At 39.0% G+C, this 72089-nt stretch overlaps 1 pseudogene; it reads right to left on the bottom strand.

The window, feature by feature from the left end:
• Positions 1 to 3985: 3985 nt before the first annotated feature.
• LOC149235413 (17.6 kDa class I heat shock protein 2-like) lies at positions 3986 to 32866 on the bottom strand (annotated as a pseudogene).
• Positions 32867 to 72089: the final 39223 nt, after the last annotated feature.

Raw genomic sequence — 72089 nt, forward strand, 5'->3', positions numbered from 1 at the left:
GAGTTGTTGAAGGGACGTAGTACTTTGCATTTTTATTTTATTAATTTTTTTTAAATTTCATGTCATTAATGTAAATAAGAATTGGATGTTGTATTGTTGTGACATTTACTCTCGGTAGTTTGAGTCTATGTTGGAATTCGCCGTTTTAATAATAGACTAATTTATTTGCAAGAATTATTGACTATCAAATGTATTAAAGACATGACAGTGAAGAAAGTTGCATTTGAGATTAAAGGATGATGGAAAACAAAGTGAATGTTTGTGTGATAGACTCACTAGTATGTTGTATTATGCATCACACATGTTAACTGTAAGAAAATCAATGTTGTTTTGTAGTGGTCTTTGTAATGTATGTACCTCGTAGCTCCATGAGTTGGAGTGTATAATGTAAACCTCATGAGGCATGTGTACCCCCCATAAAGTTCGTGTTAATATTAAAACCACTTTGTAAATGTAGGGTTGTGGTAAACCAAATTCCATTGTGTAAGTATAGGTTTGTGGTAAGCCAGAAACCACTAGTGATAGTGTATGTAAGTGCATAGTGTAGGTTCATAGTAATAAGCCAGAAACACGTGTGAGAGTGAACTGGACAGGGATTCCTGTAGGCATGGTTTAGGGTCAATCGAAAAAACCCTAGGCATGGTTTAGGATAAGCCAATAAAACCTAGTGCATGGTTATAGGCAATCCAACAAAACTGATGATGATGATGATGATGATGGAGGGGGATTTACAGGTATAGGTATAGGTATGCAGATAATGGTTAACTACACCATTTACATGAAGGATGTCCTAGTAGACTATCGGTTGCAGTGGTTGGTACTCATTTATTCTGGTAGATAGTTGTTCCTTTATATGGACATTAGCATACTCTTTTTTATCATATTTGTAAACACGAGGATCACAGTTTGACTTTGTTGATTGAGATCAAGATAGGTAGTCATTAAAGGGGGGGCTTGGAAAATATAATTCCTACTTGCCTTTAGTGTCCACATCAATCCTAGAATGAGTCTGTTCCTAGTATTTAGGAGTTTTTTGAGCCCTAGTTGGTTGAGAGATTCTCTCCAACTAGCTAGCTTCATAGATTGGTGTGTGGTTGAGATGTTCACTCAACCAAGATATTGTATCTCCAAGATAGACTAGCTATCTCGAGACATAGCCTCATGTATTTTTATTGTATTATTATTTTCATGTGAATATAATTTTGAGTGCATTTAGAAAATATTTGTTTATATTTTCTACCTTACTAACATACTTTGATGTATGTTGATACAAATAAAGTCACCAAATTTTTAACCTTATGCCAATAATTTACACCTCACAGTGAACACTAAATTTAACAAGTTTTGGTCATAAATGTTCTAACATTTACAAGATTATGTTAGCATGAATGCTAAGATTTTAGGGTTTGAATTTTGTCTAAGAAAATGGTTAAAGAAGAGTTGTTGTGGTTGCTTCCGGACACTCTTTGAATTATTGTCTTATGAAACAAAGCTACTCAATAGAAAGAGGTCAGTTTCTTCTTGTCCATTGGAATTGTTAGGGTTTTTTTGATCGTTTTGTATGTTCAACCAAGGGAGAAAATAATCATATTGAAGATAATCTTGATCTTTTTATATGTAAAGAAAATCACTACTAATAAATTTGTCTAAAGAATTATTCTCCTCAAATATATGCCCATCTCGATGTTGTTGCCTTATTATTTCTACTTCTTTCATAGATGAATGGGCATGCTCTCCAAGTATATATGAACTGAGCATTGTTGAGTCAAAAAGGCTTAGACAATGTTTAGTATGAGGAAAGTCACCATCCTTAAGGTGCGAGCATAAAGTTTCATTATGCTCAACCTGCCAAACCCAAGATCAAACATATCAATAAAGTGTAAAGACGCATGGAGAAAAAACATTTAACAAAGGTTTCCCCAAAAAAACTCACAAATATTTCTTGAAGTGAAGATAATAGGTTTAAAACCTTGGGATGACTTATAGACTCATTGAGCATGGAGAAGTTACAGGTAGGACTATCGTCATTCACTGGTTGTGACAACCTCTTCCAAACTCCATCATCCACATTTAAGTTGTTTATAACTTCCGAATATGTTTCTCTTGAATTGGTTTGATCCTCCTCTTCTCTTGGTGATGATATCAATGCCTTCTCTTCATAATACTCTGCAACTAATAGAAGAAAAATTTTATTCCATAGTTTACATTTCCCGCTTGAGAAATCATGCCTTCTCTTTAGACATTCTTCAACTAATAAAACAAATATTTTAATACATAAGTTACTCTTCCCACTTGAGAAATCATAATGAGGAAGTGCACTCTATTGTAATCCAATCCTTCGCATGAGCCCTCTTTTCTTGAAAACCTGACATAAAGCATAACCTTCCGATGCATTTTAAAAATAAGATCTTCCAACCATATTAATTATACATTGAGAGATACAGATAATACATCTATCATAAACTAGCAATCTCTCCCAAAATGTTCAATGGTACACCGGTAGGATTGTTAAATTGGAAAAAAATTGTAGATCAAACTAACTATATGCACTATGGATGCTTTTGAATACATAAAGGTGATATGTACCAGCATATGGTAGCGCTAAAGCTCTCCTTTAGGACTTAGCACTATCACCTAGCTAGCCTTTAATCGATTTTTCATCTTTCTCACCCAAAGGAAGCTATAGTTATGTTATTGCTTTGGGGACATAGGAATGAGTGAAGAGCACAAGGTAGAAGGGCCAACTACATATTGTCAAAACAATCCAAAAAAATAAATTTCTCTCTTAACAGTCTGATTGTGTGAAAACAACATCCAACCTGTATTTATAAATACAATAAAAACAAACTAATATATAAAAGGAAACAATCCACTGTGCATCTTAGTTTCTCATAATTAAATACATTTAAAATAATAACTTAATACCCAATCAATCAATAATCACCAAAAACATACATCTCAAATCAATACAATATGCAAAGAAAACAATACACTATACAACTTAATTTCCCTTAATTAAGTAGATTTAAAATAATACCTTAAAATCCAATCAATAAATAATCACCAAAAAATACATCTCAAATTAATAATTAAAGTTATTTCAAAACAAATGACCATGCAACTTAATCTCACATAATCTTGAACACATATTGGAAAAATTGATTAAATTTAAAATACTTTCGGGTGCAAAATTTTGATTGAAAATTAACTTGTCTCATAGGAAATCGATTACATTTAAAATGCTTATAAGAAATTGTTAATATTTAAAATACTACTATAATACAATCCTAGTTGTTAATTTCTATTAACAAAAAATTTAAAGAAAACTCAACACTCTAGTACGAAAATCAAAAGTCGGGAGAGCATCATGGAATATATCATCTAGTTTCGTATTTTTCCATTTATTTTTTTGCAAGAAATAAAACATTGTATGTGTGTATTTTGGTGGTTAAGGATAATTATTTTTGTCCAACATTCTACCAAAATTAGAATATGTATGTTTTGGTGATATTGTATGTCGTTATTTGGTATTAAGTATTCTAACCAAAAGTTGAACAATCTCACTAAAATTGCAACAACCAAAAGAGATACATATTATCTTTGAGAAATTATACTTCAAATTGGGCTACTATCATAACTATACCTTCCTTTCTATGGGAAATAGATAGGATTAGGTTATTTAATTTCTTTCCAACCAAATAAGTAATATTGATTAATATGCCAAAACAATTTAACAAATTTATACCTTAATCATTATGGTCATCATTTACGAGGCAAACATTAAGTGAGTCACTCGAACTCCTACATTCAATATGTATTTACAGCCATTAATCAATCAAGTTCCTCGACTGCATACATACATAGTAGCTACTTACAATGATTAATGTCCAAACCCTTGGGACATTTTCGTGCTGCATGCCACAATACTCATAACAAAATAACCTAGGATTCAATTAGTGACTACTTTGATAAAATAGTAGAACTTTCATTCCTTAATCTCCACAATCCTAAGCTCAGGTTGTTCTTAGGCCTTTTTTGAGATGGTGATGGTAAAAACCATGTTCTCCATCTCCTCCTTGAGCTTCTTAACAACAACATTAGAAGGAAGTCATGGCCTCCTCAAGTATCCCACCCATGACCATTCACCTATGCGACACCTATCTCAACCAGGTGGAATCACTCACTTATCTACAAAACCCACCCATCCCCTATGGTAATCTCCACAATGTCCTTTGTTTGCCATTCACACAACAAAAATGAAATCATTTAAAATCATATTCTCAAAACCACAAAAGATAATGAAGAGAAATTGAATATTTAAGGGAGCAAGGGTTTGTAATGAATAGTTACCAGGAAGGTCAGCCTAAATAACGTGCACGTTACAGTTCTCCCGCTAGCCAGCATTTATGTTGGCAATAACTTGAGCATCCTTAGAGAAGCGGAAGAGGGACTGTAGCCCCATAGTGGAAAGGAATCCAAAGAATCATCCATAAATCTCCCAAACACGAATGGGTCGAATAGTCTATTGTGTCTGAAGAAGAAATCCAATAGGCTCAAACCCTCTAGCTCATGCTCATTCCTCCATTTCTATAGATTTGGTCCCTCTTCCCCTTAGTTCAAGGCTATTAAAATCATCATAGCCAACAATAAAGTGAAGTGCAAACCAAATCCTACTAGAAATAGAGTTTGGAAGGAGTAGATTTGATACTAATATTTGATAAAAACATAAAATAATCCCTGAACAGTTCGCTCAAAGAAGATATGAGATATAAATGAGTCATGGGGAATCATACCTGATAAAAACTAAGAGTAATTCCAATAGTTTCTAGATAGTTTTGTTAGATCCCACAACGGTCGTCGATGATTCAGTCACCATCTATCGTCGTTTCCAATAATTATGGAAACCAACTTTTGTTAATTAAATTCTTGTTGGGAGCTCTTAGAGTGGTCCATTACTCCCTCCGCAGTTCTCTACCATGTTCTATGGAACACTTGACTCATAGCCAACAAAAAGCTTGATGGAAGCTTGTCTATAAAAACTTCTGTTTGGTCCCAAAGCTCACTGACTCAATCCTCTTCAGCCTTACACCATCAAATGAGAGTGAGAAAAGCTTAGAAGTGCCACATGGATGAGAGATTTTGGGTGTTTTTTGTTTGCAAAGTTGTGTTTGGGTTTCAGTGGCCTGAATTACAGTGAAAGAAGAGAGGCCGAGTGGCATTAAGAAGTGGGTCAAATTGCCTCTTGTTTACAGAGATTGAGTGGGTTCTCTTGAGCCATTCTTCCAGCTGACTCCAGATTCTCCAAATAGATCAAAGAGGCTAATCCTTGAAAGGTTCGTGGGTTGTAGCGACTTCTTATTAAAAGCACCAAGTTTCATCACGAAAATCAAATCGAATTTCTGAATTTCATTGCCCACATCAAGGCCGCATACACAACATTCTTGCGAGGATGAATTAATCTCCAAAATTTATTCACTCAGCGGAATTTTTCAATGTTTAACCAGAACTTGTGCACAGAAGGGTTGTTTAATCTCAAGCATAATTGTTGACATCTAAAACAGGGTTAACGGAGTGTGAGTAGCATCAATGGCTGAAGTTATGATTTCTTGGGTATTAAAGTTTTTTTTTTTTTCGATTTTTAAGTGTTTATTCCGCATTATAAAATCATTACTAAGCTAATATTTGGTATCGGAGCGAAGTTTTATCTCTACCTTGCCGTTTATAGACATGCTTTGTTTGGCTCAATGCCATATTTAGAGGATTTTTTGAATTAAGGCATTTATTTGGAAAAATGTCTAATTTTCGCTCAATTTTTATGCTTATAATATTTATTTGGTTTAATTATATGCAGTTTGTATAATTGTTGTGAAAATTTATTAATTATGCTCATATTTCATTTCCATGAATTGATTATTTCTGCTCTAAATACATGCTATTTTTGATGAGCATACGAGACCCATCGTTAGATGTTATGCATGAATATTAAATAGTTTTATTTATGCAATTTATAATTATTCACATATCAAGTTATGCATAAAATAAATAATGTTTGAGTGATCCATATAATTTTTAATTGATTAGAGAATAGCCACATCATCTCTAATTAAATAAAATTATATATTATGATTAATTAGGATCACATAAAGAATATTTCGACATTAATTGTAATTAATTATACTAAATATAATAAATTTTATCCCACAAGAATTTTTATTATATTTATGTAATTAATTAGGATACAATATTCATAACTTACCCACAGGAATTATGAATTTATAGTTTTATCATAAAGTTCAAATCTAAGATAGAATTTATATCGAATTATAATCATAATATACCCTTTAGGATTATGAATTAAGTTAATAATTTGATAAATTCTATCATAAAGAATAATTGAATCTGCTTGAATTGAAAATTTAGTCCACAAACAATTTTCATGTCATTAGATTCAATTTAAAGCATGATTTACAATGGTAAAGCATGAAATTTCATTTTTAGGCCTCAATTTTAACATAAGCATGTGATCTTTAATTTTATGCACTTGTACAACCTGCAAATTTCACTGATATTCGTTGAGATATCAGTAAACTTAAGGGAGATAACTATAAGGTCTAGAAGGAGAAAGTTCTCTTTCATTTGGGGTGGATGGACATAGATTATGCTATTAGGAAAGATGAACCGTCGGCACTCACTAATACCAGCACTGCAACGGACGTCATGCTTTGTGAATGATGGGAGTGATCTAATTGCCTAAGCATGATGTTCATTAAGACTAAAATTTCAGCTTGTATTCATGGTTTCGTTGATCAACATGAAAAGGTTCGAGACTTGCTGAAAGCTATTGATGATCAATTCGTCACTTCAGACAAGGCACTAGCAAACACTCTAATCATGAAGTTCTCATCCCTAAGGCTCACTAGTGTGAAAGGTGTACGCGAGCACATCATGCAAATGAGGGACACTGTGGCTCAATTGAAGAAACTCGAGGTTGAAATATCAGAGTCTTTCCTGGTGCACTACATCCTGAACACCCTTCTGCACCAATACAGACCCTTCAAAATCTCATACAACACACATAAGGATAAATGGTCAATTAATGAACTCATGACCATGTGTGTTCAAGAGGAAGGGAGACTGGTGATGGAACTAGGAGAAAGTGCAATGCTGGCAACACGTGGAAAGGGCAAATCTCAAGCCAATCAGAAAGGGAAAGGTAAAGTACCTCCCCAAGCCGATATCAAGAAGGATTCCAAGTGTTTCTTCTGTAAAAAGAAGGGACACATGAAGAAGGAATGTGCCAAATTTCAGGAATGGATTGTGGACAAAGGTAATCCAATTTTGTTTGTTTGTTATGAATCTAATATGGTTAATGTCAATATTAACACCTGGTGGATCTATTCTGGATCAAAAATTCACATTTCAAATTCCTTGCAGGGTTTGCAAAACCTAAGGAAGCCAGTGGGAAGTGAGCAAAGCATCTTATCAGGAAAAAAGATGAGCTCGCATGTGGAAGCTATAGGAACATGCTATTTAACTTTAAGTAGTGGCTTTGTTTTAGAATTAGAAAATACCTTTTATGTTCCAAGTTTTTCTAGAAAGTTGATTTCAGTTTCAAGACTTGTAGATTTTGGATATTCCTTCAACTTTTCATAAATATCTTTCAGTTTATTTTATAAATCTGATTGTGTTGGGAATGATATTTTGTCTAATGGTATTTACTACATTAATTTACAAAACAATGTCACTTATTATTCAATGCATGTTCACACTGGCACTAAAAGATGTGTTATTAATGAAAATTCCTCTAAATTATGGCATCGGAGATTAGGTCATATCTCCATAGAAAGAATTAAAATATTAGTAAATGAAGGGATACTTAATACTCTAGATTTTACTGATTTTGAGACTTGTGTGGAATGCATAAAGGGAAAGCAGACCAACAAGTCAAAGAAAGGTGCCAATAGGAGTTTGGACATATTAGAGATCATACATACTGATATATGTAGTCTAGACATGGACTCACATGGTTAGAGATACTTCATCTCTTTTATAGATGATTACTCACGATATATGTATCTCTACATTCTTCATAAAAAAAATGAAGCATTAGATGCCTTTAAGATCTTTAAGGCTGAAGTAGAGAAACAATGTGACAAGAAAATTAAGATTGTGAGATCAGATAGAAGTGGAGAATATTATGGTAGATACACAAAAGATGGACAAGCACCTCGACCATTTGCAAAATTTCTTCAAGAGCATGGGATTGTTTCCCAATACACCATGCCTGGTTCACCCAACCAGAGTGGTGTAGCAGAAAGAAGAAACCAAACATTATTGGACAGGGTGCGGAGTATGCTTAGCAGCTCCAATCTTCCTAAATCCTTGTGGACCGAAGCACTTAAGAAGGTAGTGTTTATATTAAACAGGGTTCCAACCAAAGCTGTTCCTAAAATGCCATTTGAATTATGGAAAGGTTGGAAACCGAGTTTGCGACATATGCACATTTTAGGATGCCCATCTAAAGTGAGAATATATAATCCACAAGAGAAGAAGCTGGACCCAAGGAACATAGTGGGTATTTCATTGGATATGTTGAAAGGTCTAAAGGTTACACATTTTATTGTCCATCTGACAGCACTAGGATTGTCAAATCAAGAAATGCAAAGTTTTTTGAAAATGACTTGATCAGTGGGAGTGATCGAACCAAGAACATAGTTTCTGAGAAGGATCATTTAGAATCTCAACGTTCCACCTCAAGTGATAGATTGGTTATTGTTCACAACACCCCTCAAGTACAAACTGGTGTTGAACAACCAATTTTTGAAGTTCCAAAATCTGCTGACAACATTCTAGTAGATCAGGTAGTTCAAGAGTTGCCAACAACTTTTGAACAATGAGTTGAACCACATACTTCTCAGGAAGATGACATTACAACATTAAGAAGATCTATTAGACCAAAGAGATCAACAATTCCTGATGATTATGTTGTGTATCTGCAAGAACCTGACTACAACATTGGAGCTGAAAATGATCCCGAGTCATTTTCACAAGCCATGAGTTGCAAAGAATCAGAATTATGGTACGATTCCATGAAGGAAGAGATGAATTCTATAAAGAGTAACGAAGTTTGGGATCTTGTTGAGTTGCCTAATGGTGCAAAAGCCATTGGATTTAAATGGGTCTTTAAGACAAAGAAAGGCTCATTGGGAAACATTGAGAGATACAAGGCAAGACTCATTGTTAAGTGATTCACTCAGAAAGAAGGAATCAACAACACAGAGACTTTCTCTCCTGTATCTAAGAAAGATTCCTTGTTCATTATTATGGCATTAGTAGCCCATTTTGACTTGGAGTTGCAAAAAATGGATGTGAAAATTACATTTCTCAATGGAGATCTAGAGGACGAGGTTTACATGAGACAACCTGAAGGATTCCCCTCTAGTGATGGTGAGTAATTGGTTTGCAAGCTCAAGAAATCATTATACAGTTTAAAACAAGCATCCCGCCAATGGTATTTGAAATTCCATAATGTAATTTCTTCATTTGGTTTTGTAGAAAACATTATGGATCAATGTATATACCTGAAAGTCAGTGGGAGGAAAATCTGTTTTCTTGTTTTATATGTGGATGACATTTTGCTAGCAAGCAATGATAAGGGTCTACTGCATGTGAAACAATTCCTCTCTAAAAATTTCGATATGAAGGATATGGGTGAAGCATCTTATGTCATTGGCATTTAGATCCATAGAGAAAAATTCTGAGGCATCTTGGGTCTGTCTCAAGAAACCTATATTAATAAAAATTTAGAGAGATTTCGGATGAAGGATTGTTCGACAAGTGTAGCTCCCATTGTGAAGGGTGATAGGTTCAATTTGAACCAATGCTCAAAGAATGATTTTGAAAGGGAACAAATGAAGAACATTCCATATGATTCTGCTATTGAAAGCCTAATGTATGCTCAGGTCTACACAAGACCTGACATTGCATTTGTTGTGGGAATGTTGGGACGATATCAGAGTGATCGAGGTTTAGACCACTGGAGAGCTACAAAGAAAGTAATGATGTATCTTCAAGGAACCAAAACCTACATGCTTATGTATAGACGGATGGACAATCTGGAATTAATTGGCTACTTAGGTTCTGACTTTGTTGGATGTGTTGATTCACGCAAATTAACATCAGGATACATTTTTATTATGGCCGATGGAGTTGTATCATGGAGGAGTGCCAAGTAGACCTTGATTGCCACTTCCACTATGGAAGTAGAGTTTGTTTCCTATTTTGAGGCTACTTTACATGGTATATGGCTTAAGAGTTTCATTTCTGGGCTTAGAATTATGGATTCTATCTCTAAGCCATTGAGAATGTATTACGACAATTCAGCTGTTGTTTTTATGGCTAAAAACAACAAAAGTGGGAGTCGAAATAAACACATCGACATTAAGTAATTAGCTATAAGGGAATGTGTTAAAGAAAAGAGAGTGGTCATTGAGCACGTCAGCACTGAGTTGATGATCGTTGATCCTTTGACTAAGGGCATGCCACCGGTTAAATTCAAGGATCATGTAATGAATATGGGACTTGGTTCCATTATTTAGTTTCTCATTATATGGACAATGTTATTTTAATGAAATTCTTAATTATTGAGATGTTTTCCTCATATTTATGTGCACCTTAATTTGTTTTGAGGGAATTCATCTGTGTAGGACCAAGAATAAACATAGGATTTATTCATTAAGAAATTTTTGCCACATAAATTTTAATAGAAATAAATACATAGTAATACATGGAAGATAATACTTGTCATTAGAGGACGTATAGCCATGATTCATGTATTTATTACTTAATACCGATTATCAATGGGTTTGAAGATGAGACATTAATATTGGAAGTATGGACCAAGTGGGAGAATGTTAGCTCCCACAATAGCTGTCGATGATTCGATCACCATCTGCCTCCGTTTCCAATAATTATGGAAACCAACTGTTGTTGATTAAATTCTTGTTGGGAGCTCCTGGAGTGGTCCATTACTCCCTCTGCAGTTCTCTACCATGTTCTGTGGAACACTTGACACATAGCCAACAAAAGCTTGATGGAAGCTTGGCTATAGATACTTATGTTTGGTCCCCAAGCTCAGTGACTCAATCCCCTTCAGCCTTACACCATCAAATGAGAGTGAGCAGAGCTTGGAAGTGCCACACAGATGAGAGATTTTGGGTGTTTTTTGTTTGCAAAGCTGTGTTTGGGTTTCAGTGGTCTGAATTACAGTGAAAGAAGAGAGGCCGAGTGGCATTAAGAAGTGGGTCAAATTGCCTCTTGTTTACAGAGATCAAGTGGGCTCTCTTGAGCCATTCTTCCAGCTGACTCCAGATTCTCCAAACAAGTTGAAGAGGCCAATCCTTGAAAGGTTCGTGGGTTGTAGCGACTGCTCATTCAAAGGACCAAGCTTCATCACAAAAATTAGATCTAATTTCTGAATTTCATTGCCCACATCAAGGCCGCATACACAACACTCGAGCGAGGACAAATTAATAAAGTCATTTACTCAACCGAATTTGTCAATGATTAACCAAAACTTGTGCACAGAAGGGTTGTTCAATCTCAAGCATAATTGTTGACATCTGAAGTAGGGTTAACAAAGTGTGAGTAGTATCAATGGCCAGAGGTATGATTTCTTGGGTATTAAAGTTTTTTTTCGATTTTTAAGTGTTTATTCCGCATTATAAAATCATTATTAAGCTAACAAGTTTGAGATTAAGGCAGGCGACAAGGATGTGGAAGAGATTGCTGAAGAGAGTGGGGTGCTAATGGCCAATCCAAAGGTACGGTTTCTCTAAAGTTGTTCTGCAGGTAGGCGTCAAGACTTGCAGCACATCCTTCCTTGTTGCACGGTCAAGGGCATTGTAATGGAATTAAAAATGGAGATGTAGCACTTCGACTGATTGACCATGTGTCAAATTTTTGTTTGTAGGAGGACAACAAAAATAGAAGTCTGTGATTGGATAGATATGCCCATCCAACACCCTCATAGCAACACCTATCAACATAATTAACAATATTACTATGAGATATTTATAGTTTGATTATTAATTTATTTATACTTTTCAAATAGAATTTTAAAATTATATTTTATACATAATTAATTTATTTGAATTCTTAAACTATTAATAATTGAGAGATATAATAAATTTCAAAGTTATTATAAAACAATAATCATTATGATTGTAAAAAATAGATTCAGTAAATAAAATAACAACATTTTTATTAGTTATTAAACAAAATTTGATTAACAATATATTTTCATAATCAAAATAATTAATTTATAAAATTATGTAAATTTTAAAAATAATAATATTGAAAAATGTAATTCAGATTTAAAAAAAAAACAATAAAATCTTTTTTTGTCAAGTTTTATTAAGTCCTTTTCATATCAGTCTTTAAACATTATTATACGGATAGTTATATCTCTTTTGGAACAAGATTTTCCAAATTTTAATTTAATTATCAATAATTATTAGGTGGATGATATAGATTTAACCCTTATGAAAAGATTTCAAATATTTTTAACAATATTCAACAATCAAAGGTTGAAATTTATCTTCAAAGTAGTTATATTTTATTTTTTAATTTAATTGATTAATTAAAAATGCATTACAAAAAATTATCATACAAATTAATCTTTTTAAGCATCTTTTTAGACACTTAGTATTGATAACAAATGATATTATAACAAAACCTATCTATATATTAATAATCTCCTATGTAAATTTCTATGGTTAAAAGTTTTATTACATTTTTATTTTGATATATATATATATATATAGATAGATATATATATATATATATATATATATATATATATATATATATTTTTATGTTAGATTTTTAATTAATAATAATATTATGAAATAAATATTTTCATTTTTTCTAATGTATTTATGTTTGTCTACATTTATCAATTTTTAATTTATATGGTTATATAATAATAACCATTTCTGATCTAGGGTAATTAATAAATTAATTAGTGTTAAAAAGTACTGAGTTTATCATTTAATTGGTATACAAACATATTAAAATCTAATTACAATATTGGGCCACATGTTTCGCAATATTTTATAGAATAATACTAATGAGTTGCAATGCATGGAAAAACATTGTAGAATTATTGATTGGTCTTAAATAAAAATGTCTTTCTAAAAATGATTATATCATTTTACTTAAAATGGCATGCCCATAGGAGTTATACTAAAAAAATTCTAATTAGTATGACTAGTGATATCATTATTTCCATGAAAATAACATAGACACACGAAAGGTGTATATTCTAATTGGCATATGGCATTATATGTTGGGACAAATGTTTCAGAACCACTTAGTTGCCCTGCCTAATATTGTGATGTGATCATCGTAGATGATTTGCAATTGATAGGAGGTGAAAGCCTCACTTCTCAGCTCGATCTTCCAAAACTCTCCTCAAGCAATCACACAAAATAAGATAAAGTACTCTAGCATTTACTTGTATCAAGCAATCACACAAAATAAGATAAAATACTCTAGTATTTACCTGTATTATTATCAGGCTTATAGTTTCTTAAAGAGATTTACAAATATATATTTAGAATTTGTCTTCTTTATTGTCAATTTCTAAATAAGAAAAAGCTAAATACATATTTCAGATATTTATTTTCTTGATATAAGTTTTTTTAGGATTAGATGTTTCTTTCCTCATTAGATGTTAATATTATGAGCCATGTAGCCTCACTACCAAATTCCTCTCTGTTTATACGGAAAGTGTCCCCTGTTTTCCACCTCTTGGTTTAAGTGTGAAGCCATGGATGAAATGATTTTTGGATGCTGCTAGAATTGATGTGATCTAATGTTCACTATTTGTTATCAGGAAATCTAGTGTCTATGTAGAGCTGCTAGTCCCATTAAGACGGGTAGCTATCTTAGAAACAAACAAATTAAAGTTAATTTCATTTTCCTTTATGAGAAGTAGATAGGAGAGGATCAAAGAATACCAACCTCGATCTTTTGCTCGGTTCTTTGCTTGTTCCTTCTCCTCACCAATAGGTCTTTGCCACTTCTCCCTTGACCACTTCACTTCAAATAGTACCTGTAAAGTCAAAGCATCATAATACCTTCAAAGTGTAGAGATCTACAATCATAAGCAATATAGGACCAGATATATATTGACCACACAAATGCATATATTATCAGACATACAAGAACGTGGAAGAAAACTTGAATATCTTTATTGATATAAAGATTAGAAGACAGGATTACAACCCATCGATCTGACCCAGCGTCATCCTCCCAGCATGAAAACCCTTCTTCACCTCGTGAAAAGCTTAGATCACCAAACACTATGATATTCCACTAAGAAACCAATAGCACTTCCTTACAAGATACAAAATTCCAGCCTCTGGATCTCTGGGATGAGGGATCCATATATAGATGATTGTATGGAGGTGAGTCAGCTTCTGGGATTTTGAATAGTGTCTTCTCTCAGATAGTACTTGATTCCACTTGGAGATTGATGATCTCTTACTCATCCCTGGGCGAATTCAGATAGGCAAGTGTCACATGAGAAGTTTCTGGAAGATTCCATGATCATCCACCTCACAAACTGTCTCTGCCATTTGTCCATTCTCACCCATCGCACCATACAGAAGGGTTTTCCAGTATGCATCGCACCTTTTACACTGGGCAGGTGAGATGCATCGCACCCTTAGCACTGAGCAACCTGTATGGTCCAGTTTTGACCAATTCTGAGCAGTTTTCTATGGAGAACTTCTGGGAGATGATGTAATCAGCTGACCTTGTCCCTTTAGGGCATGAAACAACACTTTTAGGGACTCGGGAGCCCTTAGTTCATGGACATATATGATTGGGATTGCATTGCCCAAAAATGTCTATAACAGTTGGCCCCTAAAGCATGAGGTTGTTAATCTTTTGATGTCGGGTGAAATGCTTTATCATGAGGATCCGAGGTCTTTCGAACTGGAAGGCAACCTATAATAAGATACAATACAATACATTATCTTGATAATATTTTCATGATCTAGCTGAGGCGGGCATTCCCATGCTCAGCTTTATAAATTCATTTTCATGTACATGGGACAGACAACCGTCTGTATGGCAGACTGATGATTCTGATAGAGCCATCATCCTTTGATTCGGATGATCATCGTGCAGCAATGATGTACATTTGATGTCTTTATTTTCCCGAATATATCATAGCCCGGATGGATGAAACTAGATCCGGGATCTTCAAACTCGTCCAATCTTCACCCGAAGTACAAGTCGATCCATGTGAAAAATGTTCTGGGGTCGAACATGGAAAGACATCGCCTGATTACCAGCCAATGATGTAAGCTGTTAACGGGCGCGAGAGGAATCACCGTTAAAGATGATGACCCTCAAGGTATGACAATACAATTCCTGTGGTGTGAAAATGGGACTTGGCATCGAACACCATGCAAAATCTCTCGGTCGAAGGCCATTGATGTAAACCTGTCGCCGAAAGTGAGAAACTTGCCATTGAGGCATGCAAGCTTCAAAGTACTGAAAGGGTTGTTCCTAGGTCGACTTCTTGGATAATGAGTTGATGTCGACAAGAAGTGACCCGTCGTAGGAGGGCCTTAATGAATCCCACATCTATAACATGGAATGGAGCAAATGACTTTTGGAGGTGAAAACGATTTGATGACACAGGGTTCAGGGTGGCGGTCATGAAAGAATGAAGCGTAAAGGTATTGCAGTGGATGAGACACAAGATGGGTTGGTGAATTCTCTGATCGACTTCTCTTGAACATATCGGTGACACTGAAATGGATTGGTAGCGTTAACCCCAAAGATGGATGGTACGGTGGACCAATGGTAATATGACCGGTGAACAGAATAACCCAACCCGACTCAATCATGGTGATGGAGTGAAAGTGTCATGTTCAAGAGCAACTCGCTACCAATAAAGTTTCTTCAAGTTTTCTTCCCAATTTTTCCCCAGTCATTGTTGACCAGTACCTCTTTATTTTTATCAAGCTTGAGGAGGATAACATATGCTTGTTCTATAATTTTCCCTTCGGGCAAACCCGTCGCTATGTTTTAACAAGCCTAGTGACAATGAAACTCGTTCTTATCTGTATGGACAAGTTTGTCGCTATTGGTTTTAACGAGTTTAACGAAAAAGACAACTCGGTCCTTTTTCAATTTTAGAGAGTCTAAAAATGGACGGAAAGGAAACTCCAGTGATCCTTTTTTGTCATGTAATCCCTTAAATCCGAAAAAGTATAAAATAATACAAAAGGGATGAATTTTCGATAGTTTTAACAGGCTAAACAAGACAAGCACTCGATCTTTTTGTGTAATAATCCCTCAGGTCCAAAAAGATTAAAATATAGAGGAGGGATAGAACTCCCAGTAGCTTTAACGAGCTGGAGAGGCCAACTGCTCGGCAATCTTTTCATATTTTACGAGTCAGACGAAAAGAGATTAAAGGAGACTCGTTTTTTGAGGAACGAGTGATAATTTCAGGTAGCAGCTGATTCCAAGTAAGGTTTGGAATTTTCCAATCACGGTAGTGTCACGAGGATGGCTAATAGAATCACTCTTAGCAGCTATTCCTCAAAAGGGGTAAATAATCAAATGGAGGTGAATGATCGGCTAAACAAAGTGCAGGTGATGATGAGAACACGACCAAGGCTCAAGAGCTGATGATAATGCATTCACAATGGTTATTTACCGGAAATTGGTTCATTTTTTAATGAGATTAAATTCTGGGGGGAACGTTTGCTCTTTTCTTAGGTTTAATTTTTAACGAGCCTGAACTTCACATAAAAATTGCTCGTGATAATGGTCATTGATTATTTGATTTCACTGCTAACACATTGTTCTTTCGACGGTCGTACTGCCTATTCAATTACTTCATCAAACCGATTAGAAATGAATAATACATGCTTGAAAAATGAGTTAAAAGACTAATACCTTACTCGAATTACGTGAAGAGTAATTTAAAAGTGGTTTTTACCCCTCATTTTACCATTTCATTTGAACTTTGGTTTTTTGGAGCTTTGGAGGTGCCTTCCCCCCTTGATTTTCACTAGCTAATTCCAGGAGATTCCGTGGATGACTCTCGGCGCCGTCTAGACCAGGTAAGAGCTAAACCTGAGCTCTTTAGTTGCATTCCTTCCTTTTTGAATTCTGAGCATGTTTCCCTATTTTTCTGAGCCTCTGGGATTTGAAAAATTCACCCTGGCTCCATCGCACCCTTCCTATATCGAAAGGTGCAATGCATACTGGCCTGGCTATTGTCCAGTCAGTATGCATCTCACCCAGTACACTGCTGGGGTGTGATGGGCGCAAGAAAGGAAACTTTTTCACTATTTTCTCATGGAATTTTTTTGCCTGTTTTTTTCCAAATCAGGACCCTCACTCTTCTCTTGCTTTTTTTGCAGAGATTCATCGAAGCAAAATGGTTGTTACATGGTGAGAACGTGAGCATGAAGAAGAGGACATGGTTTCTTTACATGATCTATGTACGGTAACTGCATTGCGGAACTGTGGCTTGCTCAAGTTTTTCCGCATCTCTAGCATGAGGCAACAAATCAACTTGTTGCAATATTTCCTTGTTGCATGGGATCCTACCAAGCAGGTGTTTCAGATCAGAGGCAAATCCATCCCCTTGACTGTCATGGACATCTATTTTTTGACCGGTTTATCAAGGCGTGGTGCCCCTCTCTCATTATCAGGTTCTGCCCGTGGGGGTGAATCCGTGAGAGATTACATTCGCCAGTACTGTAGAGAGGAATCTCAACCGAGTAGGGACGGCAAGATCAACATTTGAGATGTCACTAATAGGTCCTTGAGGACCATTCTATTCACTTTTTCTAGACTGGCTGGTAGTGCGGCTCTTCACGTGGCTAACAGGTCCTATATGCAGTACGCCTTGGAATGCCTCGAACCAAAGGTGTTCAACAGGTGTGACGCAGTACTCCCTATGGTGAAAGAACAACTGACCAAGGTAAAAAGTAGAAGATCCAAGAATTTCAGCTATGGTTCTATTTTGACTGCTTTCACCTTGGAAAAGATCCCATTGATGTAGCCACAATACATTTCACTTGGTTTACCTCCACTGACTGAGCCACGAATGCAGAGATGGGTTGATCTTATGGCCCGACATGTTGGTCAGTCCCAGGTTTCTTTCTCTGATACCTTCTTTGAGTGGTTCGACCGTCAGGAGATGGTTTTTGTCGAGTTTCCATATGTTGGTATGGATTTCCAGGGTGACCCAGATTTGGTGCTGCCGGCTGGTGAGCAGTGGGGTGATATAGGTAAAATCTCTGACCATATCTTTGTTTATTTTTTTTATAATTCTCTCGTTTTTTCTTCTATCAAGACTAATCAAAACTCATGTTCTCATGCAGATATTGGACCAGTTCGGCCAGCAGTATGTCTGAGAGCACCAGTTGTCGTTCCAGCAGGAGAGGCTATGGGGAGGGCTATCCTTCGTGACCTTGATGTGGCCGAGACTCTTTTAGCATTGCAGGATCAGGTTGAAGGTCTCACTCTTGGTATTTTGGACATGAGGACTGACGAGCTGCCGCTAAGGTTGCAGCGACACACTACTAGCGTGCCGAGTTGATGGACTAGGCTTTTACACATGATTGCACAGGCAGTGACTTGTTATCACCAGCATCATTAGACTAGGGTGCCTCCTAGCATTTTGAGTTTCGGGTCATTTGACCAATTTTTTCTTGGTTACAAAACATTATGTATAAAACATAAATAATTATATATATTTTTTTTATTTTCAGAGTTTTATGGTTAAGTCACATGATCTTGATGCAAATATTGATGAAATGCTTCTTTTATAAATGTTGCAAATGTATATCTAACACATAATTTGCCAATGAGTCTATTAATGTGTCTAATTTTTTGGAAATATGCTGATATTGAATGGAATCAAACTCCCTTTCCAAAATCTTGACCCTTAGGAACATGCGATAGATAGTTGGATTCTGTACGGAATAGATACCAGTGAGCTGTAGAATGACGAGTTGTGAGTCTAGCCTGACAACAAGTCGGCGTATGCCATGCGTGATGGCATCAGAGAGGAGTTCTATCAACGCGTTGTATTCAGCAATGTTGTTCATTGACCGACCAATACATACCCCTCTGAAACTTACTAACTCGCCACTTGGATCGAAGATGGCCCAGGCTGCAGAAGATAGGTTCCGCGAACTACGACTCGCTCTGTCGGCATATCCAACAAATGATTCCAATAGGTTTGACATCTGCAACAAATGCAAAAGTGGATCACCTAACCAAAACAATTACCCTTAGCGAAAACAAAAATGTAACAAAAGCATAGGGGTTACTATCTTGAGTCAAGCATAGTAATGCTTAAGGTACAACCCATTGTGGGGTTGCGCCAGTGGAATCCCATCATAATCCACTAACTCGTAGGCTCCTTTTGCTAGTACATGCTTAACAATATAGGGGCCCATCCATAAAGACTTGAACTTACCTACTCCCAATTTATCGAACTCCTGGTCGTAAAGTAATACCAGGTCACCTTCTGAGAAGACACGGGGTTTGACATTCTTGTCAAACTACACCTTGACTTGTTTATTATGGGCTTTGTTAGCCAAAGCGGCATCATGATGGGTTTCATCCAATTGGATTAGTTCCAAGAAACAAGCCTCCTCTTCTGAAGTTCCGGGGAGAAGGTCGACTGCGAGCTTGAGAGACAAGATTTCACACTGAACTGGTAAGATTGCTTCCAGGCCATACACCAGTTGAAAGGGTGTAAAACTGGTTGCATTCCTCACCGACGTCCGGTATGCCCACAAGGCCGAGTACAGGATCAGGTGCCAACTCTGTTTATGGACTCTGATCATCGTTTGCAGCATGTGCTTCAAGACCTTGTTGATTGCCTCAACTTGTCCATTAGCTTGCGGATAATACGGAGTAGAGTTGTCGTGGGACAATCCTAATTTGGCAGCCAACTCAATCATCATGTGATTCTGAAAATGCGATCCATGATCTGTAACTATGACCTGTGGAACGCCAAATCTAGAGACTACATGGTTGAAAAAGAAGAGGGCAGCCGTTTCACCGCTATTGTTTAATGTAGGCATCGCCTCGGCCCATTTGGTAAAATAGTCTACTGCGACTATGATATACCCATGCCCCCTGGCCGAGGTGGTGTTACATGTCATGAAATCTATGCCCCATTTGGCGAATTGCCCAACAACAACTACTGGTTGCAGAGGTGCGGGTGGTATTGTGGTTTTGTGATCGAAGATTTGACAAGCATGGCAACTTCTGATTGTTGTTATGCAATATTTCATCATTGTTGGCCAAAATTATCCTACTCATAAAATCTTTTGCATCGTAACGTAACCAGATTGATGCCCCCCATACGCGCCTGAATGGCAATCATTCAGGACTTTTTCGGCCACCTCGTGTGTGAGGCACCTCCGCAGAATTGTATTTGACACCACGACGGTAAAGCATATCACCGACGATCATGTAGTCTTTTGCTTGGTATCGAATGCGTCGTTGTTCCGAGCGGGAGGTATTAGACCTATATGTTTGGGTTTGGAGATAGATTATTATGTCTCCATACCATGGATTGCTTGAATATATCAGAAACAAAGATTCGTCCATGATCACTTCTTCTGATGTGGCATCGTTGGACGACGATGGGAGATTGCATAGTAACTCTGTGAAAACCAGGGCTTTCTTCGATTTGGATTTTATGAATTCCAGATCAAACTCTTGTAAAATTGCTATCCATTTTGAATATTTTCCCCCTAGCAACTGTCGCGACAATATATAAGTCATGGGGTTGCAATCTGACAAAATGGTAGTTTTTTGAAAGAGGACAGTGTCAAAATCTTTGTATCGCTTGAATAGCTGCGAGAGCTAGCTTTTCAACGTAGGAGTATTTGCTTTCTGTATCATTTAAGTTTCTACTCAAATAATATATAGGATGCTCAATTCCATTGTCTTCTTGAACTAAAACCATTGTGATGGTTGTATCTGTTGCAGCCAGATACAGGTTAAAGTCTTTTTGATAATCAGGAGCATACATTAATGATGATTTTATTAGGGATTCCTTTAAAGCATCAAAGGAAGCTTGAGCGACCTGATCCCAGATGAAGGGTACTCATTTTTTCAATAGACGAGTATAACCTTTAGCAAGTTCGGCATAATTTGGAATGAACCTCCTTAGAAAGTTTTCTTTCCCTTGGAGTTTCTGAATCTAAAGCAAATTTGGAGGTGGAGGCAAATCAATGATTGCCTAAACCTTACATGGGTCCAGAAAAATCTTGTCCTCTAAGACCACAAAGCCAAGTAAACAACCAGAACTGACACAAAACACGCATTTGTGTGGATTGAGTCGTATCTTGTAGTGTCGGCAATGTAGAAATATCACTCTCAAATGCTACAGATGATTGGTCCACTTTCGCTAATGAGCCAGAAGATCGTCGAGATATGGTTGAACGATGTTCTTTATGTCATGGAAGGCATAATTCATTGCCCTCTGAAATGTTTCCCCTGCGTTATTTAAACCAAAGGGTAGCTTGCGATATGTGAATGTGCCCCACAGCCAAATAAATGCAGTCTTTGACTGGTCCTGTGGGTGGATGTTAATTTGATTATACCCGGAAAATCCATCCATAAATGAAAAGATTTCACATCGAGTGCATTCATCAATTATCTGGTCAATGAAGGGTGTAGAGTAGTTGTCTTTTGGACAAGCTTGATTTACATCCCTGTAATCGATGCACACTCTAATCGTTCCTTGTTTTTTCATTACAAGAACAATATTTGATACCCAATCGGTTAGAGGAACCAGGTAAATAAAAGTAGCATGGAGAAGCTTTTCAACTTCTACCTTGATGGCAGCGGCTTTCTTGGGGTGCACCTTCCGTAGCCGTTGTCGTACCAGCTTGACATCTGGATACATCTTAATTTCATGTTCAACTATGCTCGAGTCAATGCCTGGCATTTCATCATACGACCAAGCAAAGACATCTCTGAACTCATGAAAAAGAGCGTAATATATTTCCAGTTTTGAAGAAGAACAAGATTTGCCGACATGAATATTCTCTACAACATATTTTTTGGTCAAGATATTTAAGGCAATAGTCTCTTCAATATTAGACAAGTTTCATTCGGAATCCACCATGTTTAGAGTATTTGATAGAAAATCAAAAACTGATGGATGATGAAGGTCACTGAAACTATCTTCCTTGTAATCTGGAATATGGGAACGATGGTGGTGTTGGAAATGATACTAAGAGGGGGGGGGGGGGGGGGGGGGGGGGTGAATCAGTATTATCAAATCAATATAACTTTTCCATTTCCATATTAAGATTCATATACGCTACTTCAATTAAGGCAAACCGCGTGTATATGCAACTGTGTGTAATGCAACAAGCTTACATCCAGTAAACTTATGATTCAGTTAGTTGATCCTTAATGAGTGCATCAGAACATTATTGACCATATGAACAGTAAATAGGATGAGTAAAATAGAACAGATCATCACACACAAGAAGCACACATGAACACCATGATGTAAGGTGGAAACCCAATGTGGGTGAAAACCACCTGTTGCAAGTTGTCTCAATCTTCTTTTTAACAAGAAACTTCTTTTACAATAGTTTTGTACTGGTGCACTCTTATACCAGTACGCAGGCTTCTACCTGCAGAAGGCTACAACCTTCTCTCGTTTTCCAGACTCTCCTATAAGGGAGCTACAACACCCTTAGCTCTTGTACTAGCTAATGTACTAGTATGTAGGTGCCATCCTACAGAAGGCTACAACCTTCTCTTTCTTCTAGGGACCACGTTTCATAAATTTTCAAACTGGATCCATGAATATCAATCAAACATCAAATAGATCTGCAATCAACCAACTTCCTTGTACAAATAATAAATCAATAACTTCTCAAAACATAGTACCAATAACCAGACACCAATTCAGAACCCTAAACACTACAGTAATAGACAAAAGCAGCTAAAACATATTTCAAGAAAACGTCTGCAACTTCACCAATAGAAACCTGCGTACGTCCGCAGTATTCAGTTCTTTGACCTGCGGGTATCCGCACCTCCGCTATGTCGAACGTGCGGGTATCCGCACCTGCAGTGTGTCGAGCATGCGGGTATCCGTGCTTGCATTGTGTCGAGCCTGCAGGTATCTGCGCCTGCAGTCTATCAAACATGCGAGTATCTGCGCCTGCGTTGTGTCAAGCCTATGGGTATTCGTGCCTATGTTGTGTCACACTTGCGGGTATAGATAATTTGTTAGACTTCACTTATACCCCAGATTATCAGATTTATAGATCTGATCATGTGTCACAGAGATCTCGACCCATCAGTAGATCCGTCTTGTAATGCTCAGGTTTCTCCTTGATTCAGGTCCAGCTATAAATCACCAACCGATCACCAGTATTTTAGATCTTGCTCATCTCAATATATTCAACACATCAGTTGCTCCAGCTAAATGATCTCCTTTCCTTTTTATAGTCTAGGCCTTACTTAAACCATAGTCCAAAACCATAGAGATCCAATACTAGGGACCCAAAACCCGGGTTCAATACTTTAGATGCAAACACCACGGACCAAAACCACAGGATCAAAAAATGTGGAACTAAATACCATGGACCAGCCATAAGATTTCCCATGTGTGCACTTTTCTCTACATGAAAGTGCGTGTACTTTACGTCCGTACTTTTTGTTCGGAGCAGCGCCTTACATGTCTGCACCTTTTGTTCGGCGCACCTGCGTATGTTTGTGGCTTTGTGAATAGGACCCTGCGGATATCGCATTTTCTTCCATTCTGAGAGCTTGAACATCAATTATTTGCTACTGACCTGCTGTACTATGATCTGACATCTGTGTGAGTTGCCATCAAGGACAACACTTATGTCATCGAGCCAAACCTGTGCCAAACCTGTGTCATAATGCCAACAATCTCCCCCTTTGGACTTGATGGCAACCCAAAGTCACTCAAAGTCTTTTCTCCCCCTTTGACATCAAGAGAAAAGGGTTATGCTTCCCCTGAGTACATGCTAAAATCTCTTCTCTGCTGTGTTGTCCAAGCTCCCCGTGACATATAGGCAAGATCTGCAAGAAGATGTTCTATAAACGAAATATGACTTTATACATCATAACTGACCTTCCTATCACCAAAGACTCATACATACAACTCCCAACCAAGAGGGGATACATGATATAATAAGCATATTACATTATCCATCCCAGGCATAGTGGGGCAACCAAGATAGGCTATTACATGACCTTGACAAAATAAATATAGAGACAAAATATTAGCAGCATCTGTCAATCATTATTCAGATCAGTATCCATGTTCTCCTTCTGCACTTGCTCCTCCTAAAATCAAAACAACGGAATAATTGAACCAAGATCTTCTATGATAATTCCAAAAATGCATTATTAGAAGAATATATGCTCCCCCTGAACCTGTTCCAGATGGTCTCTGACAGACCCATACCGAACTCTTCTCATCCTTTCTTTTCTTCAAGTCGACTGTACCCACATAAACCAGCGTATGTATGCGTATGCCCCATATGAAATTCGCGTACAACCAACAATCTCTGAAACAGACAAGATTCAACAACAAGATGATGCCTCAACTACCCCCAGCTTTTGTCTGAGGTATTCAAAGGTCTCACTGGGCAGTGGTTTGGTGAGAATATCAACAACTTGTTCCTTAGAGGGAACATACTCCAATTTGACCTTTTGTTCAAGCACTTGTTCTCGGAGAAAATGATACTTGATCGGTATGTGATTAGTCTTTGAATGCATGACAGGATTCTTTGAAATACTGATTGCACTTGTGTTATCACAAAAAATGGAGATAGGTGGAGTACAAGTGATTTGAAGATCTTGCAATGTTTGCATCATCCAAAGGAGTTGTGTGCAGCAAGATGCAATAGCTACATATTCTTCTTCAGCCGTAGATAATGCAATAGAGCTTTGTTTCTTGCTGAACCAAGATACTAATCTAGGACCCATGAAGAATGCACCACCACTAGTGTTTTTCCTATCATCCACACTTCCTTCCGAATCCGCATCAGTGTATGCATGAAGTGTGAGATATGTACCTCTAGGATACCATAGGCCATATTTTTGAGTTCCTTGAAGATACTTGAAAATTCTCTTAACTGCCTGAAGATGGGTTTCCTTTGGATTTACCTAAAACCTTCCAACTATTCCCACTGCATGCATAATGTCTAGTCGAGTACCTGTTAGATAGAGCTGACTACTAATCATGGATCTATAGGTTGGTTGATGTACAACTGTTGATTCATCATTTTCACTAAGGCTGCATCCTCTCACCATAGGGGTACATACTGGTTTCGAATCCTCCATCCCATATTTCTTCAAGATCTGCTTGAGATATTTGGTTTGTGATAGACAAATGTCATCTTTGTTTTGTTGGACTTGTAAACCAAGAAAATATGTGAGCTCACCAAGAATGGACATTTCAAACTCTTTCTGCATCACCAAGGCAAAATTTTGACTCATGTCTTCTTCATTTCTACCAAAGATATCATCAACATACACAACAAGTATCATCAACTTATCATTGTCAATTTTTATATATAGATTGCTATCAGTCGATCCTTTTATAAAACCTTGTTGATGGAGGTACTTATCCAACCGATAATACCACTCCCTTGGAGCCTGTTTAAGGCCATAGAGAGCCTTTTTGAGTTTGCATACAAGTTTAGGATCATTTCCAAGAATAAACCCATCTGGTTGTTCAATATATACTTCTTCATTTAAGTCTCCATTCAGAAAGGCAGATTTTACATCCATCTGAAATACTTTGAACTTGTGAAAGCTAGAAAGAGAAACGAACATTATTATAGCCTCAAGTCTGGCAACTGGAGCAAAAGTTTCTTCAAAGTCTATGCCTTCTTGTTGCGCATATCCTTTACAAACAAGTCTTGCCTTGTTTCTAACCACATCCCCATTTTCATTCAGCTTATTTTTGAAAATCCATTTTGTCCCTATGACATTCTTATCTTTTGGTCTAGGAGCCAACTCCCAAGTGTTATTCTTTTCAATTTTCTCGAGTTCTTCCTCCATGGCCTTGACCCAGCATTCATCTTTGCAAGCCTCTCTTACATTATGCGGTTCAGTGGAGGAGAGCAATGCTAGATAGCTTGAAGCTTATGAAATGGTTCTTCTTGTTTGTACACCTGCCTCTTTCTACCCCAAAATTTGAGATTCTGGATGATTCTTTTGAACATATCTGGATGGAGTCTTTTCTTCTATCCTTATCTGTTCTTCTAGTGCTTCATGGGTTTCTTTTTCATCATGAATCTGATTTTATGTTGACGGATAGTCTTTGCCATCTTTGAGATCTTCAGATTTTACCTGCCTAGGAATGTTTCCTTCCTCATCAACCACTACATCAATACTTTCAACAATTTTACCAAGTCTTTTATTGTAACATTTGTAAGCTTTACTGTGGGGAGAGTAACCAAGTAAAATGCCTTCATCTGCTCTAGGTTCAAACTTGCCAAGATTTTCATCAGTTCTTTAATGTAGCATTTGCTTCCAAAAATTTTGAAGTATTTTACCGTGGGAGTCTTACCGTACCAAAGTTCATGAGGAGTCTGAGTGCTATTTACCCAGATGTTTGTCTTGTTAAGAATAGTAACAACGGCAAACGCGGATTCTCCCCAGAAGGTTACGGGAGTTCCAGACTCATCAATCATAGCACGAGCCATTTGTTGAATTGTTCTGTTCATCCTCTCCACTACTCCATTTCGCTGAGGAGTCCTTGTAGCAGAGAATTCCCTTCGTATTCCATGTTCTTCATAAAAATTGAAAAATTCATCTGAGGTAAATTCCCCTCCTCGATAAGATTTGAGGCATTTGATTCTGCGATCTGATTCGTTTTCAACCAAAGCTTTGAATGACTTAAACTTTTTGAAAGCTTCATCTTTATACTTCATGAGTCCTATCCAACACATCCTTGAAAAGTTGTCAATGAACAATATCAAATACTCTTCTCCTCGAGGTGACCTCTTCCTAGTTGGACCACATATATCAGTGCGTACAAGTTCAAGTGGCCTGCTAGCTAATCCTTCCTTCTCAGGGAAGTTAGTTCTGGTTTGCTTACCAAATTGACATGATTTGCATATTGTATTGTCTGGAATTCTGATGTCAGGAAGATCACGAACTACCTAATATTTGCATGCTCTCTTTGTCTGAGAGAAGCTAGGATGCCCCAGTATTCTGTGCCATAGCCAGTGTTCATCATTCTTACTTAAATAGCATTGTTGTTGTTCTCCCTTGATTACGTATAAGTTATTTGGAGTTCTTATGCCTCTGATCACTATTTTTCCTGTATCAAGCTCACGAACAATACATCCATTTGATCAAAATATTACCTCAGTTCCTTGATCACACATCTGACTGGCACTCAATAGATTATGCTTTAAGCCATCGACATACATAACATTTCCAGCCTTGACCTTTTCCTTCAAACGAACAGAGCCTTTACCTTTTATGAATGCAGGGGTGTCATTTCCAAATGAGACCTTCTTTTACTTTTCTAAGGCACTATATGACTGAAGTTTTTCTTTATCACCTGTCATATGTTTCAAGCACCCACTCTCTATGTACCATTGATTTTCCTGTCCTTCCATATATAAGGCTATCCCACATCTTTCCGGTTGCGTTTCTTTCCTTTTCCATGTTTTGGAACTCAATGAAGCTTGCTCCTTTTGAGTTGTTTGCCAAAACCTGCTTCTGCATTCAGAATCCTCATGACCGAAGTTGTTACAGATAGAACATTCTATTTCATTTTCAAGAGCAGAGAAGTTATTGTAGGTTCTTTTCATGACTCATATCATACTCCTTTGTTTTTGAGCTTCCTTAATCATGATGGTCTTGTAGGCAACACATTGAGCAGCTTTATGACCAAAGTTATGACAAGAGAAACATTGGCCATTGAAGAAATTCCTGCGATTATCAAATCTACCAACCATATGATTATAAGTATGGGGCTCCACAGTTAAGCGCGCTTGAGCCAGAGGAGTTCTGGGATGGGTGACCTCCTGGGAAGTCCTGGTTACCGGGTGCAAGCCCCGGAAGTGATGATTGATGCTATGTGATTCGTTCTCCACATTTCACTAGTTTCAATCCCACTTCTTCACCCCTGTGAGCATCACCCGATGCAATGAGTGCTAAGTGAACTATTCAAAAATCATGAGAAATTAGTCACTTTATGACTACCTCTCATGGAAATGGTCATACTTTGAATGACTTACTTAACGCAGTTGAATCCCAAAAATGATATCTAATATAATGCACTGCGAAAATCCCCCATACTTAAATTCAAAAAGAGTCAAGGGATCTCTACCTGAATGGTTCATGAGGCACAATACTTGCTAAGGTTTTGCAAATGGGGTAGCAAGCTAAGTGGGCTTGATTGTGGGGAAAAACTCCACAGTTAAGCGTGCTTGAGCCAGAGGAGTTCTGGGATGGGTGACCTCCTGGGAAGTCCTGGTTACCAGGTGCAAGCCCCGGAAGTGATGATTGATGCTATGTGATTCGTTCTCCACATTTCACTAGTTTCAATCCCACTTCTTCACCCCTGTGAGCATCACCCGATGCAATGAGTGCTAAGTGAACTATTCAAAAATCATGAGAAATTAGTCACTTTATGACTACCTCTCATGGAAATGGTCATACTTTGAATGACTTACTTAACGCACTTGAATCCCAAAAATGATATCTACATATGATTATAGTTTCCATCCATTCTTGAGCCAAAATGATTTACTTGTGGTTGGTTGAGGCTTCTGTTCATCCTTGACGTAGATTGCCCCCGATTTACTTGATAAACTTTAATCATTCTTGAAGAAAATTGTCCCTGATTTTCCTGGTCATCTTCATTATGATTTTGCTGTCGATTGTCAACTTGTTCACTTCTCCTTGCTGCATCAAGATAACTTTTGGAGGTGGATGGCTTCTGCGCTTGCTTTCGAGCTTGAGATGCTTCTTTGGAATATCCGAGGATAGTCTTGATTAGCGGAGAAGGCTTGTTGAGTCTTGAAAATGTCATTCATTTCCATTACACTTTCACTATTGTGTCCATTATATCACCTCCATTTCACTACTATGTCACCACATTCATCCCACTTTCATTATCATTGGGCCACATTTATGTTTTTCCAATATTTATTAATTCTAAGCTTTTTAAGTGAATTTATGGTTAAAAATTAGGAAATAATGTGCATATGCTTATACCTAACAAATGGGTTGAGATTGTTGACATGTGTAGGTTGAAAGGAGGCTTCTAGAAAACCCTTATGTGGCACTCTAAGGCCAAATTCGAATTTGAGTGGAAAGAATCATGGGATCATGAGGATATGTGTCACATCTCCTAATTGTATTGTAACTCTAAGAAGACATGTGTCTTATCAGTTCCTATTTTGATTAGGACTCTAGAGGTAGAGGGAGAGATTCATGGATTCTCATTAATAAGATGGCTCTCATCTTTTTGTATAAATAGGAGATCCCTCTCCTTCATTTGCTAGTCCTTTTTAGCTTAGAGTTTGGAGCTTGTTAGTCTTTAGCTTGTGAGTTCTTTAGCTTGGAGTTTGTAGTTCTTCCTTGATGGCTTTTGAAAGCTTTGGAGAGCTTTGTTGTACTTTGTAATATTGAAGAATTTGAATAAAGCTTTGATGTTCTCAACATGGAAGGAGATGTGAAGTAGATTTCATGAAGCATATTAGAATGTAAGGTAGAGTAGATTTCATTTTGTAATTTTGCTTTGATTTCATTATGTCATTTAATTGCTTTCAAGTTTGATAGATTAGATTTTTCATTCATGCAATTTTAATTCATGCAAGTGTGTTCAACCAGTTGATTGTAGGTTAGTAATGCACATAGCTTTTTAATGACTAATGACATGACGGAATCATCTTGTCCTTCTGCTGATTTTTTTTTTTGAGTTCTAATTCCAGCATTGTTATTTCAATCAGTTTTGTTTTCCTCATTTACTTTCTTGCAATTTAGATATCATATTGCTTAACTTGTTCATGATTGCTTCCCATAAGGTAGATTGAGCTGAAGGGTAAAGGATCAGAAGAGTTGAAATAGTGTGATTAGTTTCCTTTATGCAATTTAATTTCTTGCAATTTAGATATCATATTGCTTAACTTATTCCTGATTGCTTCCCATAAGGTAGATTGAGCTGAAGGGTAAAGGATCAGAAGAGTTGAAGTAGTGTGATTAGTTTCCTTTATGCAATTTAATTTCTTGCAATTTAGATATCATATTGCTTAACTTGTTCATGATTGCTTCCCATAAGGTAGATTGAGCTGAAGGGTAAAGGATCAGAAGAGTTGAAGTAGTGTGATGAATTAGTTTCTTTGCTTTCAGTGTTTGAGTTGCTTCAGTTTTTACTTTCTTTTTCATACAGCAGCAAGGATACTGGATTTCATAGTCACTAGCTCATTGATTGGTTGTTGCATTCCATTTTGATTGAAGTAGCTGCATATTTACACTTTTGTTCAAGTACTAATTCCACCAATAACATGTTTTGAAATCTTTTGAAGTGCTAAAGTTTGGAAGTTACCATTAGGGACTTAGGCCTTAGGCCTTGTCTTGAAATCTCTATCCATACTTGTCATTTAAAAGTATTCTTAAGACCTTAGAATAAGATTTCCATTTGCATTAGATACTTTAGGAAACCAACAAAAACAAAACCCCAAAACAAAATAAAATCTATAAAACAACGAAGTAAGAAAAAGGTTAACTAAGCACATATGGTGCACCACACTTTATCAGTTTACGATACCCGGATTAATAATTTATGTAGAGCAATTTAAGACATTAAATTGACTAGACATTTTGGCGCCGTTGCCGGGGAAGTGTAATTAGGAGACCTTATTTCTTACATCTAAAAAAAATTAACAATTCTTGAGTATGCTCTCCTCCTGCACTTCGTGTGATCTGGAGGATCAGAAAAATGATTGTTAAGTAAAAAAAAAAATTTAATTAATAATTCTTGAGTATGCTCTCCTCCTGCACTTTGTGTGATATGGAGGATCAGAAAAAGGATTGTTATGAAAAAAGAAAAGAAAAAAAAAGGGAGACAAAATAAACTTCATCATTTCATTTGATTCAAAAAAATATATATATACATATATAAAAAATAAAAGATAAAAAATAAAAAAATGGAACTCAACTACTTTGATAGGTTCAAATTGTCCAAAATTGACTGGTTATGGTTTGTAGTGGTCCCCAAAACACTGTATCCTGTTTTAATAAGGTTTTGCAACTTAGCTGCGGAAAGTGCCCTGATTCCGCAGCCAGTTGAGAATTCCGCAGCTGTTTCAAGGTTTAGCAGGTTACAGGCATCCAATGAAAAAACCGACCACATGGGCATCTCTGGAATTGTCCCGACATGGATCCTATCCTATTCACCCAGCTCAGATCAATAAAAAAACCAGCCTAAGACCTCAATCAAAATCCTGTTTTTAGCATGTTTTTCTTGAAGTCTTTGCTGCCTAAAATTGAAAATCATTAATCATTTTTATAAAAATTTACAATTTGAGAAAAAAAAAGAGAAGAAAAACAATCTATGGTTATCCTCAATCCTAGCTTTCACTGTGGCCTCATAAAAAAAAAAACGAAAACAAAAAAACAAAAAACAAAAAAATCTGCAAAATCCTTCTCTAGTTGTCTGCCTCACATTTGTAATCAACGGTAGTAGGTCAATGTTAGTGGAAATCTTAAACATTCATCTATATTCCATCCATTGCTGGAGTACCATTAGCATTGTTACAGCTACTATTTCTTATCAATCATTCCTTCCATCCCTTAGTCCAACTGGAGCATCCCTACTGAGACCATACCTATATGGAGATGCCTGCCAAACACTTGTGAGAAAATCAGTGGCCTTCCTTGCATACCAGTTAGTTTGTAGGTATTTATGGTGCAGGACTTTTGCAAAAAAATTGTGAACGAAAGAAGACTCTAAAATCCAAGCTGCTTTTCATTTCCATGGTATTATTGATATACATCCAGAGACAGGGAAGATCTTACAGCTACTACGTTAGAGGCAAATCTTCAATGGCGTCTTCCTGAAAGTGAACAAAACAACTGTGAATATGTTGCAAAAGGAGTGAAACATATGTGACTTATGACTATCCCAATTTGAAGAATATTAGAGCGCTGATTCACATGAATAGAAAGATAAACACGCAGAGGATTCCTCTGACAGACAACGCTATTATTGAACAGGTTTTGGGGTCAGTTTGGAATCACTTGTACTAAAAACTAAGTGAAGGTTTTCATGAATCGTTGAAGGTTCCAGCGACTCCAGATTGATTAGGATTATGTGCATTCCAAAATACATTGCCCCAGTGCTTCAGCCCTATTATCGTACCTGTGTAATACACCTGACAAACAAAAAAAAAAAAACTCAGAAAAGGTAAACAGCAGAAAAACGTCTAATTTCAAACGCTCGATTTGCCCAAACGGAGGTGAATTTCAAGAAAAGAAAACATGGGTTTTTTTTCCAGCTGGGTTAGTTAGATAACCTAGAAATTGTTTGAAGAAATTTTTGGTGGTCTGGGAGAAATTTGCGGTTCTTTGGAGCCCATTTTTGCCTCCCCCGTGTAAAAAACGGATTTTTTGAACAGATTATAATTGAATTCAGCGTGCCTGAGAAAGGGGAATTCCAATTTGGTTCTGTGCTGGCACCTACTCTACCTTTACCACGTCTTCCACCCTTTGCCACCATGTTTTCTACCATTATGGCACCCGTTTGCAATTCATTAACACCCATTAAACAACAGTTCCAATCCAAGACGGCTCTCCATTACGTGATCTGGTTGGGTACGAATCTTCACAGCATCACACTATTTTTATTTAATGATTATGGCATTCAGAATCTTGTCTAGGATTACTGCCAGTTTTCTAATAACTAAGGACAAAATCAACAGTTGTTTTATAAACGTGCTTGCGTCCATTCTACAGCCACCCAATTTTAAAATTTGTCGGATGCACTTTCTTCCCCTGCTGTTCTATTGACCTCATGGCTTCATTTCCACCATGCTCACATAAACCTTCACCCCATTTTGTTCTCTATTCTGCCTCATTCCATGTACCTATTCTCTGATATCCACTTACAGTTGCTGGTTTCCTTCATAAACCCTGACCATTTCTGCTAATTCAAATGAGTTATAAAGAATAGAAGGAAAGATGGGAGGGCTGTTGAGGGCAGAAACTTGAGTTAAATTGAGTTACATCCTCCATATTTTTTTTTCTCCTTTTCCATGCACACAACCACTCCATTTCACAGTATTTTCTACACTCTGTTTTCATTAGCTGCAGAATCCAGCCACTTTCCGCAGCTGATTCAACTTTCCGCAGCTAGCTTAACTTTCCGTAGCTGGTTCAACTTTCCGCAGCTCGCTTAACTTTCCGCAGCTATTTTGTTAAACTCTAGGTTGCAGGTGTCATCAACCAAAACAAGCCACATGGGTAGCTGGGGGAATGTCAGTACATGGATGATGTCCTATTCATTTGGTCAAATTTGATGAAAAAGACCCCGGTCAAAGGGAAGTTAAGTTGAGTGTTATCACTAAGTCGCCACACTGAGTCGCTGCATGTCAAGAAAAAAAAATAATAATTTTGAATCAATGAAGTGAATAAATTATTTGCCCACTTTTCTGAAGGTATTGATTAATTTTGGACTGATGATGAAAAATGAATGGTTAACTTTGTATCCAAGATTTTTAGCCACAGAAACTGTGCACATTCCGCAGCTAAAGTCCAATTCCGTGCCTGTTCCCTAATTCCGCACCCAGAAAAGCCTCATTGTTCAAATCAACCTATCTTTCTCATACAAAATCAGATTTTGATGATTTGAGTACCATTGAAAAGATCTCAACAAGATCTACACAATGAGAAATATATCATTAGAGCTTGAAATGGAAAATAATGAAATAAATTGCTGAAAGGAAGCAACATTCAACTTGGAGCACCAATTCCAAAGCAGGTATAAATTCTTTTGATTTTTCCTTTGAGAACTTATTTCATTAATACAAATTCTTTGTTTTGTGTGTAAATATCATAACTAGAGAGATTGATCACCTCTCTCCTTTGATAATCTTACATTCCATTGCGGAAGAAGTATTAGTTTTTTTTTACAGGTTCCAAGAGGAAGGACAAATGACTACAAGAGAATGGTGTCTCTCTAAGAGACCAATTTGTTTCATAAGAGGATGATTAGCAACAAAGAGGAAATATGCTGATGCAAAATCAGATCCAAACACTTGAAAAAATTTCAGATACTATTGTCTCCATCACATCCATACTTCATAATAAAGCATTCATCTCATTTTCCTCCATATTTTCCATTTACATTCACATACACTTTCCATATCTTTTTGTCCATTCATAACCCACAAATAAAAGCAAGAGGCTCATTCATATGCTTATTTCCCATTACCATTTCTACTATCCATTGCCATCTTCCATTTTCACCTTCCATTCCTTGTCATTTTCATTCTGCAAATAAGCCCTGCTTCAATGCAAATTATTGAGTCCATTGTCCTTTGAGTCTAAGTTCTTTGTAAAAACACTTTGAGGCTTGCATGCCTTAATGGCAAGTCCTCATGCTGACAAACAATGGGAATACATTAATGTCCCTTGTTCGTTAGATCTTCTAGGTGACTCGACATCGACAAATTCGTTCATGCCTAGCAAGATGTGTTTGGGCATCTTGACTCTCATTGTCATCAATGGTGAGAGTTCTCGTGTTGACTAGTGGCATCCATTAATGGCCACTAAGACAACAATTTCCTACTATGTTCAACATCAGAACATCTTTTCACATAGTAGGAATTGTTGCCAATGAGTTTTGAAGACATGAAGACTATTATTTTCAGCATTTTGGAGCAGATTCAGCAAGTTTTAGTAGAAGCAATAAAAAGTCATCTTATCTATCTATCCATGACTCCTCTTGTTCAGCCACTTGAAGAAGAATATGATCCGAAATTTTCAGCCACTACACATACAACTCATCCATTCCAAAGGATAAGTGAAGGTACGTCGTTTTCTAACTTTTGACCATAGAATTCCATAAAAAGCTAGAATGATAATTGTTGGAAAAACATTTCTCTTCCTCATTTCATAAAATTGCAAATACCATTAGTTGGAGGGGGGGAATACATTCATATTCATATCTTGCCATGTCTATATCATATTCAGGAGCCCACATACTTCCAACATATATTACTTATTACATTGCTATTATGAGCATATAATGGATTTTGAAAAAGTGCTTAAAGGATAAATTGGATACAAACAAAATCATGGTTGTCACATAAGAGCCAACCATCATGCAATCCAATAAAGATATACTTTGCAACAATAATCAAAATATCATTATGCAAAGTTCAAATATCAAAATAGAAGGCAACAACAAAAAAAAAACGGTTGTAACACAAGAACCAACCATATTGCAATTCAAGTGAAACACTTTGCAGAAATATGAAATTATCAAATGATATCATGCAAAGTTAAGCCAAAGCTCAAGGATCAAAAGAGTTCATGTAATATATATTGCATGAGGACATGCAATAGCTTCAGTTCGGGGGTATGTTGAGTCTTGAAAATGTCATTCATTTCCATTACACTTTCACTATTATGTCCATTATATCACCTCCATTTCACTACTATGTCACCACATTCATCCCACTTTCATTATCATTGGGCCACATTTATGTTTTTCCAATCTTTATTAATTATAAGTCTTTTAAGTGAATTTGTGGTTAAAAATTAGAAAATAATGTGCATATGCTTATACCTAACAAATGGGTTGACATTGTTGACATGTGTAGGCTGAAGGGAGGCTTCTAGAAGACCCTTATGTGGCACTCTAAGGCCAAATTCGAATTTGAGTGGAAAGAATCATGGGATCATGAGGATATGTGTCACATCTCCTAATTGTATTGTAACTCTAAGAAGACATGTGTCTTATCAGTTCCTATTTTGATTAGGACTCTAGAGGTAGAGGGAGATATTCATGGATTCTCATTAATAATATGGCTCTCATCTTTTTGTATAAATAGGAGATCTCTCTCCTTCATTTGTTAGTGCTTTTTAGCTTAGAGTTTGGAGCTTGTTAGTCTTTATCTTGGAGTTTGTAGTTCTTCCTTGATGGCTTTTGAAAGCTTTGAAGAGCTTTGTTGTACTTTGTAATATTGAAGAATTTGAATAAAGCTTTGATGTTTTCAACATGGAAGGAGATGTGAAGTAGATTTCATGGAGCATATTAGAATGTAAGGTAGAGTAGATTTCATTTTGTAATTTTGCTTTGATTTCATTGTGTCATTTATTTGCTTTCAAGTTTGATAGATTAGATTTTTCATTCATGCAATTTTAATTCATGCAAGTGTGTTCAACCGGTTGATTGTAGGTTAGTAATGCACATAGCTTTTTAATGACTAATGACATGACAGAATAATCTTGTCCTTCTGCTGATTTTTTTTTTTTTGAGTTCTAATTACAGCATTGTTATTTCAATCAGTTTTGTTTTGCTCATTTACTTTCCTGCAATTTAGATATCATATTGCTTAACTTGTTCATGATTGCTTCCCATAAGGTAGATTGAGTTGAAGGGTAAAGGATCAGAAGAGTTGAAATAGTGTGATTAGTTTCCTTTATGCAATTTAATTTCTTGCAATTTAGATATCATATTGCTTAACTTGTTCATGATTGCTTCCTATAAGGTAGATTGAGCTGAAAGGATCAGAAGAGTTGAAGTAGTGTGATTAGTTTCCTTTATGCAATTTAATTTCTTGCAATTTAGATATCATATTGCTTAACTTGTTCATGATTGCTTCCCATAAGGTAGATTGAGCTGAAGGGTAAAGGATCAGAATAGTTAAAGTAGTGTGATGAATTAGTTGTTTGCTTTCAGTCTTTGAGTTGCTTCAGTTTTTACTTTCTTTTTCATACAACAGCAAGGATACTGGGTTTCATAGTCACTAGCTCATTGATTGGTTGTTGCATTCCATTTTGATTGAAGTAGCTGCATATTTACACTTTTGTTCAAGTACTAATTCCACCAATAACATGTTTTGAGATATTTTGAAGTGCTAAAGTTTGGAAGTTACCATCAGGGACTTAGGCCTTAGGCCTTGTCTTGAAATATCTATCCATATTGGTCCTTTAAAAGTATTCTTAAGACCTTAGAATAGGATTTCCATTTGCATTAGACACTTTAGGAAACCAACAAAAACAAAACCCCAAAACAAAATAAAATCTATAAAACAACGAAGTAAGAAAAAGGTTAACTAAGCACATATGGTGCACCACACTTCATCAGTTTACGATACCCGGATTGATAATTTATGTAGAGCAATTTAAGACAATAAATTGACTAGATAAGGCTGCACTTTGATAATCTCATCTAAAGTTTTAGATCCTTTAGCAAATCTGAGATTAAAGGCTTTTGTTTTCTCAATTTCTTTTTTGAGTCCCACAATTTCACATTCTAACTCTTCATTGTGTTTATCTTTTTCAGCAAGTTGGAATGTTAGAGTATCTATAATCATATTCCTTCCCTCTAAACAAACCTTAAGTTTAGAAATTTCTTCGTAAAGACCTTCTTCATTTATAGCATCCAAGAAATCATCATCTTCAAAAGCCATAAAAAGTCTATCATCATTACCTTGTTCATCTTCATCACTATTTGACAATCCATCACTGTCTTCATGCGTGTAATAGCTCCTCTTATTTACATTCTGTTTTCTGTTCCATCTAACAGGTTCCTTACCTTTGTCTATTTTATCCTTATGAGGACATTTTGCAGCATAATGACCGACTCTTCCACAAGCAAAGCATTTGAAAGGCAGCTTACCTCTGCATCTTCGAGTTCCCCGTTGAAGGTTCTTGACAAAATTTGATTCTTCCTCTTCTTCTGACATATGTCCTCCCTCATAGTAATCTCCTTTTCCTGAAGCCTTGAATGCAGCTTCTCTCCTGTTTGATGGTCCTCCTTTTCTCATCTCGTAAGCAGTTAGAATTCTGTGCAGGTGTGACATGGTAAGACTGTGTAGATTCTACTTTTCTTCTATGGCAGAAACTTTTGAATCAAACTTAGGAGACAAAGATCTTAGACTTTTTTCAACCAAAACAACTTCCTTTATTTGTTCACCCAAGTTTTTCATACAATTTACGATCTCATCTATACATAGAAAATAGCTAGCCACACTTTCATCATTATGCATTCTGAGACTTTCGTATTGAATTCTAAGAGTTTGTATTTTTCTCGTTTTACCTGTTCATATCCTTCATAGCTTAGAACAATCTTGTCCCATATTTCTTTTGCGCTTTTGGGCTGCATAACCTTGACAAATTTTGATTGAGACAAAGTTCCTAATAAAGTATTGATAGCTTTTGCATTTGTTTCATACTGCTTCTTACGAGCTACATCTGTAGGAGTTGCTGATGGAAATGTGTATCCAGTTTCCACAATATCCCAAACTTCTGTACCAAGAGATTGAAGATAAGCAATGATTCTTACCTTCCAATATACAAAGTTGCTCCCATCAAAAATCGGTGGCCTGATAGATGCTTCCTTTTCGTAGTTGCTCATGATGATAGATCTTCCTTCAGGCGATCAAGCCTTTCCTGAAGGACCTGCTCTGATACCAATTGTCAAAAATAATACTGAGAGGGGGGCTGAATCAGTATTATCAAATTCTTTTTCACTTATATAAGGATTAGCAGATCTGACTAATGAAACTTGTGTATACCTTCTAGACTTATAATTTAATTTATTCTTTAGATGTTGATCATTAATCTGTAAGTCAGAACCATATAATAGTAAGCATGAACAGAAACATAGAATAGACAGTCACACAAAAGAACACAAGATATATGGTGGAAACCCAATGTGGGTGAAAACCACCTACTGCAATATGTCTCTATCTTCTTTCAATTAGAAACTTCCTTTTACAATGATTCTGTACTGGTGCAGTCTTATACCAACACACAGGCCTCAACCTGCAGAAGGCTACAACCTTCTCTCATTCTCTAGACTCTTCTGGAAGGGAGCTACAACCCCCTATCTCTTGTACTAACTGAGGTACTAGTATGTAGGTGCTGACCTATAGAAGACTTCTCTTTTATGAAACTTGCATATGAGAGTTAGGACACTAAAGTTTTACACTTCCCGCTCCCTCTGAGTCTGTTATGTCAGTATATTGTGTTGTGCCACATTTTTTTGACTGTACTTCCTTCTTCTTCCATATCTTCAAGTGTGATGATGTTTTCTCTTTTTGGTATGGTGCCCGTGCTTTGTTCCTGCATTCCTTTGCTGTATGTCCAAGCTTCTTACATGCATAACATCTTACATGTTTCATGTTCCTTCTATAGCAATCAACAGCTCTATGACTAAACATATTGCAAGCAAAGCAATATCCCTTAAAGTACCTAGAATGTGATGATCTTTCTGTGTGATGGTCTTGAAACATTCTTCTTCTACATCTGGCTGCAACATGTCCAAGATTATGACATACATAACATTCAACATTATTCATTGGAGTAAAAAAATTTCTTTGAAGAATTTCTTTCCTTGGTTGTTGATGGGATTGACCTCTCATCTCCTTATTGAGTATTTCACATTGTGCATTAGAGTTCCTTGTCTTCTTTTGTGAACTAGATTCATCTTCAACATATTCATGAAAAACAAGACCAGTTTTGATAGTAGGGGACCTTTGACTACTAAGAATATCATCCAAGATCTTAGTACTATCTTGAAATCGTAAGAGCTTATCCTTTTCTTCTAAGTTGTCCTTTAGAATATTTACCTCAACCTGATGTTGCTCTTCCTTTTCACGATACTACTTCTTCATGTTTTCTTCAGCTTTTCTTCCTTCTTCCAACTGATGTCTTAGTTCAAGAACTTCGTTTTCTTGCTTTTCAAGAGCTTGAAGTAGTTCTTTATTTTTCTTATTTGATTCTTCCGGATTTCCTTTTAGTGAGAGGATCGTAGCTTCAAGACTTTCATAGTAACTGGATCTATCTCTGAGTTTCTTGATTGTTGTGCTCCTTTCATTGACTTCATTTCTTAATGATATCACTTCATCCTGCAACTTTTGACATTGATCTTCCTTGTCCTTGAATAACTTCCTTACCTTGTTTCCTTCCTCTAATTGAACTTTTAGTTTGGTAGCTTCTTCTTTGAAGACACATTCCCTTTTGCTCAATATATCTTGTTGATCTCTAATTTTTTCTATAAGCTTTTTAAATTCTGCCTCTATTTGATATCTTTCTTTCTCACCCATAAGAGAAAATTCAGTTGTTTCACTATTACTTTCATCATCTTCAAATGGATAGATAAGTGTATCACCAGAGGATAAATTCATACCTGATAGTTCATATTCATTCTAAAGTGATTCTGAATCTGAAGTGCTTCTTCCACATATTCCCCAATCAATTCTCCCACTGTCATAATTCTTCTGAGATGTATTCTTCTTCTTAGCCACTTTCTTCTTAAGCTTCTTTCCCATTGTTCTATGTATCTCCTTCAAGCGATCAAGCTTCTACCAAAGGACCTGCTCTGATACCAATTGTTGGAAATAATACTAAGAGGGGGGGTGAACCAGTATTATCAAATCAATATAACTTTTCCATTTCCATATTAAGATTCATATACGCTACTTCAGTTAAGGCAACTGTGTGTAATGCAACAAGCTTACATCCAGTTAACTTATGATTGAATTAGTTGATCCTTAATGAGTTCATCAGAAGATTATTAACCATATGAACAGTAAACAAGAGCAGTAAAATAGAACAGATCATCACACACAAGAAGCACACATGAACACCATGATGTAAGGTAGAAACCCAATGTGGGTGAAAACCACCTACTGCAAGTCGTCTCAATCTTCTTTTTAACAAGAAACTTCTTTTACAATAGTTCTGTACTGGTGCAGTCTTATACCAGTACGCAGGCTTCTACCTATAGAAGGCTACAACCTTCTCTCATTCGCCAGACTCTCCTACAACCCCCTTAGCTCTTGTACTAGCTGATGTACTAGTACGTAGGTGCTGACCTACAAAAGGCTACAACCTTCTCTTTCTTCCAGGGACCACGTTTCATAAATTTTCAAACTGGATCCATAAATATCAATCAAACATCAAATAGATCTGTAATCAACCAACTTCCTTGTACAAATACTGAATCAATAACTTCTCAGAACATAGTACCAGTAACCAGACACCAATTTAGAACCCTGAACAGTGCAGTAATAGACAAAAGTAGCTAAAACATATTTCAAGAAAATGTCTACAACTTCACCAATAGAAACCTACGTACGTCCGCAATATTCAGTTCTTTGACCTACGGGTATCCGCACCTCCGTTGTCTCGAACCCGCGGGCATTCGCACCTACGTTGTGCCGAGCCTGCAGGTATCTGCACCTGTGCTGTGTCAAGCCTGCGGGTATCCACAACTGCGCTCTGTCAAACCTACAGGTATCCGTGCATGCGCTGTGTCAAGCCTGCAGGTATGCGCGCCTGCGCTGTGTCACACCTGCGAGTATAGATAATTTATCAGACTTCACTTATATTCCAAATTATCAGATTTACAAATCTGATCATGCGCCATAGAGATCTCGACCCATCAGTAGATCCATCTTGTAATGCTCAGGTTTCTCCTTGATTCAGGTTCAGCTATAACTCACCAACCGATCACCAGTATTTCAGATCTTGCTCATCTCAAGATATTCAACACATTAGTTGCTCCAGCCAAATGATCTTTTTTCCTTTTTATAGTCTAGGCCTTACTCAAACCATGGTCCAAAACCATAGAGATCCAATACTAGGGACCCAAAACCTGGGTTCAATACTTTAGATGCAAACACCACAGACCAAAACCATAGGATCAAAAATGTCGAACTAAATACCATGGACCAGCCATAAGATTTCCCACGTGTGCACTTTTATCTACATGAAAGTGTGTGTACTTTGCATCCGCACTTTTTGTTCAGAGAAGCTGCGTACATGTCCGCACCTTTTGTTCGACGCACCTGCATATGTCCGCATCTTTGTGAACAGGAACCTGCAAGTATCACATTTTCTTCCATTCTGAGATCCTGAACATCAATTCTTTGGTACTGACCTGCTGCACTATGATCTAATATCTGTGTGAGTTTCCATCAAGGACAACACTTCTGTCATCGAGCCAAACCTGTGCCAAACCTGTGTCATAATGCCAACAGGTGGTAACCTTCCCATGGTGCCCCATCAATCATCATTGACTGAACAATTCCTTCGTCTGTAGAATGTACTTCCGACAAAGGATCTGAAGGGGTGCCATATTCCTTAGACCTATCTATCCAAACGCTTGATAAGCGTTGGTTTGGATTTGCCTCCCATGCCGAAAACATTGATTGCTACAATATTTCTATTGGGCTTGGAGGCAATACTTGCAGATGATCCACGCTAATATCATTTTCGGACATCTTTTGAATAGAAGATATCATATTGCAGGTTCCTATTGTTGCCACTTCCGCCAGATTGATTGGAGGTGGTAGGGCAAAAGTCCCCATTAATATAGAGTCTTTTAGTAGGCCTACTCCGATATTTTGAAGCGAATGAGGGCTTCCATGGATCATCGAAACGCTTCCCGTAACTTGCGAACTGTTGGGGAGAAATTTTTGCTGGTCGACGATTGTAATACCTCCTTGGAAGAGAAATGCAATCTTCCTGAAGTAGGTCAACACAATGGCAACCATAACATTTATCCAGGGCCTTCCCAGTAGGATGTTGTAATCAAGGTTTTCGTCGATCACTTCAACATCAATTTCTATTGTTTTTCCCCTAGTTTGACTTGCAAGTTACTTAAAATCCCATATGGGGTGTATGATGATCCATCAAATGATTTTAATGTTGTCGAAGATCACGACAAGGGTGGAGATCCTAAAGTTTCCCAGAAACTTATCGACATGATACATGTAGATGCCCCATCATCAACAATTGTCCAATGAACAGTTTTGTTGAGGGCTTTCACTTGAATAAGGAAAGCTAGTTGATCTGGTAACTGAGGGTCATATGCTTTATGATTAAAGGCCACAAGATTGGAATCCGTTGGGTCAATCCCACCTATTGCTGATAATAGAGCCTACTTTTGGGTGGGGAAATTTTGCAGTACTTCAGGTGTCGACATAGCGGACGGCGATTGGGCCAGATCCTCCACTATATTATAATGTTGTGCCTCTCTGGCACGAGGATTAAACGTCAATTTGTGTAGTACTCCCTTCGGCAGCTTTATCGTTAGTTCAGGAATGATGGATGGCACAACTTCAGTCGAAGTTGCTGTCGAATTACTAGGTTGATCATTAGCCTTGTTATCCGACAGCTGTGGATTCCTGTAATCTTTATTCCTTGTTGATATTAAAGCATCATTTTGCTGCTTTGAAGCAGACAACATTAGCACTTGGGACGGGGAAGCGTTGTCACTAGCAACCAAATTTGTTCCTAGATTCAGAAATGGATTAGTCAATACCACTGAGGTTTTTGAATTCTTAAAGAATTTTTTAAGCTCGGCTTTATGTGGACAATCTTTCGTCCAATGATCCTCATCACATATGAAGCATGGATGACTTGGTTTCCTATCTCCAGAAGGGTTTGCAGAAGATTTTTCAGGAGACAACTCGTCTTGTTTTTTCTTCTTCCCTTTCTTTTTTCTTCTTGCCCCCTGGTTGCTTTGGTTCTTTGCCTTTGTCAGTCGACACGGCATTTACCTCCGAGGTGAGAAGCTCCTCATTGTCATTTTGACTTGAAACTGTACGAGCCTTCTTTGATGTAGCTTTTACAATTTTCGTGCTAGTCGCACCTATCACGCCATCACCGACATGAGAATCTTTGCTGGATTTAGGAGGGGGAGGAACGAAGAATTCCAGTCTAGGAGCATCAGGGATCTTATCGTAGAGCATGCCAGACTGAGTATATATCAAGTCTAGATATTGCGCACGAGCAATGGCTTGCTCTTCAGTGACGACTCCTCTCTTTGCCACATCTTATGTAATGGAAGGTAATAATGACTTAATAAACCATTCAGATAGCAGCTGATCAAGAACATGTGTTTTTACGATTCTACGACGATGTCGCCACTCATGAATATGATCAGCTATGTGAGTGGCTGTTGTCTATTTGAAATTGGTAAGAAGCTTTGTTCATGTTTCGTACCTTATGGGTAACTGAAAATGGGTTAAAAAGGTTGTGGCTAGGGTGCTGAAGTTATTGAATGAAGCTCTAGGCAATTTGATATACCATTTTACTGCCAAACCAATTAACGTTTGCTGAAAAGGGCGAAGCCTAATCGAATCATCGTTTAGAGTGTTAGATGAACACCACATATGAAAGGTCATCACATGATTTGACGGGTCTTCACCCGAATTTCCATTAAATTTAGGAATATCTTATGGAAGTTTAGGTGGAATCGCTGGCCACCAACAGGCATAAGAAATTGGATCGTTTGTCAGCCGATTTAGATCTAGTAACTCTAAATTTTCCACAAAGGGCAATTGTTGATTCAGGTTCAGCGAAGCATACCCAGGATAAGATGGGATTGCCTGAATAGTGGCTCTTTGCATACTAGCATAATGCATTTGATGCTGATAACTTTGGTAAGGTGGATGGGCATAACCATTACGAAATGGTTGATGTTGACCATTTTGAATATACGACTGCCCATTACTTGCAAAGATTTGGTGCTCAGATCCTTGGTAAACTAGTTGTAATTGTGGTTTTTGATATTGCACCAGCCATGGTTGTGAGACCATTTGCTATTGTCCAATACTCGTTGTTTGACCAAGATGAGGGGTGATGGTACCCGTTTGAGCCTGGGTCATTCCAGTTAAGGAGCCACTAATCGATGATTGTGGTGGCGTCGTCGAGACAAAAGGCTGTTGAATTGCGACCTGAGAGACTTGAGGTTGGCATACAACAAGCAATGCTTGTACTTGTGACACCATCACAATAACCGGTGTAGTGGGGATATTTGACATAGGTAGAGTTTGTTGCATTGAGTATACAACTCTTGGTTGTTGAGGCAGTATTGGCACCCAACCACTAGATGTAATTCCAACATAACCTAAATTCTGTTGTGAACTCTCGTATGTTTGTTCTCCTAGAGGAGACAATGAAAGGGTATATTGCCCCCCATACGGTGATAATCCAATGCTCAGAGTTATGATTTGCCTTTGAGGACCAGACTGCCCAAATTGACACTGGGAAGGATCAATTTGCTGAGACTCAACATAAGAAATTCCAGATATTATTCCGGACGAACAAATGGGAATGGACCATACTGTCGAAATAGCCGCTAGATGGATTCCATCCAGCGATTGAGGGCTAGTTGGGATAGACGGTACACCGACGAACACTGTTGGAATAATAGCATAAGGTTCTGCCACTGTTGTGTCAGATAATAGAGTCCTAGATGTCGACATTTGTTCAAACATATCTAGTCTATCCAAAAGATTTCCTAGCGATTCTATAGGAACTTCCAATGATGGGAGACTAATTTCTGACGAAGAAGGATACAGGGTGATCCCAACTCCAAAATGAGATGTAGTACTAGATGGAGGATCCTCCACAATCTCTTTTATAGCAATCAATCTAGGTGGAAGAGGGAGACCGTCGGGTCCGTAAAATATTTTCGGTGCTGAAGAAGGTATAGATTCTGTAGTGACAGATGTTTGGGGAATAATACCTTCCGAATCAGTTGTAGATGGAGCCAATTCAGGAATAGAAGTGTTTACAGTCACACTAGGATCAGTTCTACTGTCCTCTTGTGGTTGTGGAATTTCTACTATAGAGGCAGGCATACCGGAAATGTTTGGAGTAACCGGAGTCTCTGAGGGTGTTGGAACACTTGTTCCAACCAAACCAGGGGACTTTGATCCGATTAAACAAGTTCGCCTTGTCCGGAATAGTTTTCTTTCTGGAGACAAAGATGGTTGACTCGTAAGTCTCCGCGAACGACGGGGCTTCTATTGACTTTCCTCCACGATTGCGGATTACTCGATCAACTAAAAATAAAGGGGAAAATTATTCTAAATTAAATGAATTTTAGATGCTTTGACACAACTTTCTTTTTCAATTTTTAAGAGTCGAGAAAAAACAAAAGATGACGCTAGTCACCTTCGATTTTTAATGAGTCTTAAGTGACAAGTGCTTAGATGGACCTTTTCCTTTAAGGAGTCTGAAAAGGAACAAAAGAGACTACTCTGGAAATCTAGACAGAGGGATTACAAAACCAATTGCAAAACTGCAGAATACTTTTTACAGTACGGAATTCAATCTTCCCAAATGTTGTGTTCAGTGCACTGCGATCGATAGGGCGGTAGACACGGCTTCCTATCAATAAAGGATATAGCCTAATGTGGTCTCCCAATATATACTCAATGGTACATGGGAGCACAAGTCTGTACTGGCACTTGTCATCTCAAAGAGGAGGAATCACCCAACCTACGATGAAAGCGATAGTTACTAGGCTTTACGACACCGGAATATGTCTCTAGCCTAAACTTCTAGATGTTGTGCGTTAGGTTCCAAAGCGTTTTTATGTTCATTGAATTTATTTTGTAGTTGATCTTTCTTAAGAAATTTTCCTTTCAGCTTCACCATGTGATGTAGATATACAATTCCTAAAATGCAATCTAAGATGATAAACAATCGTTTAATCTTCTTTTTGTAATGAAAATCCTAGCTACTAAAGAAAGAGAGATGATATTCTTTCAACATAGAGCAGAGAGCACACACTAGATGCACTATCCTAAATCAAACCAACAAGCAGTCTAAATGCAAATGCACATGCATGTATTTGTTTTCCACTTTCTTAATGTGTGAATGACATAAAGAATGCTGAGTACAAATCTGAATTATCTTTTCAAAGTGACAGTACTAACAAATTTCTCTTCAAAAACGAAAGGAATATAATGATGACACTTTGCAATTTTGAATTGAAAACTGCTTTCGACACTTGAAAAACTATTAATTCAAATCAAATACTAGAGTAACTGTATAATCGACCATCAAGAACGATAGGATTCTTTTCTTTGACTGAAAACGACACTTGCGACACTTCCAAATCAAAAGACGACAGTTTGATTATGCTAATTTTTGTAAAAGAGAACTGTAAATGGCGCACAATACATAAAAAACACTCACAATTATTTGTACTATGGAGGCAGAATCATTCAAAGGAAGGGAGTTTCCACAGTGGTATACTGATCACAGACAGCAAAACTCCTAAATAAAGCTGAAGAGAGTGAACAAAGAAACCAAAATCTGGAAGCAGAAGAGGTCTTATCTGATCAGCGCACCTGCAACACAGTGAAAGTGCGATGCAGCGCACCTACTACACACGGGAGGTGCGATGCATCCAAATTCCCAAGAGGAGAAGGTGCGATGGTCGAGTGACTAGACTTCAACTTGGTTCTTGGTCATAGTTTGCAGCTTAGTTCAGGGAATTAGGCTGAGCTAATGATAGTCAGTAAATAGAAATCACAGGGGCTGATCTAATGAGGTTACTAGAGCCACCACTAGGGCAATTAGGATGTTTGCAAATCGATTGTTCACTTTATAAACAAAACCCAGAGATAGATTGAAGCATCATTGATCTACTTTGCACTTGCATAGCAAATGCAGCTGGAAGGCTAGCTGGCTTAACTTCAAGCTTCGTCTATGTTATAGCTCCAAATCTCACTCTTATGGTTTGTGATGCTGCACTCATGGCCTAGGGCAACCCCTCCTTCCAGACCTGGTCCTAAAATTTAAAAAACAGTGTTTTATTCCCTATACGCGACATTGCCATGAGTTAAACGCGTGTACACGCGGGTCTGTGTATACCCAACCCGCGTGTATGTATTAAAACACTTAAAAAAATATATAATTCCTTATTTTCGGGCGGAGATCGCGGGTTTTACCTGTTGGATCACCTGTTAGTGCCCGCGGCCCAACTGTTCCCAACCAACTCCTAACTAAAAAACTACTTTGGAGATGGTATAAAAAGACATCAAAGGGAAGGCCGAAGGGAGAGAGAAAAGAGAGTAAGATTATTATGCTGAGATTTTCCCCTTAGACCAGGTCTGAAGTCCTTGGTGTTTTCTGCACTTCCCCCATTTTGCATAGGAAACCCTTGTTTCCATGTGTATTGGTGATCATTCATCCTTGATATCATCATTGAGTAAGACTTGGAAGGAGCTCTTGTTGGAGGCTTGAGGCTGGAACGAATCCGGGAGGAAGCTTTGCTTGGAGCCTGCTGAAGGTGTTCAGGTGATATCTTTCCATTATATGTACTTTATTTGCCTTTATATATAAAGAAACACGTCTTTGTTCCCGAAACAATCTTTCTTTATGCTTATGAGATTCTTGTTTTGAATTCTTATGCAAGTGGTTACTTAAAGATTTTTATAACTAACTTTATAGCATAAAGATGGTTTATACATAAGTATTTGTACATGTACTGTTGTGTTCTTTGATTTGTTTGTCTTGCAGGTCAAAGGAAGAAGAAGGGAACTCCAAGAAGGGTTTGGACCCTAAAGGCCTTCTCGAATGTAGGACCTTAGGTACGTACCCTTAACATTAGAATTTGCTTAAAAAGATAATGGCTGTGTGTGTGTTTCTTTGAATAAGCAATTTTCAGTCTGGTAGAGTCTTAGCCCAAAGGACCCTGGGGTACTTTCCCTTCAACCAGAATTGGCGACTCCGCTGGGGAACAACACTCTTTTTGTTCCTAGTTTGGGTAGCCTTCAAGCCAATCAAGGCTCATCCTCTCTGTTTGCTGGCTCTGACTGTCTGATCTGTTCTTGAACTCTAAGCTTTTCCAGTTTTTTCAGTCTATATTTTTTTATTTTTCTTGAAAATCCCAGATACGCTATTTTTCTAGATTACAGAAGCGTATATACGCAAGTTGTACTAAGTGAACCCACGTATACGCAGGTTTCCTCAGTTACAGTCGCGTGTACACGCACTCTGCACATCACTGCAGGCGCGTATATTATCTAATTTTCAAGATTTATAAATTTTCTTTTTGCTGAATGTCTGTCTGGTGGTTTGGGTCAGTTTGAAGCAGTCATTTTCCAGTAACAGTCCTCTGTTTAACAGGGGGCATCTTGTTCCGAACTCTTTCTAGTTATAAGGAGTATCAGTCTTGTTTTCGTTGATTGCAAGCATCATTGTTTTTTGACACACAAGATTTCTGGTTAAGAATCTTGACTGCTATGTTTTGGCAGAGTAGGAAGATTGGATTCAATCTTTGTGTTCATTTTGTTTTGGTGACATTTTGTTTGCTTAACGAAACCATTTTTGAGACCATTTGCTCCTTCGTTTCGGGAAAGTTGTTTGTTACCATTTTCTTGAAACTTGTCTTTTGATCTTTTGAACTTTCATTGCTGCTTTGATTGTCATGAGCGATTTCAAACGCATTTATTTTTGTTTGGTTTTCATCATTTGAAAGGTGTCAATTCACAAAAGTGTTTGGTTTCCTATTCATCAATCATTGGTGTCAGTATTTTTGAGAGCATTCTTTGAAAAAAGACTTTTTGGTTTGATTGAAAGAAAATCTTTTGAAAGTTTTGAGTTTCGCTTTCTTGAACTTGCTTTTCATTTGATTTCCTTTTTTTGCGAAGAGAAAGTGCTTTGTTTTTATCTTAGAACTTGTTTTTATTGTTTGGACGAAATGATTGGTAACACATCATCTTCTATCTAAGCATTTTAGTGGCAAGACAAAATTTGGTAAAGCAGCAACTTTCCTTCTTTGTTTTTAGAGTAGTCTTTAAATCTTGCATCCACATATAGTTCTTGCATTAGGATAGATTTGCATCTCTTTTTAGGCATATATAGTTTTATTAGTTTTTGTGAGTGTAGAGTCTGAAAAGAAAAGAAAAATTTGTTTATATTAGAAGTACCTCTGAACCTCATAGAAATTGCTCTTCATCGAAAACAAAAAGTGCATGTGCATGTAGCTAAGTTTTATTAATTTCTTTTGCGTCCATAAAAACACCACAAGTTTCATCACCATTACCTTGTGACTTAAAGAACAGCCTAATAAAATCAAGAACTAAATTAAAATCCACTAGAACTTTTGGTTTTAGTCAGTTACACCAACAAGTTTAGGATTTTAGGGCCTTGGATTAGGCGAGTGGAGAGTTAACTCTCCAAGGCCACATAAAACGTCAAACATAAGAGTCTGATTAACGAGAGTAAATCCAATAGTGTTAGGAAGACCAGGAAAGCTCCGGATCTGGGAGTTAAGCACGAGGGTCTGTGAAGACAGGGAAGAGAGATACCCCCTCTCCTACTTGTCCAAACTTACCTCACGACTGTTCCGCCTGGCTTCTGTGACGAGTTGGTACCCATAGTTGCCTCTCTTAGGGATCTGCATAGGTGGCTGCGGAGGGGAAACCCGTGGCACCTGAGGTCGACGTTGCATCACTCTCGACAGTACTACTGGAGGGCACCCTTGCGAAGCTTGGGGGCTTGCACCGACGCAGGCTGTTGTTAGGAGGTCAGCGTAACTTCCTCTAATACCTTTGCTAATAGGACTGGGCCCTCATCATCCCAGACTATCTTCGGAAGGCCCTTTGATTCACTTTCTCTTATTTTGGTGTCCGGTCCTAATCACCCGGAGCGGAAATACGTGGAAGTTGTTTGACTGGCTGTATCTTTAGGGACTTTATAGTGTGTGCTCTGTGCTCCTAGTTGGCCTAGCTTTTAATTTTTTGAGTCTTTAGTTAGATCATAACATAAATTCAAAGTGGCTGACCGATCTCCAAGACGGTCTCGAAGACTTCGTGGTCTCTCGCCACCTAGTTTAGAGCCTTCTCCTAGAAGGCGCAGAGGAAATACTACCAGTGGGGTCCGTCCCACGCCGGTTGACGCATCAGGGATTGATCCTCCTCTCGGGGACATTAGTGGCCAAGCAAGCCCTGGCACTTCTGAGCAAGAGAGGGACACTCCAGTCCTTTCTCGAGTTCGCTTTGAAGTGGAGAATAACGTAGAGGTAGAAGAATTCTCAGAGTCGTTAGGGGCTCCAAATTCTCCACTACCATCTAGTTATCCAGACATATTGCAATACGTTGGGCCTCCGTTACATAGACCATCGAGTCCAGGTTACGCTACGCGCTTACCATTTATGATCACTACTGGAAGCATGGCTTCTACGAGTGCTGCAACTATGCAAACCCCAACATCGGTGCAAGGGGGAGGAACCATTTCCATCCCCTCCGCTTCCTTGTTCGGATCTTTTTCTAGCACATCTTTAATAGGGTCTACCTCCATTCCGTCCACGAGTGGAAATGCCCAAACCAATGCTTTTGGTACTGGTTCCTTCCTTTTTGGCACCCAATCACAGGGTATTCCATCGGTTCCGTTTAGTGCCGCTACGTCCATGATGGGCGGATCGGCTTCATTCCAGGGTTTTCCTTTCGGAAGTGGTCATATACCACATTCCAACCCGACGGTAGGATCTATGCCTTTTTCTTCAGTAGGACAAAGCAGCAATCCTTTCCAAGGTTGGAATAACCCTGGGGTTAGTAGTGCGGGAACTGGGAATCCATTTACTAGCCAACAAGGGAGTAGGTTGTACTCCACGGTTAGCATGTTTCAAAGTATCCCTCCCCTTGCTTCGGCTTGGAACCCATATCAGGGGTTATCAACTCCTTACCATTCTTTAGGGGGAAACTTTGCGGGCTATGGAGGTTATACGGCAGGAGTTGGTCAAACTCCAAATTTTGCTGGACCACAAGGCTTGCCTTTTGGTTCAACCGGTTCTACTGGTCACTTCGGGCAGCCTGGTGCCTCCCAAATCCCAGGACAATCTTTTCAGAACTTTGGGAGTTCCGCCCAGTCTGGGTGGAATCCCCTAGGTCCTCCTAGGCTTCCATTTCTGGCAACGTTAAACTTGCCAGATCTCACTAAGCTAACAAATGATCCTATCAGATGCAATCCGGCCTAGCCTCCGGTCCCAACCAAACTCCCTTCGAATATACCGAAATTCGAAGGGAAGAGTGGTGAAGATCTGGGCGATCATGTAACCACATTCCATTTGTGGTGCTCATCCAACTCCCTCATCGAGGATTCGATTAGGTTGAGACTCTTTCAGCGCACCTTGACTGGTAATGCGGCTAAATGGTATATAGAGTTGCCAGGGGGTAGCTTTACATCGTTCGCTGACTTAGCCAATATCTTCTTAAATCACTTCCAGTTGCCTGTCCGCTATGATGTCAGAACTGAACTTCTGGCCACCTTTCGTCAGGATAAGGCAACCCACATTTCTGATCACATTCAGGAATGGAGACGGAGAAAGAGGCTCATCAAAGCTGAAATCCCTCCGGAGTACCGTCTAGAGTGGTTTTTGAAGTCTTTGCAACCTGAGATCTCCAAGGATGTCTCCATGTCTGGGGTCTATTCTGAGGAGAAAGCCATTTTCAGGGCCCAGCAATTGGAATTGATCTACTCTCAGTCTGGGATCCTACAAAAGTACTTGCCAGATGCTCTTGGATCTAAGGTTGATTTAGCTAAGCCAAAGCCGGGTCCGCACGCAGATGGTATCATTGGGTCAGTAGACACATCTGCAGTGAACTTGTTGAATCAATTGCAGCAGTTGTCATTACAAACTGCTTCTAACAACCAAGTCACATTGTCTAATCCTCCCGCTTCCCAAACTTCTTCAATTAACACCGTCCAATCCGATAACCCCAAAGGAAATCAAAATTCCAATGGGAAAAAGAAAGGACGTGCTAAGAAGAAGAACTCGGATGGGAAGCCCGATGCAAATAAATCCGGCAACAATGCTGGTGGTGGTAAAGGTGAGTCGAGAAAGAAAGTTAAGTTTCCTTGCAAGTTATGCAGTGGGGACCATTTAACTCATCTTTGCCCTAGAATTGAAGACGCTCAGCGCTTGTTAGGACAGCAAGGGACTTCTAGTTCACAAGCTGTGTTAACTAACCCGTTTCCCCAAGGGCAGCAACTTCTTGCTGGCGCGAATTCGAATCCTGGGACCTCCTCAGGGGGCAACCAGGAAGGGGAAAAAGCATCAAATGTTTTTATGATGGGTTCAAATGTCCATGTGACTACTCGGTCACGTGATTATGGTGAAGCCGAAACATCTAAGGATAAAACTATTCCCGGAGGTAATGACCTTCATATTGAGCGGCCCCCTGTTGAGACTATACCTAGGATACCGAAAGGTTCCGCCAAACGCGCGACGATTAACCCTAATGCTAGGGCCGCCCAAAATTACTCCATTGTGGAGGATTTGGCTCAAAGCCCATGTGCTATGTCCGCTTTGGAAGTTCTCCAGTCGTGTCCGTCTCAGAGAAGTGCTTTACTCTCCGCCATTGGAGCAGTCGATCCAGCTAACTCTTTAGTGCTCTATTTTGACATGTCAAATGTCAAAAAGAGACTCCCTCATCATATGGATTTTCAGATAAAGTCTACATACCAGAAAATCAATATTTTTCGCACCGTTATAGATGAAGGAGCTTCCACATGTGTCATGTCCATGTCATGTTGGATGGCTATTGGTTCACCTTCGACTGTTCCTTCACCAACCGTCTTGACTGCATTTGATGGTCATTCTCACAAGCCGCATGGGATTGTCCCGGCCTTTCCTATATGTGTTGGAGGGAAGGTCGTTAATATCGAAGTTGAAGTCGTAGATGCTAACCTAGACTATAATCTCCTATTAGGAAGGAACTGGGTGTATGAGATGGAAGCCGTCGTGTCGACTCTGTTTCATGTCATTTGCTTTCCTCATGAGGGGAAAATCGTTAAGGTTGATCAATTGGACTATTCCCCAATCGATCCTCAAGCAAGCTCCGACTCTACTGTTCCTTTGGTGGATAACCCTCGCCCGCCGACTGAGAATTTAGGAGTAGGGATGTATTCCTCATTGATGGGTACGTTTGATCTTCCCTCTCCTTTTGCAAGAATCAATGCTATTTCATCATCGAAGGAGTCTCCTCGAGAAGAGTTCTTCCGAACTCATTATTTTTCCGACCCTTGGACCTTGCCTTCACCTACGACCACATTAGTTGAAGGACAAGTTAATGGAATGGCGTTTCCTATATCTGCAGCTGAGCTTAGATATCAGTCTATCATAGACTCTGCAGATAACCATTCTACTCCTTTTTCCGAAGAAGAGTTAGATGGTCATGTGGCCCCGGCTTGGAGCTTTGATTCTACCTCTGCCTTGGACTGCTTAGATTCGGTTCTACCTTCTGAAGAAGCAATCCTCGAAGTAATGATGGGTATAGATCGACCTTGGGAAGACTTACACCATCGTTCGTACTTTATTCCTCCTTTGCAGGAAGTGGAATCTAGGTTTTCCGAGCTCTGTACTAGTGATGTTGATATGGTGTCGAACCCTTTGGCTCCAGCACACATTCGCGCCGAAGGTAATATGTCGGTAATTTCAAAAACGATACCCATCAACATCTCTAGGGATCCTAACATCATCGAGAATATCTTCATCGGAATTGAGTGCTCCCCTGAAGAAATTCAAATTTACACCGACCTATTCAAGGAATATCGCGATGTGTTTGCTTGGTCTTATGAGGAAATGCCCGTCATTGATCCTTCTATAGTCCAACATGAGATCAAGACGTACGAAAACGCAAAATCGATTCGTCAAAGGCTTCGACCGGTTAACCCTAGGAAAGCAGCGGCTATCAAAGCTGAGGTTGAGAAGCTGCTAAGGGTGGGTTTTATATACCCTGTTCCTCTTACGGATTGGGTTTCTAATCCAGTCCCTGTGGACAAAAAGCAAGGAACAATCCGAGTATGCATCGATTTTAGGGATCTAAACACGGCTTGTCCGAAAGACAATTACCCCACGCCATTCATTGATCAGATTATCGACGAGTGTGCGGGTAATGAATTTTTTTCCTTCATGGATGGTTTTTCGGGTTATAATCAAATCTCTATCCGTCCTGAAGACCAACATAAGACAACCTTCATATGTCCCTGGGGTACCTTTGCATATCGAAAGATGCCTTTTGGTCTTAAAAATGCTGGAGCCACTTTTCAGCGGGCCATGTCATACGCTTTCCATGACATCAAACATGTCATCGAGGCATACTTAGATGATATCGCTGCTCGTTCTCGAAAGAGAACTGATCATCCTAGTCATCTTCGATTAGTCTTTGAGCGATGTCGTTTCTATAAAATCCGGTTGAATCCCAATAAATGCGTTTTCGCGGTTACATCCGGTCGGCTGTTAGGGTTTATTGTGTCCAATGAAGGGATTCGGGTTGGTCCCTTCAAGGTTGAGGCAATAGTTCAGTTACCTCCCCCGTCCTCAATTCGTCAACTTCAAAGTCTTCAAGGGAAGGCTAATTTCTTAAGACGGTTTATAGCAAACTATGCCGAGATCACTAAAGGGTTCATGCGTTTGCTATGAAAAGGAGTTCCATTTGTGTGGGACGACTTTGCGCAGCGGTCGTTTGATGCTTTGAAAAAGGCATTAGTCTCTGCCCCGCTTTTGAGTCCACCGGATTATGGTAGAGACTTCCTTTTATATCTCGCTGTAGCAGAATCTACCATTGGTATGGTTCTAGTTCAGGAGGACGATGCTCTTGTTGAGCACGTGATTTATTATTTGAGCCGAGGCTTAATAGGTCCTGAACTCCACTATTCTCCGGTTGAGAAATTGGCCTTGGCAGCCGTCCATGCTGTCCAGAGGCTCCGTCATTATATTTTGCTATGCAAAACTTTTGTCTTAGCGGCGGTCAATCCATTTCAATTTGTCCTCAGTAGGCGAGTGATTGGGGGCAAATATAATAAATGGATAGTCATTCTACAAGAATTCGATCTCGAGTTCTTGTCCGCCAAGTCTAAGAAATCTATGGTCTTCGCGGAGCTAATTTCTGAGCTTCCTTGTGGAGAAGATATTGTTTATGAGGAAAGTTTACCCGACAAACATATATTCCTCATCTCTTCACAAGACCCTTGGTATGGAGATATCATTGTTTATCTCCAGACTTCGAAGTTTCCCTCTACTTTCTCCAAGGATGAACGTCGCAAGTTACGTCACCTGGCTAAAAACTATGTTATCATTGGTGACACATTATACCATCGAGGGGTTGATTCAATTCTTCGACGTTGTTTAACCTTAGAGGAAGCAGAGTCTGTTCTTAATGATTTCCACAGTGGAGCTTGTGGTGGTCATCTATCAGGGCTTGCTACAGCCCAGCGCATCTTACGTGTCGGCTACTTTTGGCCTTCACTCTTTAAGGACTGTGTGGAAGCGGTCAAACACTGTCACCCGTGCCAAGTCTTTACTCGCAAGATGCGTGCACATCCAGCTCCCCTTTTTCCCGTTGTCACCGTCGGTCCCTTCACTAAGTGGGGTATTGATTTTACGACTTGTAATCTGCCTTCAGCGGCGAATCACAAGTATATTATCGTGGCTGTAGACTACTTCACGAAGTGGGCTGAAGCCATGCCTACTTATAAGAACGATAGTGACACGGCAGCTTTGTTTCTTTTCAATCAGGTTATCTCAAGATTCGGTATCCCAAGGGACATTGTCACTGACCATGGCAGTCATTTCCAAAATCAGCTAATGTCCGAATTGGCTCTTAAATTAGGTTTCCGTCAGGAGCATTCGTCCCCTTATTATCCTCAGGCCAATGGACAGGTCGAGTCGGTCAATAAAACTCTTAAGACGATACTCCAACGGACAATCGATAAAAATCGGTCCAATTGGCACATTATGTTGTATTCGGCACTTTGGGCATACCGAACCTCCGTCAAAACGGCTACTGGTTTTACTCCTTTTCAGTTGGTTTACGGGATGGAATCTATCTTTTCGGTTCAATGTGAAATCCCATCTCTAAAGTTGGCTGTTGAGCTTCTTCCTAAGACTTCGAGTCTCGAGGAGTGCCTAGTTCACTTGGAACATCTCGATGAGCAGCGTCGAGATGCCGCCACGATGAATGAGGCCCATAAGAAAAGGGTCAAAACGCAGTATGATAAGTTTGTCCGTCCTCGAGTCTTTTCTGAAGGTGACCTTGTCTTGGTCTATGACCAAGATAAGGACGCCTTGGGGGCAGGCAAATTCAAGCCTATGTGGTACGGTCCTTTCATTATCAAACGAGTTTTAGAAAAAGGATCGTATGAGTTAATTGATTTCGAAGGAAACAAGCTGGCGGAGCCCCGAAATGGGCTCTACCTAAAGAAGTACTTTGCTTAGTTCAGGCTGGGCGATGACTTCTTTGTATTTTATGTATATATTTATACATATATTGTCGAGCGTTTTCTGATATCAGTGCTTTTTGGTCTGCTGTGGCAGGTGCTGATGGATGATTTGGTCTATTTTGGGTTCGCCGATGGTGCTAGTCGGCACACTCGGAATCTTGCTTCTGCAGCTTGGGTACTTTATTACCCAACTGGTCAGTTGATGATATCGAGAGGCGTGTGTATCAGTCCTGCTTCAAACAATATGGCCGAGTATACAACTGTTATCAATTTGTTATCCGAGGCAATCTCTTATGGGATCAACTCACTGGTAGTATATCTTGATTCTCAATTGATAGTGTCTCAGTTAAATAACATTTATCGGGTTAGAGATCCATTATTATATCGCCAATATTTAAGAGTGAGGTTGTTGCAAAGATCATTTATTTACATTAATTATTTGCACATTCCAAGATCTCAAAATTGGTTAGCTGATTCTATCGCTAATCAAGCATTAGACTGGCATATCAATCATTCATCATCATAAAATCATGCATCAAAAAGTCAAACTGTATATATATATATATATATATATATATATATATATATATATATATATATATATATATATATATATATATCGCAAAGCGTCTCGAGTGTACATATGTGTGTCCAAAAATATACAAAATTGGGACTCAAATGCCCATAATCATGTCAGGCATATCTAACGCCTCGGCTCTGGATGAGCAGCTAAATATGTAACTATAGCATTGGCCACGCGCCGAAAGACGTGAATCCAGTCATGTGGCATCCCAACCACATGACGCTACATATCTGGAGGAAGGTCCTCTATCTCGGCCATCGGTACTCGGCAGCTCAGTCTCGCCAAGTGTCGCTGGACGTTGTTTAAGGTCCGTTCTGTATCCGCAGCCGCCTCTTCGGCTCCTCGGCCACACCGTCCATGCCGCGGGAATCCATCTAGTCGTACAGGCCCAATGTCTGGAACATGATCATCATATTAGTCATTTGAATCTCATCAAAAAATATTTTTCAAAGTTCATCATTATATTTGAAAAATCCAAAAAAATTATAAAAATCAAAAATCTTACCTATCTCGCCCCATGCTGCATCCGGTGGTAACGCTAGATCAGGATCTCCTCGGAAATCCAGCCCAGCATAGGGGTAGTCATCTACGGCGATGATCTGCTACTCCCACCAGGCAAAAAAGTCATCGTCGAATGCATTCCTTGGGACTTCCCCACCCCCCAGACGTTTCATCAAGTCAGCCCACCGGCCCATGCGTGGATCACGTGGACTACTGATGGAAACTGCTACCCTGGGGCGGAGTGCGGGAACCTTCTCGAAGAAGAAAGTGCACAAGATGGTTCCGAACCCAAAGTTCTTGGTCTGTCCCCTCCTGATAGAAGTGAGTTGTTCCTTCATGTTGGCAAGGAGAGGAGTGCACCAGTCAAACACTATAGTGAGACAGTCCACTGCCATGCTTATGTTTACCCGTGACGCCTGATGTAGTGAGGATGATCCGTTCACTCGAGCTATGGTGAACAAGATTATCCTGAGTGACAAACTCGCCACATGTGGGATAGAGATCTGGCTCCCGACCTTCCGGTGACCCGGGCAGTAAATCTGTACATAGTCATCTACACTGAGGCTATTCCGTGTCCTGCCCCGGGAGTGCACTACCTCTCCCCTTCGGGAAAGGCCCGTGATAAAATATATATCTTCCACTTCTACCCTGAGTGGCATCTGATCAATGATGAATGCTTCCTCATCGACATCCCAATAATCAATGAGTCTCTCGAGCAAACGCGTGTTTGCTTTCATATTTGGCAATTTGAAGAATTTTAGCAACCCGCATCCCCGTAGGGCATCCAATGCCTCATCATTGTTCATAACTTCATTATCCACGGCTGAGTGCTCTCTTTCACGCCATGTGATAGTCATCCTGGAAGAAAAAATCATTTTCATCCGTTAGTTTTGTTTAAAAAATTAGTTCGTTGCGCACACGCGGGTTCATATATACACAGTCGCGTGTAGGGCCGTCGTATACGCGAGTTCAATATTGCCAACCCGCGTGTACGCCGCGAAGGAATTTTTTGCAAAAATCCAACGGTAAAACATCAATTAAACTTCCTAAAAACTATCACAATTAATTGCAAGACAAGTTTAGTGCTTACCTGGAAGTTTTCGGCAAGTTTGAACGGTTGAATAAGTCACAGGGAGGTTTGCTCCTTTTGCTCCACAATTTTTGCTCTCCAAGTCAAACGGTGGAAATGGTAAGTCCAAAATTTCTTTTTATAAGTTTTGAAAATGCAAAATTTTCTCAAAATTTTATTTTGTTTGGTTTCATGTCACTTTTAACTTGGGAGCTTGGAATGTCGAGATTGGGTTGTTTTTCAGGACATTTTGGACATTTTTCGACGGTTCGAGACGGTTCCATGACTGCTGACCCGTCATGGCAGGTATCGTGTTCTCACTGGCATATAGGTTAGGGACACCATTTTTTCCATTGCATTATGCATACTAGCCTCCATTTGACCAATACATCTGCCATAGGGTCGACCCCATCGTGTTATGGTTCGTAAGCCATTTTCACTCGTCGATTCTTTAAATCATGACACGATGGTAGAGCCATCCCTTTACATGGGCATCGTAGTTAGCACCTCACTGACATTTGTTGCCCATGCTGCTTTGTTTTGAGTAGGCTCGGGAGTCCTTTGTAGTCTCGCCATGACTTATGTGTTGAAGACTCATTCCTCTTTGCTTCTTCGCTTCGTTCTGGCCTTATACCTTAGAGGCTCCTATGTGTGTTGAGTTGTACTTCTGCATTGCATGTTAACCATTTGCACCTTTTGGCCTAGAGCCTGCTTCACTTGGACTCGTGTTTAAGCCAACTTTTGACCATGACGTCTGCAAAATCAACCTTGCATACCTTTGACTTCTGCAGCTTGACATACCCACATCCGTGGAAGGAACATACCTCTGAGTGTCACTGACCAGTTTTCACCTCCCTGCATTGAGCATAGGAACGTTCCTTTCCCAGGAACTAGATCATCTGTTTCACCGACACTCGTTCTTTCCAATGTACCATAGCATTCTTTTATTCTTTTTCCAGCTTATCAGAAAAAGACAAAAAAATTAAATATTCCAAAAAGAGCGGAAACAGGGACATTATTTCCATTTATTGTTGGCAGCTAGAGTCAGTCGTGTCGCCCTTGAACAAAGCACTCAAAACAAAGTCTCCTCCGCATGGGTGGGATTTAGTTTGACTTAGGTATGCCATAACCTTGTTATCGAGTCAGTTCTCCCCCGATTGGTTATCTCTTCCAATCATATGGAGGGTTCGTTCGTGCCTCCTGCATGACGAACTTATACAGATTCATCATATGCTGCCACATAGTCACATTGAGTCGTGCTTTTGTTCAAGGGAAGTTAGCCTGAGTCGGCCTTTCTGCGGCGTCTCTTGACTCATTTTTCAGTCGGCCATCCCTGGTTTTCAGTGTCATGTCTATCATCACATCAGTTATATTGGTCCTTTACTCGTGCCGGTTTGAGAAGTTCCCCATTGACTTCTTGCTGGCGGGTCTTGTCCTTATCGATGACGACACCTTGCTCTGAGGACAGGCCTAGAACCGCACCCTGGCCCTATTTTCATTATTGATAGGTCACCTTGTGCTCAGCATCGATCAGTATCATGGGTCTTTGACTGAGTGGTTTCCCTTGTGTTCGACATCAGCATACATTATCACACATTGGGATTCGTGCAGTACCTTGGTTTCCATTTGACCCTATTGATGGATACCTCGCCTCTGTGTCAGCTTTCATTATTGGTTGGTCCGGAGGGTTTCTGCCGTGCGCTAGCCACATCTTGTGTACGGTGGAAACGTACTTCGGTTGGGTTACTACATCTTTTTCGTCCGATTCCTTCCACATTATTGGCCTACGGGTTACACTCGCGCTAGATTGATGAAGGATGCCTTAATGCCTTCCTTCTAGCGGATCTTTCCCTATCGACTCCAACTCATTGCTCTGGGGCAAAGATCTAGAGTCCATTTGGCAGTACCTTGGGTTTTGCAGTCATTAGTGGCAGATTCCTCGCTATCGACAGTGGGAAACCATCATTGTCTCCTGATCGATAGATTCTTACAGGTGTTCGACTTCAGCTCATCTATTCGCACTTGTTAGATTGTACTGGGTACCTTGACGCTCATTATCATTATCGGTGAGTAGTCTCGCGTTTGTTAACGGTATACATCAATGACCGGTAATCAAATGATTTCTCACATGGTCGACTTCAGATCATTTATTCCCATGGTGTAGAAATGTACCACGGCGATCGGTGAAGACCTCAGGTTGTATCAGCATTCATTGGTTCACTTGACAGTTGCTCCTGTTGTTGCTAGTTGATACCACTCCACCTTATATGTTGCAGTCAGTCATGGCGACATTTTATATGCTGGCACCTGAGTTTGCAGTGTAGTACCATCCTATTCCATCATGTTCAGTTGGTACCTTTTGGGATCAGTCTTTGATTTCAGTGATCCATTGCATCTTTCAGCATCATTGACAGTCTTATATGTGATATTCAGACATGTACTTGCTCCTTATGATCAGATGATCCATTATGTATCTTCCAGTCATTTATACTTGTACACTTAGTGGATCCGCTTGTACTTGATATGCAGACATGCTTTACTTTTTCTGAGCATGGGTATGCCTGCCTCAGACAGTGTTTCTTTCTGATCTCCTTTTGGTGGCTTGGCAGGTTGAATTCTGGTGCAGTCCTCCTCGGGTTTTCGACAGAGTTCCTTTCCATGTACTTACATAATATATTTCGGCCATCATGTTCCCCTTCTGACCTCATATATTAGGGGGCATCTGTTATAGCTCCAAATCTCACTCTTATGGTTTGTGATGCTGCACTCATGGCCTAGGGCAACCCCTCCTTCCAGACCTGGTCCTAAAATTTAAAAAACAGTGTTTTATTCCCTATACGTGACATTGCCCTGAGTTAAACGCGTGTACACGTGGGTCTGTGTATACCCAACCCGTGTGTATGTATTAAAACACTTAAAAAAATATATAATTCCTTATTTTCGGGTGGAGATCGCGGGTTTTACCTGCTGGATCACCTGTTAGTGCCCGTGGCCCAACTGTTCCCAACCAACTCCTAACTAAAAAACTACTTTGGAGATGGTATAAAAAGACATCAAAGGGAAGGCCTAAGGGAGAGAGAAAAGAGAGCAAGATTATTATGCTGAGATTTTCCCCTTAGACCAGGTCTGAAGTCCTTGGTGTTTTCTGCACTTCCCCCATTTTGCATAGGAAACCCTTGTTTCCATGTGTATTGGTGATCATTCATCCTTGATATCATCATTGAGTAAGACTTGGAAGGAGCTCTTGTTGGAGGCTTGAGGCTGGAACGAATCCGGGAGGAAGCTTTGCTTGGAGCCTGCTGAAGGTGTTCAGGTGATATCTTTCCGTTATATGTACTTTATTTTCCTTTATATATAAAGAAACACGTCTTTGTTCCCGAAACAATCTTTCTTTATGCTTATGAGATTCTTGTTTTGAATTCTTATGCAAGTGGTTACTTAAAGATTTTTATAACTAACTTTATAGCATAAAGATGGTTTATACATAAGTATTTGTACATGTACTGTTGTGTTCTTTGATTTGTTTGTCTTGCAGGTCAAAGGAAGAAGAAGGGAACTCTAAGAAGGGTTTGGACCCTAAAGGCCTTCTCAAACGTAGGACCTTAGGTACGTACCCTTAACATTAGAATTTGCTTAAAAAGATAATGGTTGTGTGTGTGTTTCTTTGAATAAGCAATTTTCAGTCTAGTAGAGTCTTAGCCCAAAGGACCCTTGGGTACTTTCCCTTCAACCAGTCTGTAAGTTTATAAAGCAAACAGGTATAGACAAGCAAAAAAGCTATTCTCTCCCCAGTATGGTCGCCATTTTGTTATCGGGAAATCTAGTGTCTATGCAGAGCTGCTAGTCCCACTAAGACAGGTAGCTATCTTAGAAACAAACATATTAAAGTTACTTTCATTTTCCTTTATGAGAAGTAGATAGGAGAGGATCAAAGAATACCAACCTCGATCTTTCGCTTGGTTCTTTGCTTGTTCCTTCTCCTCACCGACAGGTCTTTGTCGCTTCTCCCTTGACCACTCCGCTTCAAAGAGTACCTATAAAGTCAAAGTAACATAATACCTTTAAAGTGCAGAGATCTACAGTCATAAGCAATATACGACCAGATATATATTGACCACACAAATTCATATATTATCAGACATACAAGAATGTGGAGGAAAACTTGAATAGCTTTATTGATATAAAGATTAGAAGAGAGGATTACAACCCATCGATCTGACCCAGCATCATCCTCCCAGCATGAAACCCTTCTTCACTTCATGAAAAGCTTAGATCACCCAACACTATGATATTCCACCAAGAAACCAACAGTACTTCCTTACAAGATACAAAATCCAACCTCTGGATCTATGGGATGAGGGATCCATATATAGATGATTGTAGGTAGGTGAGTCAGCTTCTGGGATTTTGATTAGTGTCTTCTCTCTGATAGTTCTTAATTCCACTTGGAGATTGATGATCTCTTACTCATCCCTGGGTGAATTCAGAGAGGCAAGTGTCATAGGAGAAGTTTCTGCAAGATTCCATGATCATCCACCTCGCAAACTGTCTCTGCCATTTGTCCATTCTCGCCCATCGCACCCTACAAAAGGGTTTTCCAGTATGCATCGCACCTTTTACACTGGGCAGGTGAGATGCATCACACCCATAGCACTGAGCAACCTGTATGGTCTAGTTTTGACCAGTTCTGAGCAGTTTTCTGTGGAGAACTTCTGGGAGATGATGTAATCATCTGACCTTGTTCCTTTAGGGCATGAAACAACACTTTTAGGGACTTAGGAGCCCTTGGTTTATGGACATATATGATTGGGGTTGCAGTGCCCAAAAATGTCTATAACACTATTGATGAAGTAGCATGTGCCTACATCGCTTGGGGTGGCAGGGCATGTCTCCAAATGAACCTGGGTTGAATGTTGCTATGTTGACTCCTGAAGAAGTAGCACATTCCGACATAGCTCAGGGTAGGGAGGCATGTATCCAAATGAATCCAAGCAGGATGTTGCTACGTCGAATGTGAAGGAGGTGCCTTCTAAAGCGGGGTGGAAGGGCACATCTCTAAAGGGAACCGCTCCTAATGCCTCTCCTGATATAAAGACTCATGGATTCTGGGTGAGCTACATATCTAGGCCACAACAGAGATATACCAATTGATCTATACATGTTTTTCAAATTTGTAACAAAGGTGGCCATGGGTGTGTTGGCATTATGATACAAGTGTTGTCCTTGATGGCAACTCACTCAGAAGCAGGTACAAGTGATGGCAACTTAATCAGAGGACATATCTTAGTACAGCAGGACAAGAAAGAGATATACGCAGGTTCATTAAGGAAAATCGGCGTATACACGCAGGTTGGCTTCAGTAAAAGCGCGTACATGTGAAAATGTACCTTTGGTCCGTGGCGGTTAGTCCTTGGAAGTTGTGCCTATGGTTTTGGGCCATGGTGTCTCGACGGGCGTGTCGATCCCTAGTTTTGAAGTTGATGGTATTGTGTTACTATGGTTTTGGACCGTGGTATTGTGAAGGGCCTAAGGCTATATAAGGAGAATATCATTAGGCAAAGGAGGATGCAATGTGTGTCTGATGAAGTGAGAAGATCTGGTATTGCTGGTTATCTGTTCGGGACGCTTGGCAAGGGTCGGATCTGACAGCGAAGGTATAAGTAATTATTTCTAGATCTGCACGCGGGTTGCCTATGGAGAAAGTGCGTATACACGCGGTTTTGGTATAGCGAAGTAACGTATGCATAATAAGATTTGATATTTTAGGTTTCTGTTGATTCTGGTGGTTGTTACAGAGTTCTGGGCTCTGGTTTGTGTTCTGTGTTCTTGATGACAGGGTTTCAGTGATTCAGTATTGGGTGATTTAGAGAATTATGATGCAAGTATAAGTTGATGATTGTATTGCAGTAGGTTTTGTTTTGTACTCATGGATCCAGTCTGAAAATTGATGAAACGTGGTCCCTGTAGGAAAGAAGGTTGTAGCCTTTTGTAGGGTCAGCACCTACGTACTAGTAAATGGATCGACTAGTACAAGAGCTGAGGGGGTTGTAGCTCCCTTCCAGAAGTAGTTGGAAAATGAGATAGGGTTGTAGCCCTCTGCAAGTTGTAGCCTGTGTGATGGTAAAGGACTGCACCAGTACATTGTAAAAGAAGTTTCATATTAAAGAAGAAAGAGACGAATTTCAGCAGGTGGTTTTCACCCAGATTGGGTTTCCACCTTATAACATGGTGTTCATGTGTGTGGCTTTTATGTGATGATCTGTTATGTTATACTGCACCTGTTTACTGTCAATGTGGTTAATAATGTTCTGATGCATTTACTGAAGATAAGCTAACTGAATCATAAGATTTCTGGATATACGCTAGTTGCTTTAGACACAGTAGCGTGTACACGCAGGTTCACTTAACTGAAGTAGCGTATATGTTTCTGAGCATGAAATTTGAAAAGTATTATTGATCAGATAATACTGATTCACCCCCCCCCCCTCTCAGTATTATTTCCAACAATTGGTATCAGAGCCAGGTCCTTCAGAGGAAGCTTGATCGCTTGAAGGAAGAGATCCATCAGAATGGATAATCCAGAAAGAGAGGCACACATCAGGCCACCAGTCTTTGACAGGAACAATTTTACCCACTGTAAGATGAGAACCACTGCATATCTACAATCTCTTGGAGCAGAAGTTTGGGGAATCGTAGAAGGAGGATACAAATTCCCATCAGCAACTCCTACAGATCCAGCAGAGAAAAAGCAATATGAGCTCAATGCCAAAGCTGTTACTATCCTATTGAGTAGTTTGACACAATCAGAATTTATGAAGATCATGCATTTCAAATCAGCTAAGGAAATATGGGACAAAATCGTTACAAGCTATGAAGGAGATGATCAGGTCAAAATAGCAAAGCTTCAAACTCTCAGAATCCGGTATGAAACTCTTAAGATGCATAGTAATGAAAGCATAGCTAATTATTTCCTGTGTATGGATGAGATTGTAAATTTTATGAGGGATCTGGGTGAAGAATTTGAGGAAGTTGTCTTAGTTGAAAAGGTTTTGAGATCTCTGTCTGCTAAATTTGATTCTAAAGTATCTGCCATAGAAGAAAAGGAGAATGTGCAGAAAATCACCATGTCACAGCTTCACGGGATCTTAACTGCTTTTGAAATGCGACAAGAGGTACCATCAGAAGCCGCATTCGAAGCGTCAGAGGAAGAAGATGAGGTAAATTTTGTCAAGAATCTTGAACGGGGAACTGGACGGTTCAAAGGTAAGCTACCTTTCAAATGTTTTCTATGTGGTAGAGTTGGTCACTATGTTGCTAGATGCCCTCATAACAAAGGAAAGATGTCTGAAGAAGATGGTAGAAGCTATTATACCCATATTAAAGGTTCATTCAATGATAGTGAAGATATTAGAAGTCTCATGGCACATGAAAAGAAGAATGCTTCAACCAATAATAGTGAAGATATTAGAAGTCTCATGGCACATGAACAGAAGAATGCAGAAACTGAAGAAGTTACCAAATTAAATGAACAATTGGAGACAGAAACCAGGGTAAGAGAGCAATTGCAGGATATAGTAAAGGAGCAGAGCATAACAATTCAGAGACTTGAATCAAAGATCCTCTCTCTAAAAGAAGATCTTAAAAAATTAAGAGAACAGAACAGAGAAACTCTTGAAGATCAAGAACATGAAGTGATCAAACTAAAGCGACAAGTGGAAGAAGGAAGAAAAGCTGAAGAAGACCTAAGGAATCAGTATCTGGAAAAGGAAGAACAACATCAAGTTGAGGTAAATATCTTGAAAGGTAAACTAGAAGAAAAGGATAAGCTTTTACAATTTCAAGATAGTACTAAAGTCTTGGATGATATTCTTAATAGTCAAAGGTCTCCTGCTATCAAAACTGGTCTTGGTTTTCATGAATAATGTTGAATGTTATGTATGTCATAATCTTGGACATGTTGCAGCCAAATGTAGAAGTAGAATGGTTCAAGACCATTACAAAAGATCATCGCATCCCAGGTATTTCAGAGGATATTGCTTTGCCTGCAATGAATATGGACACAAAGCAATTGATGGCAATAGAAGGAATGTGAAATATGTAAGATGTTATACATGCAACAAATATGGGCATAAAGCAAGGGAGTGCAGGAGCAGATTTCAAAATTCAAAACAAGAGGACCATACATCATCACAGTTCCAGGAATTGAAGAAGACAGAATTAGAGACAGAAAGGTGTGGCATAACTCAATCAGCTAACATAACAGACACTGGGGAATCTGAAAGTGATGAATTTCAGTATTCCATCTTGCATACGCTGATATAATGAAGACAAGTCGCGTATATACGCGAGTTACAGGCTGCAAAGTCGCGTATATGTAGAAAGGGTAGTAGAACAGACCCAGGAAATGGTTCAGTCATGGGTGGCTCAGGCTCAGGGGGAGCATAAATGGTAGAAGAACAGACTCAGGAAATGGTTCAGTCATGGTTGGCTCACACTCAGGGGGAGCATATACTTCAAATAATTCATTGTTGGCATTATGGTTTGCTGATAAAACTAAATGATACATCTTGTTGTTTGATCAAAGGAATGGTATTGCAGGCTTATGCATATGGTACAGATCATATATGATAAATGATAGTTATTGCTGGTCTTAGAACCTACATCTGCTCAGGGGGAGCATGGATGGATTGATACAACTTGGCATATACAAAGGGGAGCCAAATCAGAAACTTCAGCATGTACTCAGGGGGAGTATGGACAGCAGAAGGTATACCAAAGAAGAGAATATCTTGGTCCGCCCTTTGCCCTTGATGTCAAAGGGGGAGAGTGACTTGGTGTGGTGGCTGCCATCAAGTCCAAAGGGGGAGATTGTTGGCATTATGATACAAGTGTTGTCCTTGATGGCAAATCACTCAGAAGCAGGTACAAGTGATGGCAACTTAATCAGAGGACAGATCTTAGTACAGCAGGACAAGAAAGAGATATACGTAGGTTCATTAAGGAAAATCGGCGTATACACGCAGGTTGGCTTCAGTAAAAGCGCGTACATGTGAAAACGTACCTTTGGTCCGTGGCGGTTAGTCCTTGGAAGTTGTACCTATGGTTTTGGGCCATGGTGTCTCGACGGGTGTGTCGATCCCTAGTTTTGAAGTTGATGGTATTGTGTTACTATGGTTTTGGACCGTGGTATTGTGAAGGGCCTAAGGCTATATAAGGAGAAGATCATTAGGCAAAGGAGGATGCAATGTGTGTCTGATGAAGTGAGAAGATCTGGTATTGCTGGTTATCTGTTCGGGACGCTTGGCAAGGGTCAGATCTAACAGCGAAGGTATAAGTAATTATTTCTAGATCTGCACGCGGGTTGCCTTTGGAGAAAGTGCGTATACACGCGGTTTTGGTATAGCGAAGTAGCGTATGCATAATAAGATTTGATATTTCAGGTTGCTGTTGATTCTGGTGGTTGTTGCGGAGTTCTGGGCTCTGGTTTGTGTTCTGTGTTCTTGATGACAGGGTTTCAGTGATTTAGTATTGGGTGATTTAGAGAATTATGATGCAAGTATAAGTTGATGATTGTATTGCAGCAGGTTTTGTTTTGTACTCATGGATCCAGTCTGAAAATTGATGAAACGTGGTCCCTGTAGGAAAGAAGGTTGTAGCCTTCTGTAGGGTCAGCACCTACGTACTAGTAAATGGATCGGCTAGTACAAGAGCTGAGGGGGTTGTAGCTCCCTTCCAGAAGTAGTTGGAAAACGAGAGAGGGTTGTAGCCCTCTGCAGGTTGTAGCCTGCGTGCTGGTAAAGGACTGCACCAGTACATTGTAAAAGAAGTTTCTTATTAAAGAAGAAAGAGATGAATTGCAGCAGGTGGTTTTCACCCACATTGGATTTCCACCTTATATCATGGTGTTCATGTGTGTGGCTTTTATGTGATGATCTGTTATGTTATACTGCACCTGTTTACTGTCAATGTGGTTAATAATGTTCTGATGCATTTACTGAAGATAAGCTAACTGAATCATAAGATTTCTGGATATACGCTAGTTGCTTTAGACATAGTAGCGTGTACACGCAGGTTCACTTAACTGAAGTAGCGTATATGTTTCTGAGCATAAAATTTGAAAAGTATTATTGATCAGATAATACTGATTCAACCCCCCCCCCCTCTCAGTATTATTTCCAACAATTGGTATCAGAGCCAGGTCCTTCAGAGGAAGCTTGATCGCTTGAAGGAAAAGATCCATCAGAATGGCTAATCCAGAAAGAGAGGCACACATCAGGCCACCAGTCTTTGACAGGAACAATTTTACCAACTGGAAGATAAGAACCACTGCATATCTACAATCTCTTGGAGCAGAAGTTTGGGGAATCGTAGAAGGAGGATACAAATTCCCATCAGCAACTCCTACAAATCCAGCAGAGAAAAAGCAATATGAGCTCAATGCCAAAGCTGTTACTGTCCTATTGAGTAGTTTGACACAATCAGAATTTATGAAGATCATGCATTTCAAATCAGCTAAGGAAATATGGGACAAAATCGTTACAAGCTACGAAGGAGATGATCAGGTAAAAAGAGCAAAGCTTCAAACTCTCAGAATCCGGTATGAAACTCTTAAGATGCATAGTAATGAAAGCATAGCTAATTATTTCCTGCGTATGGATGAGATTGTAAATTGTATGAGGGATCTGGGTGAAGAATTTGAGGAAGTTGTCTTAGTTGAAAAGGTTTTGAGATCTCTGTCTGCTAAATTTGATTCTAAAGTATCTTCCATAGAAGAAAAGGAGAATGTGCAGAAAATCACCATGTCATAGCTTCACGGGATCTTAACTGCTTTTGAAATGCGACAAGAGGTACCATCAGAAGCCGCATTCGAAGCGTCAGAGGAAGAAGATGAGGTAAATTTTGTCAAGAATCTTGAACGAGGAACTGGACGGTTCAAAGGTAAGCTACCTTTCAAATTTTTTCTATGTGGTAGAGTTGGTCACTATGCTGCTAGATGCCCTCATAACAAAGGAAAGATGTCTGAAGAAGATGGTAGAAGCTATTATACCCATATTAAAGGTTCATTCAATGATAGTGAAGATATTAGAAGTCTCATGGCACATGAAAAGAAGAATGCTTCATCCAATAATAGTGAAGATATTAGAAGTCTCATGGCACATGAACAGAAGAATGCAGAAACTGAAGAAGTTACCAAATTAAATGAACAATTGGAGACAGAAACCAGGGTAAGAGAGCAATTGCAGGATATAGCAAAGGAGCAGAGCATAACAATTCAGAGACTTGAATCAAAGATCCTCTCTCTAAAAGAAGATCTTAAAAAATTAAGAGAACAGAACAGAGAAACTCTTGAAGATCAAGAACATGAAGTGATCAAACTAAAGCGACAAGTGGAAGAAGGAAGAAAATCTGAAGAAGACCTAAGGAATCAGTATCTGGAAAAGGAAGAACAACATCAAGTTGAGGTAAATATCTTGAAAGGTAAACTAGAAGAAAAAGATAAGCTTTTACGATTTCAAGATAGTACTAAAGTCTTGGATGATATTCTTAATAGTCAAAGGTCTCCTGCTATCAAAACTGGTCTTGGTTTTCATGAATAATGTTGAATGTTATGTATGTCATAATCTTGGACATGTTGCAGCCAAATGTAGAAGTAGAATGGTTCAAGACCATTACAAAAGATCATCGCATCCCAGGTATTTCAGAGGATATTGCTTTGCCTGCAATGAATATGGACACAAAGCAATTGATTGCAATAGAAGGAATGTGAAATATGTAAGATGTTATACATGCAACAAATATGGGCATAAAGCAAGGGAATGCAGGAGCAGATTTCAAAATTCAAAACAAGAGGACCATACATCATCACAGTTCCAGGAATTGAAGAAGACAGAATTAGAGACAGAAAGGTGTGGCATAACTCAATCAGCTGACATAACAGACACTGGGGAATCTGAAAGTGATGAATTTCAGTATTCCATCTTGCATACGTTGATATAATGAAGACAAGTCGCGTATATACGCGAGTTACAGGCTACAAAGTCGCGTATATGTAGAAAGGGCAGTAGAATAGACCCAGGAAATGGTTCAGTCATGGGTGGCTCAGGCTCAGGGGGAGCATAAATGGTAGCAGAACAGACTCAGGAAATGGTTCAGTCATGGTTGGCTCACGCTCAGTGGGAGCATATACTTCAAATAATTCATTGTTGGCATTATGGTTTGCTGATAAAACTAAATGATACATCTTGTTGTTTGATCAAAGGAATGGTATTGCAGGCTTATGCGTATGGTACAAATCATATATGATAAATGATAGTTATTGCTGGTCTTAGAACCTGCATCTGCTCAGGGGGAGCATGGATGGATTGATACAACTTGGCATATACAAAGGGGAGCCAAATCAGAAACTTCAGCATGTACTAAGGGGGAGTATGGACAGCAGAAGGTATACCAAAGAAGAGAATATCTTGGTCCGCCCTTTGCCCTTGATGTCAAAGGGGGAGAGTGACTTGGTGTGGTGGTTGCCATCAAGTCCAAAGGGGGAGATTGTTGGCATTATGATACAAGTGTTGTCCTTGATGGCAACTCACTCAGAAGCAGGTACAAGTGATGGCAACTTAATCAGAG

Source organism: Pinus tabuliformis, chromosome 8, assembly GCF_031772625.1.
Source record: "Pinus tabuliformis cultivar Carrire ecotype Pingquan chromosome 8, CPIR1, whole genome shotgun sequence".
Lineage (NCBI taxonomy): Eukaryota > Viridiplantae > Streptophyta > Pinopsida > Pinales > Pinaceae > Pinus > Pinus tabuliformis.